Source organism: Melanaphis sacchari, unplaced genomic scaffold (genome assembly GCF_002803265.2).
Source record: "Melanaphis sacchari strain LSU unplaced genomic scaffold, SCAv2.0 Contig1_pilon_pilon, whole genome shotgun sequence".
Classification (NCBI taxonomy): Eukaryota; Metazoa; Arthropoda; class Insecta; order Hemiptera; family Aphididae; genus Melanaphis; species Melanaphis sacchari.
The window spans coordinates 3,541,248-3,604,365 of NW_020270976.1; the positions used below are offsets into that span (position 1 = coordinate 3,541,248).

The window sequence follows — 63,118 nt, forward strand, 5'->3', positions numbered from 1 at the left end:
AGTATAAAAATTACATTTTGGCAGTATTTTAATTTGTTCTTTATAGTAATTTTTTTCTTTAAATTCACTTTTGATTATTAAGATCATTATTTAAATTGTATGTTAAGAATTTCTGCAACTGCTACACTATACTAAAGTGTTGTTTATATTTTTGGCTTGCAACTCTTATCGTTTTGTTAGAGATTGTAGATATATTTCTCTTTATACAGGATTTATTTAAGATCTACGTGTTGTAAAGTTATCGTGTGTGCATTACATAATCCCGATGGTCGTTGCGTAATTAATTTTTTTACTCCTTCCAGCAATAACAATAATAATAAACAGAGAAAATGCTCGCCAATATATGTCTGCATCAGCGATATTTCATATCTTGGTAAAAATAGAATTATACATACTGACGTCTTACAAATTTCTTGATGTTAATTTTTTCATTAAATAGATTTGAATAAAAATATAAATTTTTGAGGTTTTTAAAATTTTATAGTGGCCACGTGTTTATAAGGAGTAATAAGATTGATACATGGTAAATTACAAAATCTCTTTTGGATTATTGAATCTAACTTTCTTAAACGAAGGTTTTTTTTAATGTTGTCACGGTTATGTCAAAACACTTAAAAAAATAAAGTTATATTAAGCCCCAGTACACATATACGAATAATATTTACATGCATATTATAAATGTAAATGAAATAAAATAAAATAAATTTTAAAGTTCGGGGAGTTTTAGGCGTCAAAATAAATTACACTGGTGTACGTGGGGCGTCCGCACGGCAGTAGTGGGTATATGGTATATACGGTGTGTAACAGGCGTACGTGTTCTGACGTCGATGCCAGCAAATATGATTTGTGAGTCGGTGAAAATTGTTACGTTAAACGTCTGTAGAAATTTTTTACGTATGTATTTTTCTTTTATATAAATAAGCACACGTTGTCAAAATCATATAAATTGTCACTCCAAAATTATAACTACACGTGTGCTTGTTATTTTTGGTGATTTATAATGTGTTGTTACCTTAACCCTGAGTAGAAAAAAAACCCTATACGTCTTGTACTCACAAGATGTATTGCCATCATCTAGTATATGACATGATTTGGTTGTCTGGTCGAAGTATAGACGTTTATAAAGGTAGCGTGATTCAGTCTATATCTGCTAATGTTATTTATTGAATTTAGATATTAAAACACTATTACTTTTATGATTTTGAATTCTACACAATTCTTCATAAAATTTACGGGTTACATTTTTTTTTCCATATATCAATTAACTTATTTTTAATACGAAATTTTTTCGTTTTATTCAGTCTTAGAATTCAATGCTTGAAATGTATGTTGCTTTATATTTTAAACACAGTGAGCCACATAAATAATAACACATAATTTATGTAATAGCTAATACATATTTTTGTCGTTCATGTTTTATGAACTTATTATTCATCAGTAGTACTTGCATTATAATATATAAACATTTAAAATGTGAATAAATAATAAAATATATTAAAAATGTATGATAATTTGAACGGGTAAAAATGAATTCATTATAGGTATTAGAAATTAATTTTAAATATTCAAGCAAGAAGTCAAATAGAAAGACGTTAAAACTTATATGGAATCAATGTAAAAAGGAGAAATTATAATGTATTTGGGATGTACATTTTACCAAATTATTTTGTTTTTGTAAATAAATCGAAGCAATTATTTTTCAAAATGTATTTAATTAATAATTTTATAACACAGTTATAAATTCAACTTCTAATCAGCGTGGTGTAACAATATTATATATTAATACTATTTGCATAAATTTATTATATTTTAATAAAAGTTGAAACTAGTTGCATGATTTTTTAAATGTATTCCTATAAAAATTATAACTTGATTATCATTAGTATGATGAAGTAATTATTCTTTATTATTGTTAGATGATTTTTATTTTATAAACTCATTAAAAGTTAATATTTTAAATGATACAATATGATAATGAACTAATCAAACTAATAAACATTTAAAATATTTCATTTTTAAGTTAAATTGTATTGTTTTACGTAAATTTAATTTATAAATTTATCGTAATAATCGGGCTATTACTTTTTTTTTAATTAATTAATTTGTTGTTTCACTAATTAAATAGCATTGTTTAATTTTCTTCAAATTAACAGCTCTCTTTTGTATAAAAAATTCGATTTCTCCTGGTGTTTGCTGTATTTAATTTGATTAATACTCCGGAACACTGAAATCTAAAAATTTGTATGCCAACATTTTCGTCTGCCCGTCAACCAAAATTTATGTTTAACGAGGTTTTGCCAAATAACCACCGAGTTTAACATAAATAACTGAAGAAACCAATAAAAATGCTGTCCGTTCATAGCTCTACACCCACGGCTGGGTTGAAAGATAATTTCTTTTCAACTGGATCATTCAGCCAAAGGAGTCTTGTAGATCAGCTGTATTCTATGAAAAAATTATTTTTAATAAGCTTGTTTAAAACGAATGCTTATGAATGATAATTTGGTCGAGAAATAGTTGTATTCAGTCTTATCTCAGAAATAAAATTCTCGGTCTTATAATGAAATTTTCTTATGATATTTTGTGTTAAATTACGCCGGTAGTTCTTAAAAGTATACAATATGATTATTACCACATAAACTCAAACACTTATATATTTACTCTGATGTTTGAAATGACAATCGAACCTATAGATTAGGTTAAATTGTAAATAAACATATGGCTAATATAGTATTTTACTATTTCATACATTTAATTGTTTAGGTATTTTATTTTATTCCTAATTGGAAAGTGTAGTTATAAGGGATATTCTGTATGACAAACAAGAACAATTTTTATAGGCTTTAAATATTTATTATTGAAAGAATTAAGTTATTTACTCGATATCTATACAAATGTATAAGTTTATACATGTTAAAAATATTCTGCTTTAGATTAACAAATTAAAAATTTAGGTTGCATTTTAATAACCAAAAGTTGGTAGTGGTTATATGAAAAAACACAAGGTTTGAATAAATAATATAATGTAGTGTGAAAGCTAAGGATTTAATTTTTTGAATTTTACAAAATTAACATTTTGATGAAAAATGAATACTTTTTGAAATAATTTTATTCTATTTAAAAAAAAAATAAATTATTTTATATCAATGTTTTTAATGATGGTAAAAGATTGGCTTACCTTAATTATTTAATTATTTTTAGTCATTTATTATTTACTTGATAGTAGTTCTTTACTATTTAGGGTGATTCATTAAGTATACTAATCCCTTTTTTATTTTTAAATAACGCAGTTATTTAATATCTTATTTTTTGAACTTTTAAATATACTTCTTAAAAGCTGTAATATATAAAATATAATTTTAAAATTTTTGCGATTTTTTTTTCTACTTAAGTTGTTTTCATTAGAAATATAAAAGCTTTTATTTTTCAAATAAAAACTCTTTTTTTTTTACTGTTAGGTATTTATTTAACAAATACATTTCTGAAAATATTTGCTTGTTAAAATAAATATATGGATGGGTAGTTTTTTGATTTATTTAACATTGTGTAATAAGGATAATAGATTCATGATAATAAGTTCAATGGGATATGAGGGTATTGGCGTTTTAAATTTTAAATTATTTATATTAATCTATTAATATTGATAACTTATACTAATATTTAAAGTATAATTAATACTGGATTTGATATTACAAAATTTTATATTTTTATGAAATCATTTTTGAAAATTATATTTTTAATATAAACATTTTGATAGTTAAATAATTTAATTTAATTGTAGAAGTCATGCTATTATCATTGAAATATTTTTAATTAAGTTTTTATGTAAACAAATTAATATTGAAAAATGTTGGAAAAAAGTAAATGTCACTGTTTGAGTGTTTTTTAATCGAATGTATGAAGCGTCTACAAATTGTACAAATGGACAGTTTAGTATTATATATGATGAAATAATGTGCATATTATTAGTGTTAATATATCTAAAGGTTGTATTCCATAGGTTAGATAATATATAATAATTTTTATTACATGTACATAATATACTCGAGACACAAAATTATAAAGTCGTCAAACCATCAACGGCCGTGGGTATACAATGTTTTCGTTTATTTATTGATTTGCAGATTTATCGAGAATGACTTGCTATGTATTATTGCATGCGCGTGTTCTTACATACTCGTCGTGATGAAAAGCCGTTGTAACCGCGTGGGTCTGCCGAAAACGATGAGAGATGTTTTTGCGGTATGGCAAGAGAGCTGATTGGGTGGGGGGAAATATTATATTATTATTATTATGTAGTCGCGTGAAAAATTTTGGTGCGTCTCCACAGTACGCAGTCACCCAGCTCGTTTTATCCCGTGTCCACTGGTCTGTTGTTGTCCGAAGGCGTCTGGAATTGTTGTTTTAGATGGATGTGTGTGTTGCTAGTTTCAAAAATAAAAAATCGCAATAATCGCTATTGCTAGGTTGTGTTTTTTTGGCGGTGAAGAAAGGAAAAAAAATGTCCGTTACATGTGCCAATTTATGTGGGCGAATAGACCGTAAATGCACAGTAATTTGTTGTGCATATGTGTTGTCACAAACAACGTCCGACTGCCATCCCATCGTCAGTATGATTATATTATGTAAAAATTTCGTTGAAAAAATCGTTCTTATTTACTTTCTCATTTCACATTTTTCCGTTGTGGATAGTACATTACATTGTATATTATTATAATGATTGGCCGCCCGAGCAATTACGCATAAGTTATAGACCGTTTGCAGTTTAGTTCCACGCGGCTACATAATGTCTGTAAAGTTCGAGAAGACTTTTCTATTATTTTTTATTTATTTCTCATAGTCACTGTGATAAAGATAGTTATGATCATTAAAGTATGCCCCATAGAGTTGGTACATATGGATGTTGCAGCGTTGCCCCAACAAGCTTCTCATTTGTGTCGTTGAATTCTTACTGTCAAGTATAAATGATCGAGCTACATCAATATTATTTAATAATGTTATATACCTACGTAAAAAACTGTATTTTTTTATTGTATTGTATAAATAATACGTTTTTAACCTATCTATTAAATCGAAACATTTTTTTTGTCAAAAATATTTTTAGTATTTTAATTTTAACTAATAAAATAATACGTGTGTGTTTTTATAGGTAAATTATTAATACTTAATACATAAAATCTAATTTGACGTGTATTGCATTTACCTATGTAGTATAAAATATAACGTAATGTACCTACGTGTTGCCGTTTTATTCCCATTATCGTTACAACTTGTACCATATAGATTCACAAAACTCTTTATTTTCAGTATTTTTGTATGTATTTATATTTCAATATGAGTTCACACAAACAATTCATATGTTTCTTTTGTTAGTTAGGTATTGATAATAGAAATTATTGTAAACAAAAGTAATGGTTGATTTTTAGTACGAAATGAGTGAATGTTGAAAATATATATTTAATTGCTTTTTGGACATGAAAATGATACACAGTGAACATTAATAATATTTCAAATATTAATACATTTTTCATTTAATGTTATTGATAATTTTTAAATTCAGGTACACGAATAAATATTGAATATTTATGTATATTAACTATATGGTACCTATATATATATATATATATATATATATATATATATATATATATATAAATATGTACATTATGTATTTACTTATAATAGTTTATCATATTTGGCTCACAGTTCTTATGGTATTTATGTAGTTTTAGTTAACGTTAATAATTGACGTTACTTCTATAAACGATTTAATTAGTTACTTAGGGTTAGTATTTAGATTTTGGATAAAGTGTTAATAGTTTTTGTCTGAAGGAGGAACGTGGTAAATAGGTATTTCCAATAATAAATTAACAGAGAATTATGGTGATTATAGTTTTTTAAGTACTTTTTTCACATGCAAGGAATAATACAGTATAATGACTGTTGTTCAAAATGTCTGAAAAAAAAAATAAATATGTACATGAAAGTCTAATGGTCAGTTGGCAGCATTTTTATTTTAATTTATAGATTTTACAAAATAAAAACACTGTGTATTTTAAGTGCAGTGGGCGTCTTTCCGTTCTTATTTTGTCTTCGTAATTCGGATATTATTGCATTATTACGCCCATCGGAATCGCCCACCTGGACTAAAACAAAATATAAAAATATATCTTTGCTTTGGCGAACCAGTATACTATTTTTCTCTTTATTTTATATAGTTTATAATATGTATATATATACATTGGACAACGCGCGAAATAGTCGTATAAACCTGTTGATCAGCTGGTTCGATTCATTCTTATACTGATGGCGCCCACGACGATTCACGCGCCCATGCGTCCTTCTTCCTGTTTGCTGCAGTGCAGATTATTTACGTGTATTATAATATACTTGGTGATATTTAATGCAAATACGGTGTTAGAAGTTTGATCAGAGTTTTGTGAAAAATTCTTTTTTGTGCAGGGGTCCACTCATTTTAGCAAAGTTAAAATTTCGTTGGTGTACATTGACATATGCGTCATTATTCGGAAAGAGCATATTATAATTATTATATTTATTTGAGAATTTCGATCATATATATTTCTCATACTTCTCTTCTATTTTTTTAATAACTTTGTTTGCGTTTACTTTAATAATTAAATAAAAAACCGTATTTTTAGTTAAAACGTATCTCTTGATGATAAACATTAATAAAATGAGTTTTTTGTCTTAACAATTATGTAATGTATTTAAAGGGTGAAAAATTAAAAATATATTCGATACATTTTCACTAAATAATATTTTCTTCTTACTGTCTTAAAAAATTTTCTTTGAACTCAAAGTTAGCAATTTACACTGTTTTATTGCATTGGTATTTTAACAATAAATTGCTCTATTTACAATATCAATGATTTCCATTGAAGTGTGGCCAATGTATGCATTGATTATATTGGGTATATCTCTCGGTTTTTATATTTAACTATATTAGTATCTAATTTTATAGATGTTATTTAAATTCTATTTGAAAGATTAAACATTATTTTATCTATGTTAATACTTGTATGGCTTGTATGAGTAGTAAATTTTTTATAGGTACATTTTACATTTTTAATTTGAACTTATACTCGTTTTCCTTTAACTAATATATATTAAAAAAATCCTATATTATAATATCGTATTAGTATTTAATTGTTTCAAAATTTTGAATTTATATTAATTATAATATTTTTTATTACTTATAAAAATTCGCTTAGAATCAAGTTAAAAATACTCATGAAAACTTTCTTACATTGTAATGTAATCCTGTGATAAATTAAATACAATTTTTTCAATTGTTTTCTCTCCTTCCACCTTATAAAGTTGTAAAACACTTTTCACGTGTTGAAATTATAATAATTATGATCATTTATTTGCCAACAACAGTGATCATACTATATGATGTTTACATAAATTGTTTAGTTAAGTAAGTCTGTTATCACTTTAAGTTACATGATATTGTGCCAGGAATTCTTAAAGTCTTAACATATTGTTATAGTGAAAATATTTACTTTCTAAGGAAATTTATTTGATCGTTTAACATTTTTTTGCACAAGTTTATTGGACATATTTAACAGTTTTAATTTTCTGTATGCTATAAATTTATTTTTGTTCATTCAATGTCGTCAAATATATATTTTATGAACGTTAAAAATGAGTTTCAAAAATGTTAAACAACATATGACAAAATTACTGCAGTATTTTTTAGGTTAATAAATAATTTTTAATATATTTCTGTTATTACTAAGTAAAAGCATATGCTTTGGAATCAAAATATAGATTTTAGTATATGGTATGTGTATCTGTTTGAACCGCAAATTAATTTAGTCAGTTCATAAATTATAAGAATTTCGAGGATAGCCAAATGATTTTTGAATAGTTATAAGATAATAAAATATTATTTTTAGTGCTTCAATTATTTCATGCAACAATAGTTTTTTTGAAATTTTATTATATAACAAATATAAAATTTAAACTTTATATTTAATATAAAATATATATTTTAGATTATGTTTAAAATATTTTAGATATTTTCAACTACCTACCAATGTTTATTAAATCGCATATTTTATAAACGCTATACTATATATTATGTTTTTATTTTATGTATAGTTTGCAAATTGGTACATTATTGCTAGTGCTTTTATGTGCACATAAATCTTGTTTATTTTATTTTGAATCGAAAGGCCCGCAGGTATGAATAAAATCTGAAGGACAAAAACATTTTTTTTTTATAATTTATATACGCGTGTGTTTTATTATAGATCAACAATCAATATTATATAGATATATAGTAAATATGTTTAATGTAAATGCCTATCACGATTTTATCAGGTGTTAATGAAATGTTATCAACATTGTATCGCACGAATAATATTAAAAATATCAATATAAATATATTATCTATCCATGTTTTAATAATAAACGTATCTTTAGAATAATGCGCATTAATATAATTGTTAAGTATGCGTACAATTGCTATGCACTCGATGAAATGTCTGCTGCAAGAGGAACACGGCGCCAAGAATGCAATTTTAATTGAACATAATCAAGACTTAGCAGCGGGTATAATATCGTAGTGCAGCATTGGTAAATAAACACAAACACCTCATCCTCTTTTCCCTGTTTAAATGTGTGCAGCATAATATAATTGGGTTAAGTCTTGCGTCGGTGGCATTTTTTTATAGTTTGCACTTCTTTCATTTGCAATATTGATATAGTGAATATTAACGTTGCGCCCTTGGGCTCTGTCTGTGTGCGTTCCCGGTCCGTTGAGTTTGTTAACGGCCTCAAGTTTTCATTACTCTGCGCGTATACAGCTTATCTTTGACCCCGACTCACGGGTAAAAGTGCGAAAAAGTGCATCGTTAACGGGCTGCTGCCCACACTGGGCCATAAATCCGCCGGGGTTCGCATCGAGTTCTAAATATAGAACTCCTCTAGGGTCTAGCTGCATATTTTCGCGCAATTAATTATAAATTCCTAGTCGTACGCGAACACATAAATTTTTGTATAGTGTACTTATATAATACATTTATAATACATATTATATTATTTAAGTATATATAAAGGTACCCATAAATAATATGTTGATAACAATATTACTATTTTTCTTAGAATTCATAGGCTTGGATTAAAGAGGAAGTAAATATACAATGTAGGTAATAATTGTAACCAAGGAAAAAATAAAATAAATTTTCAAAATCAAAAAAATAGTATTTGTTTTCATTATTATTTTTGGTACTTCAATTTTATCTTGACTAAATTATCATTGAATCTATAGTTATATTGTTTTTCATTGACTTATTACATACAATATTTTGGAAGTTGATGTACATAATAAATATACCAAATTGCATTAATGATGACAAAGAATAATGTTGATGATTAATTATCAATAAAATATTCTACAAAATTTTAAAAACATTACAATTATTAAAAAAAAAAAAAAATATTTTAAGATAGAAATAATTATATTGTGTAAAATGTAATATTATATTAAAAATATGTATTCACATTTTTAAAATTGATAAAAAAAAATCCTTTGGAATCAAGTATGAATGTGTTCGTATAAATATTTTTCTAATACCTAACATTAATCTTGTTCTGGTAATACATAAAAATAACATATTTTATGTATTGGTAACAATTTGACATTGATTTATTCTGTACTTATTCATGGGGGTAGTATGTTTTGTGGATTTTTTTACTACCAACGATGAAAAAATAATAAATAATCTTTTTAACACTATCGAGGTTTCGGAAAAGTTAGATGTACATATTATAATAAGCGTAAATTGGCAATTATATTTACTATTTCATTTTCTCGTCAATGGACGACCCGGAAATCTTATGGCTGTAGTATATAGTCTGTATAGTAATATTTCGTACACGTATTTATACATCAGAAAGAGGGTCGTATACTGACGTTTCGGGTGGTGTGTTCAGGGGTTCTTAGTCGGAACCCATCGTCCGTGAGTCACACGCATACGGGGGATCTTGGACGGGCGCCAAGGAATTCCGCGTCCGACTGATGCCGAGCGTGCTCGACGTCCCCGGGACCACGTTACTATAACGCATAAGGTCCGCAGACGCCGAAACGCCAGCCTACCCTGCGCACAGTGCAAAACCGATGTAATCAGTTTTTTTATTTTTCAACGAGCACACAATTACATGACAACACGGGCGTACCCGCTTACAAACACTCAATCATAATAGGTAAACGTACACAGGAACAAAAAAAAAAGCTGACAAAGTTTCGGTTCTCATGATTCGTATCCAGTAGAAAACATATTCAAATTTTCCAATTATTTTGCTCGTTCTTTTAAATACGTAGGTATACTACACGCGTATAAAGCCAAACAATAATTCTGACAATGCTGTGTTAATCATACGAAAATTTTCCGTCGTCGTCGTTGTATCGTATCGTATCGTATCGTATCCTATCGTATCTTATCGTGTCGTAACGCAACAGTGTGTCGTGTGTGTATTACTATAATTATCGTTGCCAAAACCTTTCACCCCTGTTATTGGGGTTTCTGCAACCATTCATCGATGAATGCTAACCCTTGAGGTCGGCCCATCGTTTTCGTCGTTCCTACATAATCGCCATCGGAACCGGCGGAGGTACGGCGGCGGTCCCGGCGATCATCGGCGGTGATGCGCGTGGTGGCGAGGGGCACGTGTTATGGGAGGAACGGCGAGCGCGGAGGTCGTCTCCCGTAGAGTCACTGGGTCATTATGCCGGTCAGCAGCAGCACAGAGGTACCAGATGCCAAATGCTGTTGTAAACATTGTCAAGGTACTGTTGAACAAAATTCAATACAATAAAAATATTTAACGAAATATACTACTTAATCAGTCGAGCAACAATATAAACATGCAGTAGGACCTCTTAACAAACGATAATATATAGGTACACGAATTCGCGAATTTAATGGCGTAAATCAGTCCAGTAAGTGGATTTTTAATTTGACTACAGCTGTCGTTGCTCTGTTCTCCTCTGGACCGACCAACTGTTGCGCACGGAGTCTACCATCCCCAAACAGTTTGTCGATAATCAATGCTTAAGATCCTTAATACTCCTAATCAAACCGTTAGCATGTGTATTTGGTATTTCGAAACACGTCCTAGCTTATTTTCGGCTAGTTTACGCTAGAAAATATTCCTGTCAGTAGATGGATTACGAATGATAAACGTCGCATCTACGCGCGATATGCATAGATATACACTTTCAGTGTGTGTGTTCGTGTGTAAGTATATATACATATATATTTATACAGTATGATTTAAAAAAATTAGGCTGTTTGCCAAACTGCCTAGTCGACTCTTTAGAAATCTAAATAATATTATTTTATTTGAATCTTATCACTGGTAATTATCCCGGTAATCATTTTGTAAATCAATGCTAATTGTCAACGTCAGAGTAACTTTTATTGCATACATACTAATGTAATTTATTATCCCAGCATTAAAGGAGAATTATGTTCATAATTCAAAGTTTTATTATTTTAATAAATCGTTTGTTTTCCTAATTTTTCGATTGTTCATAATTTATTTTCGCAATAAATAAATTGGTGTCTATAATTATTATTGTTTTAGCCGTTACTTATGTATAAGTACAATATATAATATTCTCGATGACGATTATCCTTCTGTATTTTGTAGTAAAAAAAAAATGAATAGGATCATAATTTTTTATTTCACTAACTCGCCGACGTTCGTTGACCATAATAATTAATTTTAAAACTCAAAGAAAACATACTAATGCAACCATTCTACCGTGTTTCTTGAGTCTTGACTTTTATTTATTTTTTCTCCGGACCAAAGGAAATATTAAATGCAGTCGCCAAATTGGCTCTGACTGTATATATACGCGCATGGCAGGATTATTCTGTGTAATTACGCGACACTACATGTCGGTCGGCTGGTCGTCATCCTGCAGTGTAACATATAATATTATAATGATATAACCCGGAACCGCGATTGTTCTTTTTATAAATCGCTCGTAACGAAAAACACGGCCGCTAGTAGAACTCTGAATTGATGGTCTGGGCGTACCTATAAAACACATATATATATATATTTATTCGTTATATATATACGTGGTTTTTTGTTAATTTATTCTATATCTATCGTTGATGAATTGTTGTAATCGCGTAGAGATCGTGCTATAGCAGCAGCATCCGTGAGTGGGACGTTTCATTCAACAACGTATAACCGTCTAAATCGAAATCCTTATAGTAAATCTGGATGTAAAAGATTATGTTATATATCGTGTTTACACACACACACACACACACACACACATATACAAATGTAGTATTAGTCGCGTATGTATGGCTTTCTCCAGTATGAAAAGCAGTTACAGAGCGAAATGCTGTCGTCCTTTTTATCCTTCGCGGTCGTCGTTGAACAACGTCCTTGACACAGAGCGGGTCCACCGGGTGCGGGCGGCCGAGTCTAGAAATACGACCGCCGCCGCCGCCGCTCCGCCGCAGCCATTGCAACCGTGACGCCACTATACGACACTATATATAATATAATATATACCTATTCGTATACTGTACACGTGAGTTAACCCTACGGCAGTCTTTTATGTACGCACCTGAACCGTGTGACCCAGTTAGCGTCATAAATAGATGCGTTTGCACACAGTCACACATACAGGGACGTTTCCTCCCAGTGTAAGTTCTAAAAATTAATCGACCGGTTTCCGTTTAGATGAGAGGGTGTGGTAAAAAAAGCATAATATTCCGATGATTTTATCGGCCCGTTACGTACTACATTACGATCGCAACGAAAATCATGTATAATATTAATATTTATTGCTACAATTAAATTTCGCTCAAAAATATCTGATATATTAATACAAATGTAACACCTATCATCGTTATTTACCGAAGTAAATCTTAAGCGATTAAAGTGATTAAACACTTTTAGTTTAATATACGCACAATTTTATTGTTTCTTCCGACTCTTATAGATTATTGTAAACTCAATATTTTAATTTATTGAAAAAAAAAATAATAATAACCAGTAGTACAAGTACAACATAATATCATATAATTTAGAGTCATGTCTAGTGAATCTAGTGGCTATAAACCGACCTGATGTGTACGTATATTTGATTGATAATTTATATTACTTATTATTTTTATTTCGATACATTTTCAATGGCGTTACGATATCGTTTTATATTGTTGCGACGTAGTGCATTATATTGTATTATTATCATTATTATTATTCGCGTACACCGCGAGAGAGAATAAACGAAAAAAGGTGTACAGGTGTACACCATCATATATGACTATATGAGTATATAGGTACCTAATCTCGCGCCAAACAATTTATTCGCTCCCCGACTTCGTCCGAAGTATTTTTCTCACTCTCCCCGTCTCTCTCTAGACATAATCCACAGATACCGCGCATAACGTAAACCGCCAGCAATAACGTGTACCACCCATTATACCCGTGCGTTATTCTATGATATAGTGCGCGTATTCGCGTCGTTGTATACAGGACACGACGTTTACGCGAGCGGGCCGGCGACGCACAGGTGACGGTCGGGGTCGTTTGGCGATTATTTTGACGTTCGTCCTGGAGACAAGGTGAGATCGCGGCGCAGCATCGGTCGTAATGGGGTTATAGACGGACCTATTTAGAGCGTATTATATTGGTGGTTATTGGCACACGCCAGCGCGGCGCGATTGTGTGCGATGGCGTTTTGTTGGCACCGGGCGGCCGGGCGGAATGAACGCTATTTTCGGTTCTAAAACACATTATATACATATAACACACGGACGCGGCGGCCCGGAGAGGCATTGCGGCGCGTGCGCGCGTACGTGCGTGCGTTTACCGTACTACGCGCGAGTACGCGAGTTTTCCGTACGCGCTGTGCTATGCACGCACGCCCGTCGCGTTTAGGTAGCAAATTTACCGCTGCCGCCGTGGTTCGGCATTCGCCGACCACAGTCGAGTCCCACATTGTCGTTTGCCAACGAATGCCGATGCGAATTTGTCACGACGATAAAGTGACGACGACGCCAATCACACACACACACACACACACGCACGCGCGCACACACACACACACACACACACACACACACACACACACACACACACACACACACACACACACACACACACACACGCATAAACGCACATACACACACACACACGCGCAAACACGCAAACACATCTCCCGAGATTCGTGCAGCTCCTCCTGCGGTGAATTGTTATTGGGTGGACTGGGCGATGTTGACTGCGCGAGGAGGAATAGTTGAGGCCACCGAAACTATACGGCGATAATAGTAATAATAGAAATTATTATTATTTGTTATCATAATAATTATTCATAGCATATTGTGATAATCGCAGAACCGTTGTTGACAGTCGGCCGACTTGTGCGTACAATCGAGTAATGTGTATTATATTATGTTATGCGTTGATCATTACATTTTTCACGTCGATCGGACGCGTAGGCAGCTGCAGGAGATCGAATGCCGCACCGTTAAATAGTATACGACACACAAACATCGGACGTGAGAAATTATTGCGCAACGTCCGCGGCGCCTTCGGTTTATATAGATATTATTATGACACGCGTAAAATAATATGTATTTTGTAGAATGCACTTCCCACATAACAATACGCGGAGAGGGGGGGGGGGGGGGGGGCGGTAATCGAAGTGTCTATGCAATCGTTATTTCGAAAAGTTTTGACTTTTTCGAACGTGACATTGTAGTTATCTGCAATTTGATGTCATTGCGAGCAATAATTTTGGAAAAAAGACCACGTTTTTTATGATATTTTATCGTTATTAGTTTTTAAATATTTAATTTTATGATATATTTTTAGTCTAGTTGAGTGTAGTACAGCGTGATTCAGGGGTATTCCTGAAAAAATGCAAATCTATTACTAATCCCGCTAATATACATTTGAAATCCTTCACTATCGTTCGAAATTTGATTTTTATGATTTGAAATATCTGAGTATTTCTGGTCAGAAAAAATATTTTGTAATATCGTACAAAATGTATGTTGTCATTCAAAAAGGTATAATCTTTAAAAGCTTTAAAAAAAAAAAAATTAACACTTAAAAACAATGTGTGTTGTTATAAACTCAAACGGATTACCTGTAAAATAAGTATATTATAAATAATATTATATTAACATGTATCTAAGTTTGTTTGGGAGAGTTGTGGTTTTTCAATTATTCTCAATTGTTGTGTCGATTTGTTGTTCCGCGTTGTGTATATTATCTTCTGTAGTTTTTAAATATTCCTGGTTTCTTAACCACATTTTGATAACTCATTTTATAGCAATTGAATAAATTAGGTACTTACAATAACTTAAATGTTTGTAAACACTTAATAGTTCTGATTTCAATTAGAATATGTGTGTTGTTTTGGCTGCATACGAATTGCGTCCCGATAATATTCAACAACTATTAGGTTCAATTTACACTGACAACAAATAGCTGTGAAGCTTTCCATTCAAAAAGAATGATTAAATATGACTTAAACGAAATAACACGTTTTGATTTTGTTAAAACTGTATCGTTCAAATTTTTACCGAGCCATAAATAATATAATTATATATATATATAACTTATATTTTTTTACTAGTTTTTTACTTATTCTTTTATTTTTATATTTAACGACGAAAACAATATTTTTAACCTACCTTTGGCAATATAATATTTATAATATTTGTTTAATGTTGCTATCGAGTCCTTAGTTTATTAAATGGAAAGGAATATAATGTATTTACATTGGACGCAATTAATATAGTTGTTAAATATTATCGGGATGCAATTTGTATGAAAAAGGGATTTTGGGACGCAATTCGTTTACATCGGTTGTTTTAGTTCTTGTAGGTATGTGTCGTACTGTACAGGTTTATTATGTTTTGCAATTGTATGAAAGTAATTTTTTTTATTAATTTTGTATTTAATGCATTTATTATTTTATTATTATGTAAAGTCGAGTATACAGTGATAAGAGCAAATGACATTATTGCACATTTTCGATTGGCAAAACATTTTTTTTTAGAAGAGTCATTTGGAAACATTTTCAGAGATTATCAATATTCATTACGAGCAGACGTGCAGTAGAACTGATGTGGTGCATATACCTACGCGAGACGAGTTGGTGTGTTAAAAAAATAAAAAAAAGAATTCGGTGAATTGGATTGCAAAGTTTGTTGTTTATTCATTAATATTATAGTCGGTGAATAATACGTAAGGAATTATGTTATTTATGCGTATGCTATTTCTTATTTTTGATGTAAACATTTTAAAATAAAAATAAGAGTAAATTAAATTAAACTGAATATAATATTCTATAAAGATGCGAATTATATATAAAAAAAAAAAATATAGAACCATATGCGTCTCTCTATGTGTAAAAGCTCACACTATTTATACACATGTATATACATATTCATATACAGTTAATTATTCATATAGATAGGTAGAAAGTGTACAAAACAAATCCGACAAACAGTGATTAAAATTTTAAAAACCGCACGCGCGTGACTTTTATAAAACGCGTTCATCAATGCCGAGAACCAGTGTAAAAAAAAAAAAAAAACAACTTAAAATCCGAATCAGCGGTCTCGCGGCGCTAGCGCGTAGATAAAAATAACATCTCCCGGCGTTTTATTAGCCGTTTAAATCTCAACGCGCGCGTCGTCGTCCGTCGTCGCCGCCGTCGCATAAAAAAAGCGAAGTTTTACGCGGACTTATCCCCCGTTCTGTTAATAATAATATGTATACATTGTCACAAGTGTCACCCCGCTGCATCGTGATGACATCGTAATTTTTGCTAAAAATCTTAACCATTGGTGCTCATAATATGCTCTGCGATTTACATGTATCGTGTGTGATATACAATTATGTATAAGCGATTAATACGTCATAATAATATTGCGTGTGATTGATTCGATTTTAAAATGCGAATTTATCAAACGGTTGTTGGCAAACGTTCGCGCCGTCGCCACCGCCGGTTGATTAATTCATCGTAGCCGCCAATATAACTCGCGATTGCCGGCGCCGACGCAGAAATGATTTGTACGAAACCTATTACACGCGTCATAATAATAGTATTATATTGTACAAAAAAAAAAAAAAAAATAACAATAAACCGGCCGGCGACCAAATTACTTACCGTTGCATTCTAATTTGCACCCATCGTAAATCCATATCACATCGATAAGTTTATTTTTTAGAGATTTTCATAAGGAAAACGATTACGTTTTATTTATAATCTTAAAATACCTGCTTTATACTAAAATTGTTATGAAATATAGTAATCTCAGTTATATGTTTCGTTACTTTTTACCATTTATTTTTCAACTACCCTTAGTATAACTTTATTCGTTGTTATTTCAGAGAATACCATACATTAAATGCTTAAGACACGAGTAAAGTTCGTGAAATATTTTGTCAAAATCATCCATAATAGGCTCCTTATTAAAGCTAGGTTAGGTTAGGTAAGGTTAAACCAAGGTGGCGTTTGATGGAATTGTAAAATAATACTGCTAGCTGAACATAAAACATGATAAAAACAGTGAACTTGAGAACATATTAATATAATAACAAAGTTAGGTATTAAACAATATCCTCTAACTTTAATTTTTAACAAATTATTTTATTATCGTGAGTATTTATTTAAATTATCGATTACAAAAATAAATGTTTACCATAACAAATAGTACGTATGTTTGTACGTTATACATGCACAATCAGTCGTTACTATATCTGATTTCTGCTACTATTGAATAGATTTCGGTACAAGATCAATATAATTCTATACTATACGTAGATACTCATCAATGTACTCCTTGTAAAACTGTCGCAGAATCATTTGATAAGATATGATCAACGTGGTTTTAAACATTTAGTAAATCTGAATGCAATGCATAGAGCGTGTATTGAGTTATTGAAATGTGCAGGTTTGTCTAAGATTACACGTGTACACGGTTAATAAACTCACAAGCTGACATAAGTCGAGTCTATCATTTAGAAGAACGCTATTTTTCTTAAAACTAACTTCTTTAATTTTTTTAACTCGAAAAGAGATAATAACGATGGATTACCATTTATCATTATACTAACTGTAAAAAAAAAATAAAATAATTATTACTAAAGTTTTGTTATTTTACGAAGAGTTTTTAAAATAATTTTGTAAAAAATATTTATTAGAAATAACTAGTTCAGTTCAGATCAATTCTCAAGCAAAGCTATTATTTCATAGCTTTCCATATTTAGTTTGGCTAGGCTTTTTTTTGAATCTATCAATACCATCGAAGCGGACGACATCTTGATCTCGACTTTGATGTTTATTTTGTATATAGATCATGGCATTTTTTTACTTTTTACTCCTATCAACTAGATTTAATTTATTACAAGAAATCATCCTCAATGTTGAAAATAAAATTATTTTACTATAAATAGTATATTCAGGTACACAAAACCAAAACACATTTTATTTTAAAATTAATATATTCATTGCTTTACTCAATATTTAAAATGTGGTATTAACATTATCGATTATCGTTATTTAATTATAAAAGTAAACTAATAACGCAAACAATTTCCTTGTATTTATTATAACAAAAAGTTGGAGTTGGTTGATGTCTTCAAATTTTTTACTGATTTTAACTCTGATAAATAGTAATAATAATGTTAAACGATGCGTTATGATTTTCTTAAAATTTAAATTTAAAGCTACAAAATTGAATTTTTAGAGTTGACAATTATGAATTATGTAATTTTTTCGTAGGTGGATGATACACAAATCAGTACGAGTGCATAATGCGTATACACGACAGATATTAAATTATGTAAATACGCCGTGATTTTTTTCGTTAATTTTTCTTATACTTACACTCTGTAAGCACCGCGACAACTTCAGTTGTTTTAAAATGAGGGTAATAAAATACTCTGCGCAATTTATGTTTTCAGTACCTATATGCCTGTAGAAGCAATTGTATAATGTTTATAAACATAATATACGCTGAGTTAACAAAATGCGACAACGCCGTCATCATTGTGGCATTGATTTATTATAATAAAACGTTTATTACATATATATGTGGCCGGTACGTCTTATAGACTTTCACATTGTTATGACAGGAGAAGAGAACAAACACGCGTGCGTACCTATATATAATACGCGTCGTGTCTCGTCTGTGCCGCGTGTGTGATGGTCATACGACGACATTATATTAGTATATTCTTGTTATTATCATAAAGTGATTAACGATGGGCATTAATGTGGGGAAGGGAGTATATAAAAAATAAATTTCGTTTGCTTGTAGGTAGGTATTTTTTTCATTTTGAGCTGTCTTCCTGCTAGTCGTACATTCGCTACGTTCTGTTAGGGTTTGGAACGTTTCATGTTTGTTTTGGAGATTTTATTGTACATTAGAATCATATCGAATCGTTATGATAATAATAATTAATATTATACTCGCTCCCAATTATGTTCGTGTGGACGGCGTTACATAGCATTATTGCGACAGTGAAACGCCGAAATAAAAACTAATCTGTGTTACCGTTGGCACGAGATGTCTGTTTTTATTTTTTTCTCTGGGCTACATTAAATATTTAATTAATTTGTTTGCACGGAGGATGAAAACATTTTTATTAGAAAATTTTATAGTATTTATTCTAATTACTAATATAATATGTTTTTAAAATTAGTATGAGATCTATAAGTATAATATTTTGTATGTATCATTGTTATTGTATACGTAATTATCTCGGAGTTAGTAATCGCCAACCGGTCAGGAGAATTAATCTTTCGTTTAATCATCGTAGCTTAATATTATTTTGACCAATTATACTATCAATGTATTTTAGAAGTAAAATAAAATGATTGAAACATATATGTATACCTATTGCTTTTATAAATGATCTATATTTTATAAATAATCTAACCAGGTAGTTAAAAACAAGGGGTGTTAATTTTTTTTTATAAACACTACACTTCACTTTTTGGAACGTAGCCACTGTATTTTTACGAGGTCATCCTTGTAGCCAAATAGATATTTTATTTTTTCCCTTAAACAGTGCACTACAATATATGGGTTCGTGGTACGTATATTTAAATACCATGTGTTGTATTAATATTAGTGTTCGTATATACTCATGATATTTTAAATGTTGTTAATAAAAATTATGCCAGATATAGGAGCCTCCATTGACCTAGTAATAATGATAATGATAGTAAAAATAATATAGGATTGTAGTTTTTTCTTCTAAAAACGTTAACGGTGAAAGTCAACTATTGTTGTCGTGGCTTTACGGTTTTTTCTCATGACGACAAAACGAATTCGCCATTTTTTTCCATAAATATGTATATAACATGATTGAACCAATTGGTTTTCATAATAATGCTATTATATCTACGTGTATTGTATACTAATTTGTTGTAGATTCGTATGTGATGTAAATTTTTACACAGTAAACACAGTACACACACGTACCTATTTACGATTGCATTGTTGGGGGGAGGGGGACTTGAATAATTATAATTTCATATGTTTAAGATAATAGTTGTTGTACGCCAATGGCCATAGTCGCCGAGGCTCAAACTAAATAAAAAAAAAAAATAAATAAATAATAGTTGTGAGTGTAATCGTTTAGGGTATTTGTTATAATATGTAATATTATATTTCTGTGTGCTAGAATATAAATTTACGCTGTACTTAGAAGCTATTTTTCAAACTTTTTTATACTTAAATACCACATTTTACTGTATATATCTTAACATGAATATTATTTTAAAACTCAAAAAGTTTACTCAGAATTTGATTGTATAATTTTTTATAATAATTTATTATAATCTAAAATTTTCCAGTGGATGAATTAAATTTTATAATATCTATGTATTATTAAAACAATTGATTGTTTTACGTAACGGTTGACGCAATTTCTTTACACGTGATTTTGGAGTGAAATGTTGGACAGGATTATGGAGTGAATCTCTATAATTCACTTATCACTATTTTATTGACAACAAAACATAAGTATACATTTTCCGGAACTAGGATAGGTCTGTGGAAAACGAACATTGTTTTCGGAAAAATCTCAATTTATAGTATTTCCTCTGATCTACATCAATATACACTACAATATTGTGCAACACGTTCCCTTGACACGTTAATACATTACGAAGTGTCGGATAAGTGTATTGTAAATATTATTTCTATTACGTGCGTAATAAGATACAAAGGAAATCTCTTGGTGACGTATATTGGATTAACAACTACGAGAAATCGATTCCTCCCCATCTTCAGCTTTCAAGCATTTTAGAGACCACGCGAATTTTGGTAATCATTGAGATCTTATTATTATTACTGTTGTATTATGCGAAACGCAAAACCGCTCGTTAGCTGTTAGCACGGCAACGCGTATATACATTCTACGCATACGGCCCGTCCTCGTAATAGTTATGACGTCATCCGGCCGGGTGGCCGGACCATATGGCGCTGTTCTGGCCGTTCTTCCGTCCATCCGGTCGGCCACACCTGCGGTCTGTGGCCGATGCGCTCGTATGTCGGCGACAACCGTCGTTCTGGCTGCGACCCGAGACTGGCCGGTTAACCCTTTGACGGGACCATGTGCGTTAGGTTACCACACACGCTCCGCCGTCGACCGGTAAATACGTATAATAATAATAATAATAATAATAATAATAAATATAATATAACAATCGCGGTGAAGTCGACAACAACAAAATTATTATTATTATTACTTTGCGGTACTCGATGCCCTTGTAGCCAAAAAAAAAAAAAGTCACGTTTGGCCTTTACGCGCGTTTTGCAAAAATAATATAATGTTATTGGCTCGGATGGGTGTTTTTTTCTCCCAAATATTTATTTTCTTCGGTCTAGCAGCTTTCAGTGTAAGTATTATTACATTAATCTTTTGAAGTGTATGGAGACCGCTCTCGTTTTTATTTTTTGTTTTTTATTTTTTGATATAAAACGCACACCTACTGCGCGCAAAATTCATTACCGATGACCGTGAAACCCGCGGCGGCAACCGAGTGCACCCAAACCATACGTGTCGCGACGCGTTGTAAATAAAATATTCTCAAAGGTGATAACACACACACACACACACACACATTCACACACGTTTGTTGTACTTAATTATTACGTGTGGTCGCCACCGTGTCGTGTGTAAACTAGATTAATGCGATTAAATGCTCAAAGGCGCGTGCATGTTAGGACGCCAAAAAACGATGTCCTATTAAGCGTGATTATAATATCCACATGAGCTTTTCGTGTACTTGCGACCGCACCGTGACTCATCAATAAATCGTAGCCTTTTCCCGTTTCCTTCGTAGTCATATACGTGGAGCGTACATCGTATAATATACGTACGCGCACTTATACCACAATAATATTATGATCACAAGCTTATTTAATATCATAGAATCTATATACACTTACTAGATTTATAGCGACTCTGGAAAAACGAATACAAAACAAATGAAGTTAGTCCGAAATGTATGTTCTGAAAGATGCCAATTGACATAAAAATTGCATACTAGTTGATGTGTAGTATACTGAAACACCGAAGTGTGTGAAAACGTAATGTAGGACATCAAATAATATGTTTATAAGATTAAACGATTTCATAGCAACTATATTGAACGGTAATGTGTAGATATAGGTGGTGATGATAACGCCTATTATTTTTTTAGGATTATGATGTATAGTGGTTAGGTTAGGTTAAGTTTTCCGATGCGACCAAGAAGAAAATATACTGTCGTAATCTAAAACTAGTCGTACACAACATTTCTAGTGAACCACATATATAATAAACACACTCACACACACGCGGACAGTTTTTGCCTGATGGACAATAATAATATGGGACTTTTTATAGTTATATTTTGGAGTAATAAACAAAGAACATAATAGATTTCGTGTCCTTAAAGCTCATCGTCATCACTAAATTTTCAAAAGTAAGCATTGTCGTTGCATCTGTTTCTTTTTTATAATCTATTATATAAATGTGGTCAACAGCTTGGCATGTTGTTGAGATAATTAGCGAACTGCACGGTTTCAAAGATAAGACCTGTTCGTATTTATTTTGATACTTTGAAACTTCCGCGAACAAATTTCCATTCAACGAAATTTCTGTTAACGAAATATTATTTAGAACAAAATAGAGTTATTCCGTGTTGTCTCAGTCTTAAAAATAAATAACATGGCAAATATGCAATCAGGAGAATAAATTTTGTGTTGTTAATTTTAATATTGCAGTGGTTTGATCTGTAATCAAACTTAAAAGTTCGATTATTACCGATGATGTTCTCTCGTAGGTTTTTACGATGTTTAATTTTTTAAGCCAGTTGTTATAGTGTTTAAAATATAAATATATAAAAATACTCATAAATACATGCTATACAATTTAAATTTCATAAAAAAACCATCCAGAGAATATTATTTTGGGTTGATGTTTTAATTTTATAAGTTCGATCACGAGCAGGTCAATTAACTCTAATTTTTATATAAGCAACAAAAATCGGTTCTACTCAAATTCGGTGTATTCTAGATTCGTAAGGCGGTGGGTACAACACGTGCGGACGTATGTCTCGAATTTCTCTACGATACGACTTTTTTTTTTTTTTTTTTGTTGCCCACGAGACTTTGCGTTATGGAGTGTACACTGTATAGTAGGTATACCTACCTACCTGTTATCGTGTTGTGCGAGGTCCTCGCATGCCTGAACGTTCCGAGTGTCTTTTTCGCTGCAGCGGTACCACCCCTGCGGATATGCGCGGGACCGGTAACCTCGTCATCGCCTCGGTGTCTCACGCGCTCGCGTGCACGACGCCGTTGCCGATCGGAGTGGTGGGATTCGCCCACAGTTTTGCACGCACCGCTCGCTCCGAACTCGTACGCATCACGAACCGAAACGTCGCTCGAACCGGTCGTCGTGTGCGCGCAGTCCTCCCCCGACCGTCGTCGTACCGTGTGTGTGTGTGTCGCGCGTCCCCGCCGAAGTATCGCTCGCGCGTGTTGTTGTTCCCTTCGTCGTCGTCGTCGGCGGCTATCGGTGCGTCGCGTCAAACAGTGGTCTTCCCGTTCGGTTTTTCCGTCGCACGCGCGTCTGTCTAATCGTCAAGCTGACCGGCAAACGCCGCTGCCTCCGCCGTCGCCGCACCGGTTACCGTTTGCCGCTATCGCCCGCACGTATTCCCGGCAACCGCCGCCGTCATGTACGCTTCGGGCAGCAGTCAAAAAGTAAAATGACACGTTTTTGTTGCGTTATAAATATATAAATACGTCATGATAATAATATAGTAATGTCCGTATCGCAATAGTCCGAAAATTCTTTGCACCGCACGTCCGCGCAGAATATTTTCGAAAAAATTTTATTTACTCAGAACTTTAAGTATGCCTAGGTACTAACTTTTAACGCGGGTAGACTTAGCAGAAATTCGAGGGGACTAAGTGACTATATCCTCTCCCCATCCCCCTTAATATTTGTACCTATAACGATATCCACACATGTGTATGTTATATTATAATATTATATCGGTACGTGTTCATGTAGGTATACTATATATTATACGCACAACGCGTGTTCGTACTCTTCTCACGCTTTCTGTCTCGTTGAATTCGAAAATCGTGGTGTAGAACCATCACGGAAACCTGCAGTAAGCTTCGCAAAACATTCATACCGTTTTTTCGTATATATGGTATATATATTGTCTAATTGATTATATTTTTTGATTTTTAGTACCATAAACGTTGATTAGGTAGTATATTATGTTGCACGATATTCCATCCCTAGTTCAATATTTCGACGTACTGGGCAAGAATAGTTATACTTTTCCTGTCTATATAATGTATTCGCCTGCCTCTCGTCTACCCGCCATACATATATATATATATATATAATTATATAAATATATACGCACAGATGTTTTGTCAGGCCCGTGTCTAGGTCGAATCCTCAGTTTAGAGGACCTAGCTGAGTTTTGAGAGTAAACCCTGTTGTAGGTAAAATATATAACAATTATTTTCAGCCAACTGTTAAAAGAGGCAATTTTTAGGTCTAGGACAGTATTGAACACCTTTTCTCTGCGCGGCTATGAACCCAAGGTACTCTGTGTAACAATATAATAAGGCTGATCATCTTCGTAGCAGATGGTTTCACCTATATGCATATGTATGTTTTTATAGATAATGCTAAATAGAGAGAATCGGGATTTTTTTTTCTCGCGTTTCCGCCAACTTCACAGGACTTAAGAGTACATCGGTCGACAAGCAATCGTTTAACCCTTACTAACGATCCGCTTTCTCAATTTAAGTTAACAGGTGTTTGTGTTATAATATTACATACGTTATTTTGTCGTGTGCGTATACCTGTTGTATTATACGCATATGTTCATATGTATATGTATATCAATAGTATATTATGCGTGTTGGTTTTTTTCGCGTACGGAGAAGCTGCTTTCACCGTCGTCTCGTCCAAGGCTGTGTCTGGTTGTCTGTCATCTGGACAAGGCTGTGCATTTATCTCGCGTTAGCATATACGTATAATATATTTTGATGTGTGTACTGCAGTTGTGGGAGGCGTTTGGCTGCGTATAATATGTTGTGTTCTAAATTTACAGAGCGTACGTGTATATATATATATATATATATATATAATATATTATATGTTTACCTAGAGGTGCAAGACACGTATATTATGTCGGGCAGAGCGTTCATTTATTTTATTTTAGCTTTTATGTATGTCGTATGGACACGCGTGATAAGTATCATCGTCTTTTTAAATCTTTTCGATTTTCATTTATATTTGAGTAAAAATTTTCCCGCAGCCAACATATGTTTAATGTGTGTTGCTGTTGTATACGGGGTCGTGAGTTTCTCGATCAGTTTCTGATGTAAATTCATTGCGGTGCAGGCATTAGCGCGTAGGATGGACCGGCCGGCTGACACCTGTTGGTCCAGCCAGGTCGCCAACGCGAAACTACAGTCAGCACTCTTCAATGGGCTGGCGAATAGCATTGGGTGACATTTGTTGGTGTATATTATATAATAAATAACGATAGAATATTGTATTTTGTGCGTCGATCCGAAAGAAGATTATCCTTAATCATGGCATTTTTCACTTTTTTCATACAATTATTATTGATGCGCTCGTTGCAAAGAGTCAGGAGAAGGCATTATAATATTATGAATTTTAGTTCTATGCCCACAGTTCTGATGTATATTATTTTGGTGTATATTTTTATTTAACGGTGACTAATGTATTTTTCTCAGTTTCCAGTCTAATGACTAGCTTGTGTATGTTGATTCGGGTTTAGAACCGAGTACTGCAATCTGGCTTATAGGAAAATCGTATCAGACTAATTTTCCTAATTAGAAATTAGACTAAAGTTTGTATATTTATTTCACTTACTATTGAACCGATACGACATGTGTAAAACTGTTCACGCTTTTAAGATGTACAAAGTATTAAGAGGATACTCGAATATTGTCTTACGTACCAAGGTAATTTTAACTCGCATAACAAATTTGCGTCTAGGAGTATCAATTTTATGTTGTCAATGTTAAAATTTAAGTAAATCGATCTAATATTGAATTTAAATTTTAACGGTAAAAAATTCCCCGTAGTATAACGTCGGTATTTTAAAAATATTTTTAAGCGTACTAGAGTAATATGTAAAATAAACAAATTAAAAATACTCACGTCTTGTTTTAAAATTAAAACATTGAAAAAACCGTAGTAAAAACAGATAATATTCTTACCTTTAACAGCATATCAAATTATATAACATAAATGTTATATAATGTAATAGAATCGTGCACAATCCAAAAAAAAAAAACAATACAAGTAATATATATTACTTATTATATATGATGCCGTCTCTTTGGTTTTCGCGCAACAAAAAAACGTAGACTCCAATAATCGTGTTAAAACAGAATTAACCACGCTTGAAAACTCACTTTTGGGTCAACGCACATGATATAATAATATTATCGTAAGTTATCTTAAGAGGATGTTACTAATTTAAGATAACTTAATATTTTGGTTATACTGGCACGTGCAATATGCTTTATCGTAAGCTATATAATTATATAGGTAAATTGGTATGTTGATAAATATTGAATCTTGGCATGTGATGATTGCTGAAATATGCAGTATTGTAATAAACTGTACCACACAATGATTAATTATTAAAGAATTTTACATGATTTCGTTTTTTTTTTTCGAATTCTTACATTTCAAAAAAAATAACACGTGTGCGATAAGACATGCATAGGCGCGTATATTATAAATACAAATTATGTATTGTAGTTACATATAATATTATTTATTATGGTATCGATCGCAAAAACAATAAACGGTTGTTGTTTATTTTTTTGTTTTCGTGCGTACACGTTCTAGTGTTTAAAGTGATTTGACGTTAATTTATTGCCCGGCCTACCTCGTGCAAAAAAAAAAAAAAAACAGAATAAAATAAAAAACATGACGCGGCTTTTACTCGATGACGATGACCAGCCCATAGAAGCTTATACGCTCGATGCATTAAACATTATTTTGTATTTTACTGTTACAGTATCCTTGTTTTGCCGTTATAGACGGTATATTACTACTATAATATATATACATATCATCATTTGTAGATACAACATATATTTATATTACGATACATTTAATTGTCCATTCAGATTGTTAACCTTTTTGATTTCGAAAAAAAATATTGTTGAATACTACACTTTATGTAAAAAAAAAAAATAAATAACATAATATTATACTGTTTCCAGTATAATATATTCTGGAATACGCGAGCAATGGCATTTCATTTAAAATACTATAAGGATTTTGTCAGTCTATATGAAAACGATGTTCGGTCCATTTCGCTCAGTCATTTTTTTTTTTTTTTAACCACATGGTACCTATATACGATTTCTAGTTTGCCATGTATGATATTATCATCATATCGATATAATTTAATATTGTTTATACAGTATTGATACCTCCTGTGTAAAATTTACGACACGTTGTACTCCATCGTAACAAACTTGTTTATTTCGTTTATGATTATTTACGAGAGTACAAAACACTGAAATAGTTTACAGTATACCGCTGCATAATACTCACGTATATAGCCACGTATGATGAGCAAAATAATCGCGGGTAAACAAACAAAGCGAGATTTGTTTAAAGTTTAAACGAAATCGACGGATGATGTGCGTATAATATAGTCGGTTAAAAATAATAATAAATTCGTTTTATCGAAAACGATGTTTGAACGATTAATTTACGACGAACAGTTGGTGCGAATTTATATATTGATGATATTAACGATTACATTGATGTGCGTGTTATAGTAAACGTCTGGAAGTAGGTATATATTCCATCATGTGTAATATATATATATACATACATTTGGGCTATTATTTTTATTCACATAAAAGGCGTTATTTTTATATAATACATAAGAGCTAGTATCACATAAATATTATTTTATGTTATATTTGTTTTAAGACGCTGTTTTTTTTCTACTCGCTCGTAACTCATACTTATATGAACTGTCGTCGATTACGACGAGTATATTATATTACAGTGTAAATATATCGGCTGTTATTTATATATTATAGGTATATGTATTATGAAGTATATGTGTTGTTACGTAATATGGTTTACGAGGGAGAATCGATTGGGCGGGGGACTTGTTACGGGGACTTTCTCGGATTGTATATTAATTTAACCTAATAAATATATGCACATTAAATGGATTATTGTACAATACTATTCGAATACTAATAGAAAATACAGTTTTATCATAATATATACACTATACAGATATAGATTTGTGTCTTAAATTATTACAACTTATCGATTATAGCTAGTATTGACAAAATCGATAAATGTTTTAAAATAAAAAACTTTAAACTTTTAAACTTTTTCATATTTTCGTTATTGGGTGTGTATATTCTATTCTATAAATATGTACATCATATCATTACTCGTCCAGTGATAGGTCGCGTACGTCTATTAGAAACCAGTAAGTTCCTACCTACTTGTATAGCTCATGACATGACGGTTCGTCGAATAACCACAATATCCGAGAAGGACAAACGGTTTTCTTTTCAGTATTATATACTATAATATTTATAATATATTATTATGAGATTACATAAACAGGCGTATTATTATTATATTGTCATATCATGTCATCGTGCCTGTTATTGTTACGCTAGTGTATGTGATAAATAACTCGCCCGCGACTTTTCACTAACATAAGATTCACAGTAGTCGAAATATAACATAGGTACATAGATGTGTATTTTATATAGGCAGTATGTATTATATTATGCACCTATTCATGTGTTATCGGTTGTATAGGTTATATTGAGGGTGGGTAGGCTGTTGGAATGGGTTTGGCACCGGAAATTCGCTTTGGTCGACCGTCTTCAATCATCGGACGTCTGAATTTCAGTGCAACGGCAAATGGCTATATAATGGGACGAGTAGGCGAGTGAGACACGACGCGGAGATGCACGTGGGTAGTACTGGTGGCGGTGGCGGCTGCCGGTCGCCCACCAGCGCCAGCCTTATACCTGAAAATTCGCAGCGCGCGCGCTACAATGGAACACGTTATTATAATATTTATATACTTTTTATTATTATAACTTAATTACCATAATTTTCATTATAATTTTTATATTAAATATACCTTACGCGTGTTTATGCGGTGGATTGCTCTCGTTCGTTGTCGTCGTCGTCGTCGTCGTTGTTATTATTGTGCACGTCACGGCTGTGACCTTCTTCCTATGAATTGCGAAACTTAAAAAATAAGCCTGCATAACAGGAGCATATATGCCATGTGATACTAAATAAAAAAAAAAAAACTGTATGCTTATACAGTATACGCTGTATATTTTACATAATGTAATCATATTATTTTATAGTCGGAAACGAATCATTATTGATTTCTTTCGTTTTTTTTCTTTTCATAGATCGCGGCCGCGGTGAGCTGTTTTGGAAAATTCAGCTTGACCAAGACCTGGTGGACACCATTTCGTCAATTTACCCCGAGTGGTTCCGCCAACAACAGCAACAGCAGCAGCAACAACAGCAGCAGCAGCAGCAGCAGCAACAGCAGCAGCAACAGCAGCTGCAACAACAGCAGCATACTAACTCGTTGACCATGCATAACAATATTTCACAATCGTCTCCGCCCTCAGCCGAGGTGGACGAATCACCGTTGCAAAAGTCTATGGACAAAAACAAAGAATGTAAGTGACAACCTGACTTATACTTATTAATATTGTATTAGTATAACTCTACCAGCTGTATCGTATCAGTCTTCAAAATTATTTTTATGATTATATATACGAATTGACAGTCAAAAAAAATGAACAAAATAATATAATTTTGAACTTGCATTATAATAATATATATTTTATTGCAAATACATACTTTGGGGGTGAGTAATACATATTGTGAGTAAACATATGCAGTTTATGACTCGTGGCCCAATCTCATTTCTCGGTGGATAATATCGTGTTTACTGATGAAAATTTCGTTTTTTTTCTCCTAATCTTCAATGTTGTCTCTGACTTATTAATGCAAAATATACCAAAATCTTCCAAAATGTTTGTTGATCAGTTTTAGTTTTAGATAAATAATACAGTGAATTAATATATGATCAAACTTAAAGATAGGAATATAATCTGTGTTCTCTCATTGATTATTAACGATATTTTAATTTTTAAGCGAGTTATGAGTATTTAAATGCTAATATTTTACATACCCACGATTTGTAAAAAAAATTAAAATATCTTAAAATAATCTACGAGAAACACTATAGATAATATGTATATTTTTATATACGATTATAGGTCAATATTTACTATTATAATTAAGCTATCATCACACAATTGGAATTGCGTTATATTAATAACCCACGATTTAAAATTTGTATTTTTCGACCTGTGGTTAACCACAAACACGTACTTGAGTGGTGGGTGAGGTTACCATATTATATTGATGCGAGTGCGTTATTCGCGGTCCAGTCCCCCCCCCCCCAGGATATCGCGTGGGGACGATTTAAATCCTGTTTATCTCCTATAAATCACCGGATATAACACCTATTGGCTATCTAGTATATGATATAATAACACCACTCCCGTGCATAAATTTAAAGTCGTAAAGTTTACACATAGTACTTTTGTTTTTAGTACCCATTACAGCAGCCGTTATAACTGGTTACACTATATCGTGGCGTTTTTGCATTATTGTGCGTTTATTGTTATATATATTATAATATAAACTTCAATTTTTAATCAATTCAATGACGAGGGAACATTAAGTTAATGATCACAAATTTATATGTATGTGGTGCACAAATGTTTTTTTTTTGTTTATACGAAATCGCATTAGACTTGCATTGTTTGGGTTACGATTATATTAGCACTATAAAACATTATTTGTGTATATAATAAATATATGGTCCATCACAAAAGTCTTATATAAGTAAACACAATAAATATTTCTGCGGGAAATTAATAGTTTATAGAATGATATTTTTTCGTTAGTGTTATTCGCTTTACTCTATAAGTTATGTTAGCCATTAGGTATACCATAATACAAAAAGTAGTTACTATGTTTTATGAATCATTGAATTATATAAATTCTTATCGAATCTGCGATCAAAGTTTATTTCTCATTAGTTTTATAACTTCTATAATTATTTCATAGAATTAATTTGAATTTTGGGATTTAGTAAACGATTGTGTAAGTGTACAGTACCTACATTAATTTATAAACTTCCTGAGCTTACGGGTTCTAAGGATTTGCTGTTTTTGCATGATTATTTGTCTAGGTACTTTTTTTAATTATAGGTATTTTTAAAAATAAATATATAATAAACATTTTGCTATCATGTTAGTGAATACCGAAATATCTAATGACAATGATTAAAAGTTAATCATGTTTCAAAAGTTTTCAAGAGTATAGCAAAAATAACTCTATAAAAACATTTAAAAGTGACCGTAGTCATCATATCAAATACTCTTTAGTTAAATTTACAACATATTTTTTTAAAATTAAAAACGCGTTTCACAATGTGTTATTGGCGGATGCGATGAACATTGCTTAAAAAAAAGTCAAAAAAATCCGATTTCATCATGCTGATACCGAGAATAGCGCTTGTTTACGGCGGACGTTTGTTATAAACACATTGATAAAATTATTATCGTCGTGACCTGTTATCACGAGCTGTTTTTCTTTACTGTTTATTTGAGTTCATTGAAAAATAAGTAAATAATATTAATATTCAACACATTATAATAAATAGAAAAAAAAACACTCGAAAACATATTGTCGTCAGGATACTGTTTTGACAGATTCTTGTTGCTGGATCGTTTATTACGAAAAATATCTCTCTCTCTCTCTCTCTTACACACACACACACACACACACATACACACATATAAATATACTTTACTCCCATAGGCCTAGAACCCGCTATATAGGAGGCGTGTGTTTAAAGTTTAAATAATTATGTTGTTTATAAAACATTCGTTTTATTAGCCGACGCGTGACAAATCGCATTGTTTATGTCACGATCTGTCGCCTGAACTCCGCCGCCGAAAATCGAACCGAAAAAATAACTTAATAATAGTCGTAAGTGAAAAAAAAACAGTCTTGGCCGGACGTTCATCCCGTCACGGCGGCGTCAGTGACGACGGTGCAGCAGTTGTATTCGAAAAATACGACGAGATAGGGTTGGGTCGCTGCTGCGGCGACGGCCTATTTACCGAACGATTAATGACTTTGCGCAACGGCGACGGCAACAATGTATTTAATTATATAAGTGCTATAGCGATAAATCGTCGTTGATATTATTGCGTTCGCTAGCATTTGTTTTTTATTATTATTATAACGGAAGCTAATTGTTCCGAGAAAAAATGCCCAAGACAGCGGCGGCGTGCCAGATCACGAGAGTAACGTCCGCCTCGGCCTCCAGAGAGGAGACGACGGTGATGGGGTGACACTGTAGTCACCGCCGTTGCTAGAGTCGATGACCCAAATAAACACACGCGACCGGCACGCGATTATTGTCGCGTGCGACGATGTTACTTATACGCCTCCGCTGGATAAAAACAAAAAAAATAATAAACAAGTATATAATATCCTTTTCGACGAAAATCATGTAAATACGAAAATAATATACGAAGTCGTGTTGTTATTATTACCATCGTCCGCGCGTGTATACGTGACCGCAGATCAAGTCAGTCGTAGATACATCATTATTATTGTGTGTGTGTGTGCGCGCGCGAGTGTTTTTATCCAGTTTCTGAAGTACTTGCAGATGTAAATTATATGTATTATATGATAAAGAGATGAGATACTGTGGGACGCGATCATTAAAAAAAATACGCGATTTTTGTGCCATTCATTGGCAATTACCGTGACTGTTCACAGTTCACCATTAATCATTATTCTCACCTCTTTTTCATCATTATTTATTCGAATTTTGATTTTCCAATTTTTTAAGTTAATTTAAAGACCCTGTATTTTCAAATACTTAAATTTCTTCATACCTTTTTCTTCATCCCTTTTCTTCACAGTTATGTTTATACTCTATAATAACACTGCAAAATTTTTTTTTTTTTTTTTTAATTTTGATGTGTCATAATATATCTAAATCGAAATCCGAATGAGAGTTTTTATGTTGCTGAAACAATATTAAAAGTCATCGTGTAGAGTAGGGATAGGGTACTGGTGGCCTATGCGTTATTTTTTATCCACTTAATTATTTAATTTTTTTTAATTTTTTGAAAAAAGTAATTTAAATAGGTACAGTTTTGTTCACTATACTTTTATCAGTTTTGAAAACTTGTCTTAAAGTAAGTTAGGATTAGTCATCCGTAATGTAGAGGATATAAAATATCTAGTTAAAAATGTAGTAAATAATGTTTAAAAAAGTCTTTTAACAAGTTTTGATTTTGACTTAATGTATGTTAATAAAAATAATTCTACCTAACTTAACCGGTTGGTTAAGTGGGAGGGGAGATTTAGGAATTAGTTATTAAGTATATTGCGAAGAATGAATCGGGTTTGTGAGTCCATTGATTCATTCTAACCTATAGGAAACGAATACATATAGTCTAGTTGTTGGTGATATGGATCAAATGGTGTTAAAATATATTATACAATAGCTGTCATTAGGTATCTACTCGAACATTTCGAATTTCACGGTTATATAATATATTAATGCGATCATCTACCAATGAGGTCGCGACTATGTTATATATTATTACATTAAAAGCGCCTTAAATTGTGACAATTTAATTGCGATTACTATTGAAGGCAATCAGCGTGGGGTCCATTCACTGAATTTTGCATCCTTGACAATATGTGTGTTTATATATTTTATACATAAACGAGTCGATTAATGTATAAAACGTGCTATTTGATTTTCCAAGCCATTATTATATGATTGAATCGAATTAAACTTGTATAAGTACCTGTACATAATATTACATATTATATATACATTTTTTTTTTTTGACGCACACATAAACTTACCTTCGCCGCAGGATACTTAACGGTTGAAAATCCTTACCTATCCTAATCTCTCGTTGTCGATATAATAAATCTCCGTATAGTGCAACAGTCGGCTATTATTAATTATAACATATCATCCTAACTGAATTATAATATTATCAGCATAATATATATTGTATGTATACGATGCAAATATTGATAAATGATTATAATATACTTTAGTATATATATTATATTACAATCAATAAAATATTCATAATCTTTGCTCGAGCAGACTCCCGTAGATGAATTATCGCCTAAATTCTTTTTATGGTGCGTAATATAAAATACGGTTTTGACAACATTAATTGGAACAGATCATCAAAGCGATAAGGCTTCATTAAAGAAATAAAAAAAAATTGAACCTTCTACTAGGATCTATATATATATAATATATTAGTTAAAGTACCATTAATACACGGATAGGTTAGGTTTTATTTACGCGTACGCCGTACGTATTATGACTATTATGAATATTATATTGTATATAAACAACTTACTGTTGATTCACATAAACGCTTAACACTGATTAAAAAAAAAATTAATTTTTAAAAGTTAGGTGTTTTATGTTTTTGGTATGTTTTAAAATTCAAAAATAAAGACGTATAACTATTTTATAAGGAGAAAGATTTTTAGTAGAGTTTTGTTTTAACTATATTCGTTTTTATAATTTCTTCGAATGTTTAATTTTTCCCATATTACTAGTCATATAATTAATTTGAGTACTTGCTGACTTGCTGGAGAAACTCTATAATATTAACCTCTTTACTACGTGAATCAACGTTTGAATTTGGGATTTTGTTGCCGGACTCGCCAGGTCATGTCCAGCTTGGAAATTAATTTTGGTATCGTCCTATGATTTAATTTTTGTATGTCAGTGGAATAATGTTAGATATGTTTTTCACATATCTTCGCCATGGACACATTTTTCTTTTTACTATTACTGCATTATGCGTTGCTATGTTCACGACGCCTACCTTATTCGACGACGATCATCATTATATTGTAATATTCAATGCACGTCTATGAATAAAAAAGGATAGAAAAATACGTGGGTGCGTTTGTTTCTATTTAAATTTGGTCAGTTTCCATTTCTAACGGCGTCCCTGTGCATGCCGAAAACATTTGGATTTATGAAAACGTGTCGTTACGGCGTCACAGCGGTAATTTACAATATTTTTTTAGACAATACTTATGTATATATATATATGAATACTCTAATTGTAACGAATCATGCATCATATATATTTTTAAAATTCTTACAACGAAATGTAGTTAGTTAACTGTATGTCCGTATCATATTGTATTGCGGTGAATCATTTTAAAGTCTTAGTCTAAGATCGTTTTTCTGCCGTCGTAATCAGTAGTCGAACTTTTTGCGTGCCAAAACCGTCTGACAGTTAACGTTTGACCAATATATTTCGTTTGAAGTCTACGAGACAATCCATTGGAAACCAAAATGATGTTCTGGGAAATACGCTAAAAAAAAATATATATATTTTGGGCACGAATGAACGTTATATTGGTTTCTAATATTTTTGTCTAATGCTACAGTACTTAAATCATGTGACAAAAAGTTATCGTTTTTTAATACGTACGTTAAAAATGTCATTCTATGATTTTTCCTGTCCAACAGTTTTAAAATTTTATCCTATTAGAATGTAACGTAACTATTTAAACCTTTCAAAAGATTTGTTTTTAATGAAGTTGAATCTGAAGAGAGTGAACAAATTAGACTAGACGTTAGAGTTTAATACAGGTTATTTGTTAACAGGTACTATTGTTTTATATTCATGTCTTTGATTTGTTTTTTAAGGCATTTTTATAATTATTATTCTATTAATATGGACAGAGTTGGTAAAAGAATGCTATTCAGTTAGAGATAATTTTAAGCTAGATTCAAGTCTTCTTTTCGAAATTGAAATGTCTATACATCACATGATAATATAATGATACGAAGAAATTACACGTTGGTGTTGTTTTATGATGATCGGTAACGATTTTCGGCTGTGACGACGATATAGTGATACACGAATGGGGCTGCGGTTGAAGTGGGTACGCATATTATTTTATAATATAATATACACGCGTGCCCGCTGGCTTTGATGGCGGCAGTTTCGCGCGACACATTCGATGAAAGTGCTTTCTCGAATCCACTGCCAACTGTGTTCTGGCGTGATAAAAGATTCTTTAATTATCTTTATACATATTTTAATGACCAACCCGCCGCAGTTCCTGCAGCGTTGCTCTCCTATATGAATATACGTATATACGACATACGTGTATGTATAATATCATTTTATTTTTCTCGCCCGCCTCCGAGACTGCCAATCATGATCACGGGACGTTTGTTGGCGGTAATTATTAAAATTAAAATAATGAAAACGGTATAAAAACGTATTGCTATAAAAATGATGTGTGTGTTCAGCCGCGTGGCCGAGAACGAGTCTAACCGAAGGTAAAATTATAATGGACGTACCCTTGTAGTAGGGAAATGAGAAAACAAAAATTTAACATCCACTTTTGCCATTCATGCGATGTATAATGACGCGTGTATAGCAATATTTACATGTTTATATAATATAACGATTAATGTTATAGGTATAGTAAGTAAATAGCCTCTTACTGTCGTTATAAATATATATTTAACGCTCCGTGATTTTCGTCTGCTCGGTAGCCTCAGCTGATGCTGGAATGTTGCCTGTTTGAAACGTTAAAAAACATACGTTGTATATGTATATATTTATACACATAAAATGCATGGCATATACCACCCGTACACGTGAGTCTGGTGTCTGTAAAGTCCGACGGATTTCTTTGGATCGTAACAACAACAATAATAACACAGTTTCCGAAAACAAGAGGTGTTAACGTGATTTCTTAAACATTCCATATGACATTGCCGATGCAAAGCTGCGTCCGTCCGTCTGTGCGTGCCCGCTACAGCTGGCACTGATCCGGTGGCTTGTATATCCGTGTACGCTCGTGGTACGTAGGTATATGTGTATTATATAATACTTGTGAATCCCACATTATTTAAATTTAAAAATAAAGTAAGTCATAAATTTTCGTTTTTGGTAATATTTTAGATTCCAATATGAAAGTCATTTATGGCTTTTGGGTCACAATCTTTTTGTGAGATTTTTTCAGATTTGTCATATATTGTATGATTTATTTCTGACCGTATTATGGGTTGGTACTTTTTATTTATAATATTCTATAAACGGAGAAAACTCCATTTTTACAAATTAAAATTAACAGTAGTAAATTGAGTACATATTGTGCAATAATATAAAAAAATTAACTTTCCTACTAACTAATAAAGTGATAACAATAACAATTGTAATAAATAATTCAAAATAATATACTACGTATAATAAGAGTATTATAGATTTATTAACTTTTACAGACAGGTTAATAAATTCAAAACGTGGTATTAATATCGTTAACCAAATAATTAAATTAAATATTTAGATATGGATAGTATTCAATCACCAATTAAAGTGAAATGTAAAAATAATATTAAGCTTTAAAATTGTTTATAAAAAAATGTGACTTTTTATTTTTTATAATTTATTTTATACTATATTATAATAATATATATTATTTTGCGCCAAGGTGTGTACATTTATAGACGAGTTCTTAAGGTCTGATGTATAAACATATATATTTATATATACTTATATTGAGTGGTATTTTTATTAAATAACACTCATTATTTTAAAATCTATTAACGTTTATATATTAAATATAAATTTATATATTATATATATTTATATATTAAATAATATATAAATATATTTTTTTACATAATTTCCAGTTTAAAAAATAAATTTAATATTCTGAAGCATATTTTTTGGAGTGTTTAGATACATAAAAATCTAATTAAACGAATAGTTAGTACTTTATGTGTAATGTAAAAAAAAATTATAACAATGAGTATTGTTGAATAAAAAAATCATTTAGTATTTTTATAAAAAAAAATTTGGTTCTTATGAGATAAATAAAAATTTACATGTGAACCACTCTGTAACAACCTACATGGATTAGAAAATGAAGCAAAGAACACTCCCCGAGGCTCAAGAAATGTGTGAAAAATGCCGTGATTATTGGTTATGCATTTCCAATACTATGAATCTCTTTTAAACGTACATTCATTATTAAATTATTTAGGATTTATTTTCCTTTAAATCTATTCTATTTGCTGATTATTCGTCATTCATCAGCCTGTGCGTGGAGCGATGCGGTGTGTTTTGTCATCGTTGCCACTACTACAGTGGCCAGCGGTAGCGTGCGTAATGACGACCGCAAAACATAAAATTGTGTCCCGTTGATTCGCTACGGACGATACGTGCGATATTAATAAACCAAATATATATGATACACAGTGGTAATATATAACGTATATTATAAACAAATAATATAATATGAGCCCGTGGGCGATTTACGTTGCGTAATTATGCTGCAGCCAGTACACGCGCACGTCAGTAATAATAATAAAATAATGTATATTATATGCATTATAATACGCTCGCAGTGGACTAATAACCGAAGATTATTACACACAATATGTCAACTACTTACACGTGGGCGGGTGGATTTCCGACGAGAGAAGTGGGTGGAGAGGGATGGTTTTGTGATTTTCTCGGTTCGCTGCTGTGCAGCAAAAAACGATATTATATTTGTAATAATAATTAATGCGATTTGCAATTTATCGACGTATATCATAATAATATGTATATCATTATAAAAGGACTGTTGCTGCGAAAGATTTATAATATCGATCGTATAATTTTATGCAACCGCGACTACGGTAATACGTGATGCCATGACGATTGTACATGCATATTGCGATACGTATGGTTATATATTATAGGCAGTGTTTAGGTTATAATAATACCGACTTTCCGGCGGCTGCAGTGGCGCCGTCATTATGCTATCGAACGAAATAATAATATTTCAATAATAACAAGTGGCCGTCACCGTTCTACGAAATAAAAACCATTATAGTTACAGTATTTTATATGATTATGTCACGTGCCCGGTGGCGTCATCTGCGCTGCCGCGACATATGGTCTGTCCGCGGGCTGCGAAACTGCGTGTACTTTCTCCCTCCTCTACCTGCACTCAAACCTCTCGTCACTGCCTTCCCCGTTTTCCATACAGCTGTTTAAAAACTCACCTTACGACACCCGACTAGATGTGTTTACCCACCCTGAGAAGAAGAAGAAGAAGAAGAAGGAGAAGGAAAAGGAAAAGGAGGAGGAGGAGGAGGAGAACATTTTCATGGGTGTCCGAGTGGTGGGTGGAGGGAGCGATGTACGCACACGACGGGGTTATTAATTGGCTTCGCCTAGCGAGTTTCGCGGTGTTGTTAGACCTCACTTCGTCGCTTGTATGACTTAAATTTTATTCTTCTTTCGGCGTAGTCATCGCAGTCTCGACGAAACATAAAACGTCTAATAATTGTCCGTAATGACGTCCGACGACAATCCACGATCGCCGCGTTGTTCTGTTATTGTGTCTTAATGATACACACATGTGTTAGTATATTTACATAGTAATGTCATGTTCGCACATATGCGTTCGAAGTGAATGACTACAGGGTTTTATGAGTTGCAACTTTTTTCGTTCGACCAAAAATGATTTTTTTCTTTTATCCCAAATATGATAAAGTAGTTTGCTCATTTCACTCTCGATACTTTAAGCACAACGTTTTGGGAAGTTTTAAAACCAGTTTAATTAAGCCATTTAACATAAGTATAGAGGTTTACTACGAGACATTTTGCTTCTATTAGATACTCTTAAAAAATGTATTATTTTTGTCTAGAAAATATAGTCATTATATTATAATATTGAACATAATATTCAATCATTATTTATCGGCATAGTCGCGTATGAAAATTTGTGACCTAAGTGCACGGTCAATAGGTGTTGGAGGGAGTGGTGATGTAATTTTTTTTTGTAATTAGTCTCATAAATGTTCTCAAAGTTATTTTTTATTTATTGAAAGTATTTACAGTTTTTTATTGTACATCTTTTAAATCGGTTATCGGTTAAATTTGTTGCGTCTGGATTACGAGACGAAAGTGAACCATCTGCGAATAGGTTTAAGTTACACGATGTGTGATACAATCTGCAGGTCATCATTAGCTATTTATATATAATATATATTATATCGTATTAAGATAGTCTAGTGCGTTATATACTTATATAGGAGATGGCCTTAGTGTAAAACATTCGATATGTCGTATATAATATAGTTATTATGTTTTCGTATATGACGATTGACTTGACAAAAATCTATTGTTTTTGATCACAATTTGGTAAAGATTTATTTAATGTACACTCAACATTTTCAATAATCAAACAGCCCTCGTGTTGCGGAGAAACTTTGTTAAACCAAGTTTACTGAATATTATACGATGTACATAAGCATTTACACTATTGTCATGTACGTATTATATTATAGTCTATAATATTTTATAACATATTATAATGGCGCTGTGTCCAGCTGCAATGTCATTATGTGTACGAGAAACAAAACGCCGATTACAATAAAGTCGCATCGTTGGACTACTACCGACCCTCGTGAGAGATGTTTGTTTGTAAATGTGTAATATGTATCTAAATAATCGTAAGATATAAAATGTGTGTATATATATATGTATATTTATAAAATATGTGCTGAAGTGTTAAATAAAAATAGACGAACGTGTTGTCAACACACCCTAAACAACGATAAACAATTCATGGCATGTCGGCGGGAGCGAATATATATATATATATTTATAATGAAACAAATATGAGAATAGATATTAAATCCAATACAGTAGGTACTGTTCGCGCGATAAATTTCTGTACATATTATACTATATGCACCGACAAGATTAATTGTTTAAAGTGTTCACACATAAATAATTATATTATTATATTGTTCGAAAACTCGAACGAGGTCTTCTAGGATAATAAACATAACATTATCGTTTTTTTTTTTTTTAAATTTTATTATTATTCGTTTTGTCATCGTACTAACGTAGTCATGTTTGAATGCCTCATCGTCGCCTTGACAACCCATTACTGTACCATATTACAGATACCGCGGTGTGAATAAAATGCATTAAAGTATGCTCTACGTGTTATACTCTATATTATATAATATATTAATGAACATTGTGCCGCGTGTTGGTATAATATACAATATGATATTATGTGTTTGTCGATTATTATACTGTTACGACATTATAATACACGGAATAATTCGTTTGTTTAGTGTTTATTTTGTATATTTTTTGTCCTTAAATTTGATATTTTGGAGTTGTATATTAAATTGAAGTATACATATTATATGCAGAGAAAGTAGATGAAATTTTTAATATTTTAACTATAAACTAATTGTATATAATAATAATATCTACGGATTTAATTTATGCTGTGGTAATTATCTATTTTATAAATCCTTCCATCTAAAGTATTTAATCATTGAATGAAAATTACGTTTTCTCAAACTTTGTAACGAATTCGAGGAAATTGTTCTATCGTGTACCTACCACAGGCATGTACTGTACAATTAACATTATTATTAATCAACGGAATAAAAGGAATTTAAAAATTAAATTAAAATTATTATTTAAAAATAATACGGAAAATAACATATTTTTATAATATTAACACATTTGTTAATTAATCCGTTTAAAAAAATCTTATTAATATATATATATAGGTATAATACATACTTGCATCATACCTATATAATGTATATGCTTTAAGCAGCTGTCAGAGTAGAATAAAACATGCGATTACTATTTAGTAAACACATATACGGTACTCGACCGAAGTATATTATATTTTGTATTATATTTTACCCAATAAAATAATTATAGCCAAGTCTCAGTGGTCGTGCGGCATTGAATTAATCACGCTAATGATGACACATTTAGCGATTGCGCCGCAACCGTTGGTCGACAGTTGTTGACAGGAAAACATTTTTTAATATTGCCGCGTCGTACGGTTTCGTTTTCGTCCAGATGATCTTAATATCAAAACCATAATTTTTTTTGAAAAAAAAAAAAATAAGTAATAAATAAATATTTGTACGAACATAATAACATGTATAATAATCATGACGAATAATAATACAATATTAATATGATCGTTGCGATTATACGGTGGTCATTTCACATACAACCTATCTATGGAAAATAATAATAAAAAAAAAAAGCACCGATCGACAACCTCCCATTTATAGTTCTGTCGGTTTCGCAAGACCGCGTCGCCAAGATATTCATCTCGTATATTATAATGTATAATCGGAAACGTTTGCAGCGATCTCGACTTTACACACACTCACAAACAAGAATACATGTATATGTATTATACTGTAATTATACCGTTGCTTCGTGCACTATAATATATATATATATTTATACCTAATTACGCAAGCCATATAGTGTGTGTGTGGTGTCCCTTTTTGTTGTCGCTAGCCCTTTCTAATCGTGCGGTCGACTCGATGGCGGCGGTGGTAAAGCACAGGCCATCAATCACGAACCTTATATATCTTTATACGAGTAAACATATGCACATTATTATTATTGTTGTTAAGTAACTCCGTTTAGCGGCGTAGTGTTGACAATCGTTGCGGTAGTTGTGCAGTCGCGATGATATGATCGTCGCGGACTTGACCCCGTACGAGCTGTTGTCGTATTCCATCTCTCTATAGAAATTTAAAAAAACGTATTTGCGTTTCGTGTCCGGCCAAATTCATTTTTTTAGTTGTCAACTGTCGTACATGAATTATTGTCTTGACCGAACAACGGTACGGGTAAACAATAGCTGTCTCTCCGAAAACGAATGTCGTCTTATCCAACTGCAGCAGTCTTATAACATTGTTCATCCTGCAAAGATACCGAAATGTTTGTTGTCGCGTCGTTAGTAAAAAAACAAGACGGCACAGTTTTCCGATTCATCAGACATATTTTAATCCTGGCAACGAGATCCTTAAGCTTGAGAACACGTGAATGATATCGTTTCTTATTTCTCGTAATCGGGTTCACGCATCGTTGTTTCACATCATACGTTGACTGACAAAACATATATTTTTTAAATTATTATTTATATGTTGAATTGAATGAGGTTTTTATATGATATTTTGATTTTTACCTTTCCTCTATTTGAATGAATATTTAACATGTTCATTGAATATAATGGCTCCCTAAAACTTCATGCATTTTTTAGTGGTCAAAAATATTAATTGTTTATCCCCGATTTACACTATGTATATAATATATATTTTATGTATGAATGGTATTAAAAAAAAAAAAAAAATAGAAAAAAAAGATTGTACCTAATTGTCTGGCACAGGTCTGCTAAGTATTTGCCTATATTTATACATAATATATATATTATGTGTGCATATTTAACCGCCGCCTCTCTCTTCTCCGAAATAATTCTTTCGCTACGACGGCCAAAGCCGAGATTTTACAATGTGTTGTTATCGGTTCAACGGGAAAAAAATTCTATTTTTTGGCGTCCGACCGCCGCCGCCACAATGTTCACATAATGACACGTATAATTCATTCTGCCGCGCCACAGCCTGTAAAAATCTCAACGTTTTACTCTCCGCGGTGCGTGTTATGTAATTTTTTCCCCCGTTCTTCATTTCACTCACCCGCAGATTCAAATTAATATCTCGCGACAGTCTTAACGTCTTCTTAAGCCAGCGCGCCGCCGCCAACCGTACCGAAATAGAAAAACCCGCTTGTACGCTCGTAAAAATAACGGACATGATGGAGATTATAATTTTTTTTTTAACTACTCGATTCTTTTACACACACACACACATTCACTCACTCACTCACTCACTATAGTGACTATACATTACGCCCATTAATTTATGACCGAAACCATAAGCGTAATAATTGTGTACGCACGCGACACATTTATATTCTCTGGTTTATTCATCTTGGTTATAATTATTAATATGAATTCATTTTTTTTTGTTTTTTTCAGCTCTCAAAGTCAAGTTGATGTTGAGGAGACCCATTAACCAATTGGTTGCCCAAGGAATTATGCCCTGTAAGTATACAACTACTTCCGATAGATACTCAGTGACGTGAAAGACAATTTTTTGAGTGTTTTGTCCGATGTTTTATGATGAACCATCGCCCTTTAAGGTTGAACAATGGTTTACTATTATCAAATTTTACATTCTGTGTTCATTTAAGTCGTGTTTAATCAAAAAAAAATATATATATATATATATATACTTAATTCAAGGCTTTTAGTTTTAAATTGAGATATATATATATATATATATATATATAGATGATATTACTGTGTATCAATCGCAAGTCTTATGGTTACAGATTATTTTGTTGACACTTCTACGATAGTGTCAATAGTTGTGATTTAATCGTTTAACTAATCATTGCTTGGCATATTTACAGGTTTGAAAAGCCCACCAGCCTTCCATGAACAACGACAAAAGTTGGAGAGGGCCAAGATGGGCGATCTGTTGAAAGCCAAAATTCAACAGAGGCCTGACAAACAGCAGCTGGTCAGACAGCACATATTAGAGGACGTCGGCGACGTGGATAGATCATTAGCCGAACGTCAGCGCATGTTGGTTAAGTGTCGTTTGGCTGATTCGCTAAATACCCAATTAGCACATAGGCCAGGTCCTTTGGAATTGATCAAAAAGAATATACTCCACACAGACGAGCCCATTGAAAGGGCCGTTAAAGGTATGTGTATACATTTTTCACAAATTTAGGTGAATATTTCAGAAATATTCATAATTAACAGTTTTTAAAATACCACATAAAAGCGGAAGTTAAAATTTAACTACTCTTAACTTGTTCTCTTTATGCCAGTAAATTATTATCTTGGAAGAAAAACAATCACTAAATTCATAATAAATAAATTATTTAGTATTGGTATAAATAGTTTCTAAAATATACTCACGTATAGGTATCAATAGAATCTAGACTCTTTACTATGTATTAAATAAAACATAGCTGTTAGTAGAAATACAGTACTCTACGCCTATCGTGTTTGGCGCCTGATATTATTTTACGGGTGTATCTTTATCAATGTGCGTTTGTTTGTTTTGCAGAGGGTCAGATCGAGTTTAAAGCCACTAGTGAAGGACAAAAGGTAAAGCCTGAACTCCCTGATCAGTACTTGACTTTAGACGAGGACTCTCAGAGTTCAGGTGGCGCTGGAAGTTCGTGTTCGCCACCTCCACCACCACCGCCTCCACCGCCGCCGCCACCTACGGTAGCGTTGACCCACAGGCCAGCGTATGATATGATAGAGACAGCCGCTGCTAACGCAGGTATTGTCACCTTAACGTTATTACCTTCACCCTTGGGCTCGTCTACGTCCAGCTTATCACCAATGAGTTCTGTTGCCTCACCGCCGCCCCCTGCGCCTCCACCAATGCCTCCGTCATCCCTACCACTACAGGTGCATGGGCAGCAGCCGGCACCAGGTAAGGACAAAAATCGAAAGAAAAGCAAAAGTAAGTCGCAGGCGAAGACCAGGACGATCAAGTTCCATGAGTATAAGGGACCACCAAGTGCGCATAAATCACAAAATCTTAACGCCAATTCGGCAGAGACCTCGTACGAACTGCTTTTGCAGCAGCAACAGTTGTTCTTGCAGTGGCAACTTGAGTGGCAACAAAAGGTAAGATCTCATCGTGTGTACCTTTAGTCTTGCAAATGCATAACATTATAATGTTATCAATTAATTTATTTTTATCCATAGTATCCTCAACTCATACTGCCCGCTCCACCACACAAATCGACTTCATCAATTATCGAGCAATCATCCACTGTATCGTCGTCGTCGTCGTCATCGTCTTCGCCATCGTCTGCGCCATCGTCTGCGTCGTCTACTACGTCGGCCCAGGCCATGAACAATCTACCGCAAATAATCGAAGCTCGTTCGTTACGAAATCTCGATGATTTAAAGGGTTAGTATTAAGGGACTATATTGGTTTATAGGTACATATATATGTATGTATATATATATATACATATAATATACATACATAAAACATTTGAATGCATTTTTTGTTTTCGTAACATTTGTACTTAAATAATTTTTTTATTTGGTTTTAGTGAGCGACTTAAAGGCTGAACTGAAGAAACGTAATTTACCTGTATCTGGACCGAAGCCACAGTTAATTGAAAGGTTACGGTCATTTGCTGAACACAATTCAGATTTGTCGAACATGATGCTATCACCCAGTAGTCATTCGAATCCAAACAGTCCTCCTCGGTCGTCGTCCACGCCACCACCGCCACCTCCACCGCCCCCACCACCACCTTTACCGTCACCTGGATCCCAAAATACACCAGAAGAAGACCGCATCATACGGGAACAGCAGAGGCGCATTGAACAGTTACAAAAACAACTACTTAATTCCCAACTACAGCTTCAACAACAACAGCAGACCCGGGTACAAACATTCCAGGTATTTAAAAATAAAAATGCTTTCACTTTACACGCATTTACCAATAAAGCAACTCGTTTAAGTAAATTTATAATACGACATAGTAGTAGAAATATAGTGAGTTAAGAGACTTAAATGATTGCAATATAATTCCACATAATTGAATCTATTATGAGTCAATTAAATGTAATCAGCTGTACCGCTATCGACTCGTTTTAAAATTTAATAACCTAAATAAAAAACGTTTTAACCCATTTTAAGTTATTTAGTTGATGACAACAGTTTATTATTTTAAGATATTAATGCATACTTCATGTATATATGTATATATATATATATATTTATCGAAAATAGCGCGTTGTTCATGGTCAATTGTTTGACATTATAAGTAATGAAAACTCCTTCATGTGACTATTCTTTCATTTATCATTAATTTATCGCAATTGTTGCCAATTAGATTTTATGATTAAAACCATAACATTTGTTACATAATATTGATATATATTATCTATTTTGTAGCCTCATCAGCCGGTTAATGCGAAAGCAAATCTGGCAGCCTTCCTTCAGCAGCAACAGTTGAACCAACAGCAAAAACAACAGAAACACATGATTTTGACGACGAACAATAATAACACAATGAAGAATAACAACAACAATCTCGAGACAACTAAACGAAGAAGCAATACAATTGTATTGGATAAAGAACAGGCGGCGTCAATTTTGAGTCAGTTAGATCACAACAGTCAAAGGTATGTCAAACTAAACTTCGAATTTGATTCTAACCGTCGTCTGCCATGTTTATTATATTGTATGTGTATTTTAGTAGGACAACTTCCCTGCCGAATTTTTTGGGTACGTTCGTTCAACCCAACCTGACTACCACCAATATCAACAACAACAACACTAATATTAACAACAACAATAAGCCAACGATCACGGTCGTTCAGACCCCCTCCGGATTCCATAAGGTGGTAAACGATAATAAAGTCGACGTTCCTATGGTAGTAGATGACGTGAAATTGCAGCAACAAACCGCAGTAAATCTATCGTCGCAACAGCAGCAGCAGCTGGTAGAAAGAATTAATAAATCATCATCGGAAAATCGACATCAAGACACGTTGGAAAACAACAACCGAAGTCCAAAACAGGAGGACGTAAAACCAGCATCACCATCATCGTCTTCTTACATCGATATCAACAGTCTGCCAATGGTGTTCGACGACACGAAACTGTTTCAAAACGTGAGTCTCGAATTAAATATTCTGAATTCTTGTGCTATGCATCTGGACAGAACATCGTGATTGGGTGACCTCTATCCAATTTTCTCGTTGGGTTATTATTGTTTTAAGCATCATAATTTATTTTGTTATCTACTAACATAAAAAATCACTAAACGGCACGGTACCCATATGCTATTTGAAATCTAATTCTACGCATGTTCTGCCCAAACGGACCTCATATTTTAATCACTTTTTTATTGATAAATTAGTAATATAGTAGTGACAATATAATAATTTACCCCCCTTTTTTGTTTTGCTATATTTCAGGACCATTTGGTCGACACTTGTCGGCATAATGTCTCCAAAAGTCAGATGATGGACGATGTCTTGGAGATTTTGATCAGGAACGGCGAGTTGCCCGCGTCAGCGGCGAACGATCAAACTTCTGCGGGCTCCGGAGTGGATAACTCGGTGGTAAACGCGGCATCCGACTTCGATATACCTATGGACGATCCATTCGCTATGGACGTGGGATGCAACGACGACCTGATGATGGATGTGGATACCGACTGGCTCGATTCATTAGATCTACCGCCGCCGTCGGCAGAACCGCTGGCTGACCTGTTCAACGGTGAAGCCACCGACAACGACTTTAAACTACCTGCCAATATGGACTTCCTGTGGGACCGAATAGACTTCGCGACGTAATTTTACGTGTAAAATATTGATTTACCGTCGCTACGTATGTGTACACGTTTACTTCTATACATGTGCGTGTTGCGCGCTATCGTTATCGCCATTCCCTTCGTCTGTTTTTTTTCTCTGTCTCTTAATTTATTTTCCACTTGTCCGCCAATTATCGTCCAATACCTATTATTCTACTATGAAGTAAACTAACGTTTGTTTATCTTTACCAGAGTCACATCATCTCGAGTCGATTGATGTGTATAACGATTTAAAAATAATATATTACATTTTATTTAAATAATTAGAAACAATAATAATGAATTGACGAAAAATTATTATATGCTCATTTATTTACCAGGGTCGTGTTTACTTAAGGAATATTTATTTAGAGAAATTATACAAATACAATTAATTTTTCTTTTCTTTTTCTTTGCTCAAAATTGTATAGTAATTATTATTTATTTATTTTAACCGAAAATAAAATAATAATAAAAAACTAACCCATTAAATCCATTGTCTGTGGTTTACATTCCTTAATTTTTATTTAAAAGATTAAAATAAAAACGTCCGGCATAATGATGTATAGTGTTTAATAAACAAACAAAAATATTATTTTAAATATTATATTTTATTTATAATAAGTATCTTGTACATAATATAATATGTTTGTATTAAACTATCTTTTTTTAATTATTATTAAGTATTACTAATTTCATAGTTAAATTATATTTTTATTTATTTTTAAATAAGAAATAATAAAATGACAACAAAAAGCGGTTGAAAAACGATATATATATATATATATATAAATATATATATATAATTATAATGTCCGCTTAACCAATAAATAGGTGCTGAATAGTTATTAAAGTAGTACCATAGTATTATATTGTATAGTGAGCGCATGTGAAACGGCTACGGCACACCTAGTGCTGTCATTTACCTCGATGGGCTGTGCGTCGTACTGGGCGAAAACAGAATTATTATTATTATTATTATTATTATTTTTTTTTTTTTAGAAAATATGTTTCTCTCCAATGTATTATACAAATATATTTATTAACCTTATCTCAGCATCTTGTGGCTATATTATATTATACATTTGTGACTTTTACCATTTTCCTTTTATGCTTCCTTCATCAACATATTTTTATAAGAACAATTGTATACGTAACATTTTTAATCTGTTCTGTTATTACTTTTACTATTATTACTTATCATTTTTTTTTTTTTTTTTTTTTTTTTTTTTTTTTATTTTTTTTTTTTTTTTTTTTTTTTTTGTTCTGTGTATAAAAATGGTGCTCTTATCTATATTATGTAATAGTCCATACATAGTTATCTGTAAAACAATATTTTATGTTTGTCATAACATTAGTGAAATCAATTGCGCATAAAAATATTCATGTGTTGTTTCCTTTAAATCAATAGATAAAATTATTTTTAACATTCCAAAAACACTAAACAAATATTAAACTACATAGAAAAATATTTATAGGAAATTTTTATCAAACGAACTCAATAAGTTTTTGCTAAAAATTTGCACATTATAATTATTGGTTGCTATAGCAATATTAATTTATTATATTGTGCATATCATAATTATTTATCATATTATAATAATAATTCATGCCATACTCATATTAGTTCATTGTGATTAAATAATAATCAATTAGTCAATTAGTCAAAATTATTTTAGATCAAAATTTTTTATTATAAGCAAACAAAAAAAAAAAAAAAAATAAAAAAAATAAAAATAAAAAGAAAAAAAAAAAAAAAAAAAAAATAAAAATAATAAAAATCAAAAGATCATAAAAAAAATTCCTATATAACTTTTGACTTAACATTTATGCGTAGGTGTATCTAATTATAAAAGCAATAGTGTTAATTAAGTTCAAATTATTGTTATTTTATTTGATTATGTATTTTGTTTATGTACATTTTTTTGAATAATTATATATATACATATGTATATGTATATATATATATATATTTGTGAGTAAATCGAAAAATGATTGTTATATATTTTGTATTATTTTTTTTTCCTTTTTCTCGTGTACTACTTTCGAAACGATTGTTAAATAGTGTCTTAGCACAAAATATTCTCTTACCATAATTGTTGAAGAGTTTTTTTTTTTAATTTACCTACATGTAAGAACAATTCATATGAAGTATAAACATATCTTATGTTGTATTGTATAACAGTTCATTATTGCAGATAACTGCTTTGAAGTTTTAAGAATCTTGAATATTTTAACTTTGTAAATGCGTTGCAAGCAGTTTTTATTCTTTTGATACAACAAATGTATGTTCTGCAGAATTATATAAAATATTTATTTTTTTTTTTAAAGAAAAATTGTTGCATTTGATAAGAAAATAAAATGCAACGTACTTGGCTACAAAACTTAAGGGTAACGTTTGTAGAAATATTAAGAAACATCATTGATTAAGGAAACTAAAGATAAGTTTTTTTAAATACATTTTTATTATTTTGATATATTAAAAAAACATTTGTAATAAAGTTAAAAATATGAGTCTTTTTATCTATATAATTTGTGTTTGGGTTAGTAACTTGGCGTATAATATAATAATTATAATAAATAATAATATGGTTATGGATGGGATAAGTCGATAGGTATTTAGTGAAAGATCTCAACGCAATAAATGTATTTTATAAAGCTATTTAATGAACTAAATATTATCAATTATATTACTTTTGTAAATATTTTTCAGTTTTATAAAATGTTTAATTACGTTTTAAATTATTACATTTTTGGAGAAATATATTCAATAACGTAAAATCCATCCTATCCGACTAAGAAACGGTTTTTATCACTGCTACCTTCACGTTATTAATTGTAAGCATTGTAAATCAAATGTAGACCGTAGTTGTACCCACATTTTGGTATACCAATACCTGCCTATATAATTATATTATAACATATAAGTACACCTTGTCTATATAATATATATATTAATGTGCGGTTTTCAACTTTCCATATGGTGGCAGACCACAAACATTTATAATTTATTCAAAAATCAAAATTAATCCGCGAATGTCCACCATGTGGATGACCCGTGAAAACCGTATTACGCACTGAAGCTAAAACCTATTTCGAATGTTTTGGCACAGTATTTGCACCTTTGAGACCTTTTATCAAATAAATGACATTTGAAGTTTCACTGTTGTTTCCTCGTGGTAAATGATAAAACGTTGACCTGATAGCCCCTGCAACTGTTAAATGTTACATTTAGTTTTGCACGCTTGAAGTTTAACAAGCATCTCGCTCTTGCAGTAGATGTTACTTAGTTATGAGAACTGCTCATCGTTTTATCAGGTAATATTTATTTTGTTTAAAAATCATTCGATTCGATCAAATATTCTTTTATATATATATATATTATATATATATACATTCCTATTAAAATGAAGAGTATCAATATTATACCGACGTACCTACAATACGTATATAGCTAAGCAAAGGGTAGAAATTTTCTTACGCATTTAATCTAAATAATTATTATATTTTGATAAATTATTCATTGTTTTCAATTAAAATAATAAAAATAATGTATATTAATTATATTATCATACCACTTAAACGTTTAATTAGCATTTTATAAAAATGCGATTTCCTCCTCAAAGTAAAATTAGTAGATATATTTAGGTAGGTAGACACCTGTAAAATATTATAATGTTTTTCATTAACTTGTTAAAATACGCTACTAAGTTTTTTTGTTTGATCTTAAATATTAAACACTTCATATTGACTATTAGTATAATACCAAATTTATAATTAATAAAATATAATTTTCAAAACTTTACATAAAAACGAAAATTAACAATTCGCTAACGTGTAGGTGTCTTATTTGTTTATTATTATTATTAAACGTTATATGTAAAATTATGACTTGAATTTTGAATAATTATTTTTTTTATTTATTTAAATAAATCGAATGAAATAAATGAGGCCAGATTAAAGGAGAGGAAACACGTCTCCGGCATTCGCGTATCTATGCAAAAGACCAATTAATTTTCAATTTAAAATTTTAATAAGTAATTATTTGTATTTTCTATTATGTACAAACCTTATATTATTATGAGGTAAACTAAATTACTTAAGTGTTAATTATGGAAATTCGTGTGGAAAAAATAGGTATGCGTGTACCAGTATGATTTACTGAGACGTAAGTAATCAGTTTTGTCTCTAATCTCTTTTTAGAACCATAAACTTTATACTTTTTTTTTCCAGGAAAATGACCGAATTTATCGCATTATAAACAATAATGATAACAATTAATTAACGATTAACATTAATAATAAGTGATAAGATAATTTTAGTCATTTATTGATTAAACTAATTTAAATTTAAAGTTAATAATTCTATTATTTTTATAGTATATTTTATAAATTGATTTTTTTTTTATGTTTTTAAATTTTTTTGAAGAGTACTAGAGATTTTTGACATTCTTCCTCCCGCCTCCCTAAAATTAAAAATAAATCTGATTCGTTACTAAAATTTACACTCAAAGATTTAGATTGAAGACTTTTAATTTTTCAATTAAGATTCATAAAGTCACTATATAAAAAAAAAATAAATACATAATAAGTATAGATTTTGGCTTTTAGACATCTAAATAGTTTATTATTTAGTGACTTAGTGTTAATATAAATGTATTTATCATTATACTATGAAAATGATAGTATAGTAGAAATTGATGTATAGTCTTACAAGTATGACGGCAGCTTGCTATGGTTCTTCGACGGAAACATGCCAAGAAAGACCATCAGTGATTGTTCAACACAAAATATACACATTAAATACTTTTTGACACGTTAAAATTATTATTTAATATACTATAATGACACATGGCAGACAGTTCGACATTAACTATCAATACGAGCGACCACAACAATTCGATTGTTAACAGCTATCTTCTAAGACAGTAACGTATTATTTTAAGTAGAATAATTATAATAGATTTATAAATCAAATTATTGATAATTTACTTACATATACTGTGCTCTATCCACCACTTACGGAAAACTTATCTATAGGTGACAAATAGAAAACCTTCTCTGGATAACTTATACCGTGACAAGGTTCCCCCAGTAACGTAATAATACCATGTGCACTATACTTTCATTCGTTATTTTTTTTTTTTTTTGTACATACATAATATATATATTATGCAGATTAAATAAAAAAGATTAATGCAAAACGACTCATGATGCTCACACAGAAATGATGATTTCATTGAGCCTATGTTAAGATCATAAACGATGTCGGTATACTTATATTTTAAAATCACTCAATTCTATTTATTAAATCGGTTATTCCAGTTAAAATGTTCTGTAGTATCCAAATTGGATAATCTTTTAGAAATCAAATCTTCGTCAACTTCGTTTTTTACTTTTTAATAAAATGTGTTGATAAATATTTCGTGTTCTATTATTTTGAGTACTAATATTAGTTATATCTTAACATAATTTATTTTGAAACCAATACCGATTAAAGAGATATATGCATTTAGTTTTTGTGATCAAATAGTCACTTATGTAATTGATAACATTATTAATTTTGTTCACATGCTTTGTACCAGCTCTTAACGGATTATTTTATTTCAAACACAGATTAAAAAATAATAATAAATAAATGAATAGTTATAGGTATTTGTAGTTATATTTCATTTTTATGTTACGTCATAAAATATCTATAAACAGAGATTTCAACTATCAAGGAGGTTAAGTGCGTGCAATCTATCAAGTTGTAATCGCTTAATTGAAGCATGATGCGCATGCTATTGAAATTATAAAAAGGTTGATTCAGGACAAAGACTGCATCCTTATCTTATATTATTTTACATGCACCTTTACCATTATATTTATCATATTTTACGTATATTATTTTTACTTTCTTTTTTTTAAATGAATATTATAGTTAAAATAAAATAATATTGTGCATATTATATAATATTCTACGTATCTGTGTCCGTTATGCTTTTATTATGTGTACCCATTGTAGTTATTATTATTATTACTATTATTCCAGATACGTTCACAAAAGATTATTTTAAATTATTAAAAAAGTAATTTTGTAGGTATTTCGCATATTTCGCATGGTTAATCAAACTGAAAGTATATGATAGAGGCCATTTATAATATACTGAGCTCGTGGCTCGAACGTAATGTTATTCATATTCTTCATGACCTGTGCTAATAGACTTGGGAAATGTGTACTATCATTATCACCTTGCAATCGTGTATTGTTTATGTGGTAATGATTTTAACCATGCGCATAAAGACTTGCTACAGTAATAAGAGAATATTGCTAATAGTCATAACACTCATAACCAATTTCGACTCATCCCAGAATGGACACTAATATCCCGATTTGAATGTAAGATAATAAAACGTTGATTGAGTCTGTTTTTGATAATAAAAAAATTAATATAAACTATTATCTAATATCTATATTGTAACTATACCTTTTCATGTCCGAAATAATATCCAAGAATTTATTGATGGACCTATCCAATAATATGTAGCTAAATTGCCTATTCAACACGCCGTGTTAGTTTGACTATTTTTTTTTGTACAATGTGCATTACATTATGATGTGTAGTCCTGTTTTTTTCATTTAAAATATCATAGTCTGTTCTGAGATATTTACTGATCAAATGAAACACAATGCTTATGAATAGTTTTTTTACATCAAATTCTGTACGCAGTACGCCAATATGCTGCTTCATATTTTTTTTACATATATTATGCCGTACATAAAAGATGTTTAAAATGACATTTATGGTTCAAATAAGTGATAAATTGATAACCTATATAGTTGTCACAACAATTTTTTTTATGTACATGATAATATTATGCAGCGTTGTTTATAACAAGTGATAAATTAAATCATAAAACTAATTTTTGGTATTTTAGAATTAGGACTATTATGTACTATGTGTGATGTATTTAAGATTTTTTTGTAACCAATAAAACATACATAGAAAATAAACTTAACTATTGTATTATTTTAAAAGAAAAAAGTACTTTTTTTCATTTACGGAGAAGGGAAAATACTATAAAAGAGTAATTATAGATTTCTTAATAAGACCCTAATTTCCTCTCTCCGGAAAACATATCAAGAGAATATCTTAACCTCGCTATCTATTTTATTATTAATTTTTTGCTCTTCAGCTTGTAGGTTTTAAATGTAAAAATTTACTGAATCAGAACATATAGGTTTATAAATATATAGTATAATTTTAAAATTCGTTGATTGGATGTGATAAAATTAGTGAATACAAGCATTTATTCATTTATCTAAAATATTGTTTAGATAATATACAATATTATCAAATAGGTATCCTTTCTATTGTATTAAATATCGTTAAAGATAATAAAGTATAAACGTTAATTCAAACTTTCACCTTAGTTTAAAAATTAAAATTTATATTTAACATAATTAAAACATAAAGTAGAAACACATACAAAATTAGAATTTGCGTTAGGTTTTGAAAGGATTTGGGTCAAATTCTGCGAAACCCGTAATATGCTACGAAAATACTAATCTGTAATCCTAGATATTTCATGATAGTTAAATTTGTATAATTTCATTTGGTTAAATATCTGATTCTGTGAACATTTCCAATACAAAACTGTGCGTCACAATGTACTTAACGGCTATTAACAATAGAAGACAAAGGAAAAAGATAAAATACTTTGTTCATTTAACATAAATAGCGTTCAAAGTTACAATATATGTTAACAAAATTCAAAGAAAGAAAAAATATTTTATTTATACTTGCATAGATATGTTTGATTTATTATACAGAGGAACAACTGTTTCGTAAATCATAAATAATTTTTGGACTTGAGTGGAATAATAATCAAAAGATGATTTAAAAAAAAAATCAATGGCATATATTATTGCATTGGCTCATACACAAGTCGCGTTTTTATTATATTTTTAGAATTATAATATAGTTGACATAATTATTAATTTACGGAATGTGTGTACTGTGTATGTGTATTATAGTGAACTATAAGTTTTAATTACAATTGAATAAAAAATTAATTTTTTAATCGGAAAATGTAATAAGATTTACAAAATAGTATATGACAATGGTAATTAATTTTATGTTATCATACATTTGTAAATATAATTAAACTAAAATAAGATCGAATAAAATGTTATTTATAGAAAGTATGATGTTTTAATCATAATTAGATTTCAAGTAGGTACGTGGTTATTAAACTGACGATTACAGTGTTAAAATAATTTGTAATTCATTAGACATTAGCTATTATGCGGTTAAAATGTGTTGTAAACATACAAACTATTTTACTGTAATACCTACGCGAAATTTGATAATTGTAGTGTTTTAGAACGCTGATATATTTCATTTTAATCATATTATTCATGCATTTAAACCATTATTTTATTATTTTCTATAGTTTTGATTTTACTTAATCTATTTAACTGTACCGTATTATCGTTAATTCATATAAAATATATATTATATATAATGTATACAATATATACAACTTGGATCACTATGTTTTCCTGTTTTATTATTTTAGTTAACATAGAAAAATATGAAAACATTACGAGGTCCTGAATATCTTAAAGCATTATTACATATTTCACGTATCACTTGCAATAATTTTCATATGACGTATAAAGCGAAAGTATAATAATTAATTAAAATATAATACATTAAAGTTATGACTATTAAATATATTCACTCGATAATAGTTGTTATATTATTATAATTATTATTATTATCATATAATTATGTCTGTACAATTTTGTTGATTTTATACACGTCGAATCGTTCGTCTTTTTAGCCTAAAAGAAATTAATATTGCATTCACATAAATAATAATGCGTTCTCTACCGTTTAGTATGACATAGTATGACAATTAAATTATCGTCACAACACGATATTCGAGTTAGAATGTCTGCAAAAGAAGCTGTTTGTGAGTAAAAATATTGCATTAGATTACTATATTTTTTTCGTTAATATTCAAAGATGGAATAAAATATATTTTAACTTGAATGGATTAAGTTAAATTAATATTGAAAACGTTAAGCTATCAGTAACAAACAATTTATTATTTAAGAAAAAAATATTAACTTACATTTTTCAATATTTATATATTATTATGTGCGTTTGTCCTGAATATCGTACATGAATATAGAACATAATAACGATAAACAAACTAAATTTATAAAACAATAACTTAGTTGACCATTACAGTTAGGCATATATGATTAGGTTAGGTTATGACTTATGAGATATAAAATGTAAAAATAATTAGAAATTCCTGAGAAATTGATTCGTAAAAATTTACATCAAGTTTTTTAAATTAAACATTCAAATGGAATAGTATATCTAAAATATTTAGTTATAGCTAGCTGAGTCGATATGTATATAATATTATAATTATGCATTATGCATATGGTAATTGTAATTTGTAGCGTGATCACTGTTCGTTTACATAAACCAGAGCGAGATAATTTAACTGTTAAGTATAGATCATCTGGCAAAAAGGTCAAAATGGTGAGATAAAATAAGTTTGTAGACTTATGAAGTTTTGCATGTATGCACATCATACCGAGAAAATAAGTGATAGAGTCATAGAGACAAGTTCAAGTTTTACCAAACAAAATGCGCTGACGGAAAAATTGAACGCGTGTGGTTTTCCAAAGTATCTTTTTATACATACCGACAAGAGTACATTGTACCGAGCTTATTAACGAAATTGCATTTTCCATTCGACTTTTCTCATTGTAGAAAACGTCGTATAGATTTATTGAAAAAATAAAAAAAATATAGACAATAATATATTATTAAAAGCATATTATCAGGGAATGATAAGCGGATAAAAATAAAAAGGGCTCGGTGTAAGTTTTATTTTGTTACAATAATATAGTTTTATTTATAGATTGTCAGAAAGTAACCGATGCGTTTAAAAAAATCAATATTTTTGTTTAATACTTTTAAATAAAGATAGAAAATAACGCATTTGTTCGTTGCGTATACGAAATTATAATTTCTATTATACACGTTTTTAATCCATGCATTCTATTATATTATGACATAAGCACAATGATCAATGACTAAATTAAAAACAACTGAGTAAATATTATAATATTTGTTCACTGAAAATGTAATTGACTCAAAATTTCTTATAATCGATACGGGAAAACCAGCGAAAAATAATGCATTTACGATGTCGTTCTGTTTTATATACACTGGGGAAATTATTGGTCGAAACACACACTTGTATATTATTTAAGCTCGTAATATTATAATAACGGGAATCAGTGGAAATATTTTACGCAAATAACTGCGCGTGAAAACGAAAGGGAACATTTTTTTGTTGTTGTGTATAATACATTAATATATTTATAAATTTATATTTTTAGTATAACCACATTGCTACGGTAAGTAATCCGTCTACGTGTTTACCTCTCTCGTTAAATTCATTTTTTTATGAAGTGTGTAAGTACAAGGCCTGGACACGGTTATGGATTTTGTAACATTAAATTCATGCACATAACATCGCCAAACGGTGCTTTGAAAAAATATGAAATGTTTGTGTGCGCTAATCATTATTATTATTTTTTTTTTTTTTAATTGAACAAAAAAACGTCAACAACAAAGGTTATTAGTTTTTGGTTTTACATCGTAATACAATATTTTATTTGGTTGACTAGATGTACAAAATTAACAATTCTTATATTATTCTAAACGTGAATTTATAGTAAAGTTAACTAAATAAACACAACACGTACATTAATATTAAACAATATATTCATACAATTATGTATATTAAATTGTATTGTATAAATTGGTTTTTCTTAGGAAGGTTAAAAAATTTGAGATATTTTCAATGTCTGGTACTAATGTTTTGTCCATGTTGAGTAGAATATTGTATTTTTGAGACACTAATTGTTATGTACATGTTATATTATAGTCATTGGCTATATAATTAGTACATAAGATTATATACATAGTTATTTACCAAGACTATTTACCCCTAGTTTTTCCTTTAGTAAAAAATTTATTAAAATAACGATTTTTGGAAATGTTGAATATAATAAAAGATTATATTTTATAATACTTAGATTTTTATATAATTTAAAGAGCTCTGTGGCTATAAAACTTATATATATTTTTTTAATGAAAATCATAACTTTTTTCTGAATATTGTTAAGTGGATGCCTTTTTTGAAATTGTTGATGAATTTACAATCAAACAATGAGTTTTTGAGGAATTCAATTTTGTGTAATAATATTGATAATTTATTCACGGTGATAGGTTTGGACGGTATTATGTCTATTTTCCTTAAAAAATACATTTTAATTACTCAGAAACAACTCATTATAATTTTGATTTATATTCAACAGTATTTTCAAGTTATTCAACTATTCTATAATCAACAATTTGCAAAAGGTAGGTTTTCATTTGAAAAATAAAAGATGTTTTCGTATACCATCCTTAGAATACTCCTTAAATTAATGATACCTAAAAAAATGTGATTTTTTGAAATATGATTCTTAATTAAATACTTAAATAGTACACTAATCATAATTTAAATATATTATATATATTTAAAGGTGAAAATGGAGGCGAATCTCCTTCACTCTGCATATTAAATACACGAACATATTATTATACATGTAATACTCGTATTATGATATAAGTTGAGTGGAATGGGCTTTGCGTTGTTTATGAAAACATATCCTGCAGACTATGTTGGGAAAATTTACCGAAAAGGCCAACATGTATTGCATGGTATAATGATTATAATTTGCTTTATTATTCTACCAGGACAGGTTTAAAAATATCAGTTGTGGAGCGGTTTACGATATACGGAAAATTGTGTTTAATTTTTCACCATAACTAAAAACGTGAATAACTATGAATAAATAGTACCTAAATACAAGTATTATTGATGTTTTATCGTGTTAAGTTTGAGTTTTATGGTTTGATGGCGCATGTCAGCAGCATTAATTTTAGTTTTACTTATCATTATATTTTACGACGTTGAATTAAAAAAATTAAACAAATCTCTTAAAAACTTCAGATAAAGGCTAAATTGTAAATCAAACGAACTTAATTTAAAATTAGCATTGAATACAGTGTCTTGACCTAATATAACCTACTCCGTGTAATAACGATGCTTTATTACCTTATTGCGTAAATCGTGCACGATAAAGATGTATTCGTATTATTATAACTTTGTTAATAGGTAATTAGATTTCGTCCAATCAGAAAAAAATCTGAGTCAAATTTTTAATTTGGTCCTTACGTTTGTTGGACTACTGGAAAAATAAAATAGATCACTCTATAAATAATGAATAATATGATAAATATTATTATTAATTTAGATTTTCGGACAATGTTTAATGTCTAAAAATGCGTTTACAGAAAAAAAAAATAAAAATATTTGTAAACAAATAATAACTACGAATACGAGGTATTTCATTTTAATTTCAACACTATTATTAAATATGTATATTATAAATTTATATAATACAATTTTATTTTAAAAGTGATTTTTATGTACAATTATGCTTTTTATAATAATATAATATTGTTATTATTTTTCAAGTTCTTACTTTTTTGAATTATAACATACATTTTAAATTTCACGTATTTTGATAGATATAATTAAACATTTTAAGAGATATGTAATTAATTGAAATTTGATTTTATGTATTGAAATGTTTTATAAAATAGTGTGCTTCAAAATATGAAGTTAATAAAGTATTTTGTCATTAAATAAATTAAAAATTGAACACGATAAAAAACATTTTTTGCAACAATTATGTGAAAAACATAAAACACTTTAAAATAATAAATATAAACAATAATGGACCGCCTTACATTCAAAAACATACTTATTTTATGGTTTATCGTTTTTGTTAGATTATAGAAGCTGTCGAGAAGTGTTTTTAATGTCAGCATATTTATTAAAAAATAAATTTTTATAACATTTTAATATTAATTATTGCTGTTATTTAGTTGTTATTCATAATTATATCTATATTGAAATGTATTTTTTATTTATAAATAAATTGTTTAAAAGAAACATTTAATAGGTATATTTCATACTTAAATAAATAAAAAAATATAACGAAGATTAAAAATAGGTAAAGAAATTTATGTCAATATATTTGTTTCACAAGTATAGAAAAAAAATGAAATATAATTAAAATTTAATATTTTCATTGAATTGGTGACTTTAAATAAATATGAGACTTTTATAATACTTATTATATTTACAACACCAGTATATTATTATTTATTAATAACTATAGCGATGAATTTAAATGGTGAACAGATGCAAAGTACACGTAAGGTGTTTTCAATATACGATAATATTATATTGAACTTAAAAGCAGCTGTTATTGCATTACACACAACTAAGGTAATTTGATTTATATTCAATCAAAATTCAAACTTTATTTGTATATTGTTAAGATTTCAGGATATTGTTTATTATTATTGTTATTATTATTATTTATTATTATTGTTATTATTATCAGAGGTCTTATGAACTACCTACTAATACTTCGTGTGTAATATAATAATTTATATGTTTTAGATGAAAATTTAAGTGCATATACCTACTCTGTAGTTACATCGAAAACGTTCATTTGATAAATTCGTTTATGGCTTTGATACTTTATATAGTCACATAATTATCGTAATTATCAATATAATATATACATATATATTTATATTATACTTTATTTTGATGGTAAAATGTAGTCGCGGTGCCAATCAATTGTTAAATTAACTAGCAATCAATAGTGTTTAAACGTTAAATTCGTTTGGAATTCTTGTCTTGTGTATGACTGACTGTTATTGTACAACAGGTTAATGTTTACCCGTTATAAATATTAGTTTTAATTGCGATTTTCCAAGTGTTGCTTTTATTTGACGTAATGATTTAATTAGAAACAACAACTGTCTAATATATTACGTATTTGTGCAAATGAAAAGTATACAAACAAAATAAAAACGGTGAAAATGTTGGTATGAGTGCGCATCAAAAATTTCAATTTTTAAATTTTTTCTTGGACCCGGTGATGTATAGATATTTATA

The 63,118-nt window shown here is 30.6% G+C and overlaps 1 protein-coding gene across 3 annotated transcripts; it reads left to right on the plus strand.

Annotated features, from left to right (window-relative positions):
• The first annotated feature begins 10,115 nt into the window (after positions 1–10,115).
• On the plus strand, positions 10,116–49,567 carry LOC112593114 (MKL/myocardin-like protein 1). 3 transcript variants are annotated; one of them, XM_025337398.1, is made up of 10 exons: positions 10,116–10,816; positions 30,030–30,308; positions 44,635–44,700; positions 45,072–45,368; positions 45,740–46,314; positions 46,396–46,603; positions 46,752–47,107; positions 47,606–47,835; positions 47,913–48,327; positions 48,634–49,567. In XM_025337398.1, the coding sequence occupies exons 1-10, from the start codon at positions 10,756–10,758 to the stop codon at positions 49,012–49,014; spliced, it is 2,868 nt and encodes a 955-aa protein (XP_025193183.1). In that variant the 5' UTR covers positions 10,116–10,755; the 3' UTR covers positions 49,015–49,567. The 3 variants fall into 3 exon arrangements, with proteins under 3 accessions (XP_025193183.1, XP_025193182.1, XP_025193184.1); XM_025337397.1 differs by having other exon boundaries at positions 10,756–10,816; positions 47,910–48,327; positions 48,634–49,566; XM_025337399.1 differs by lacking the exon at positions 10,116–10,816 and adding an exon at positions 23,965–24,290 and having other exon boundaries at positions 47,910–48,327; positions 48,634–49,565.
• Positions 49,568–63,118: the final 13,551 nt, after the last annotated feature.

Excerpts from the sequence above, each read along its gene's own strand:
- LOC112593114 (XM_025337397.1), top strand. The coding sequence starts at position 10,756 with ATGCCGGTCAGCAGCAGCACAGAGGTACCAGATGCCAAATGCTGTTGT. Across the intron at positions 46,604-46,751 it reads AAATCTCGATGATTTAAAGG|TGAGCGACTTAAAGGCTGAA; the intron begins GTTAGTATTAAG and ends ATTTGGTTTTAG. Across the intron at positions 48,328-48,633 it reads ACACGAAACTGTTTCAAAAC|GACCATTTGGTCGACACTTG; the intron begins GTGAGTCTCGAA and ends GCTATATTTCAG.